This window comes from Pholcus phalangioides, unplaced genomic scaffold (genome assembly GCF_987345545.1).
Source record: "Pholcus phalangioides strain wild (caught in Gottingen) unplaced genomic scaffold, Ppha-v1.0 ptg000027l_1, whole genome shotgun sequence".
NCBI lineage: Eukaryota > Metazoa > Arthropoda > Arachnida > Araneae > Pholcidae > Pholcus > Pholcus phalangioides.
In genome coordinates this window covers 516,141-569,285 of record NW_028301617.1, presented here as the reverse complement: position 1 = coordinate 569,285, position 53,145 = coordinate 516,141, and the positions used below count along the sequence as shown (strand labels likewise).

General features: G+C 37.0%; 1 protein-coding gene across 1 annotated transcript; it reads left to right on the top strand.

Moving 5' to 3' along the window:
* The first annotated feature begins 27,064 nt into the window (after window positions 1-27,064).
* Window positions 27,065-46,841, top strand: LOC149068003 (UNC93-like protein MFSD11). Its single transcript, XM_089251442.1, has 13 exons — window positions 27,065-27,353; window positions 30,122-30,183; window positions 31,100-31,207; window positions 32,068-32,147; window positions 33,043-33,139; window positions 34,967-35,134; window positions 35,619-35,656; window positions 37,102-37,167; window positions 39,348-39,473; window positions 41,685-41,853; window positions 43,868-43,931; window positions 44,024-44,095; window positions 45,117-46,841. The coding sequence occupies exons 1-13, from the start codon at window positions 27,255-27,257 to the stop codon at window positions 45,303-45,305; spliced, it is 1,338 nt and encodes a 445-aa protein (XP_089107568.1). The 5' UTR covers window positions 27,065-27,254; the 3' UTR covers window positions 45,306-46,841.
* The last annotated feature ends 6,304 nt before the right edge of the window (window positions 46,842-53,145 follow it).

The following is a 53,145-nucleotide window of genomic DNA, read 5'->3' as shown; positions in this document are numbered from 1 at the left end:
TTCTGTTCAATTTTACAAAACGCAAAAAAGTAAAAAAAAAAAAAAAAAAATTTGCGGAGTTTGTCAAATTATGCCAAAACAAAAACCCAGAATTTCAAGCGGACATATATAAAAAATATATATATATATATATATGTAAGGCAGCAATATTTTGCACAAGACTCAAAATGCAGGAAACAATCAGAATGTTTATAGTCATCAATGCAAAAACGATATGGCACGGATTATGCGACGAGTATTTACAACCAATTAAGCCAATAATTTCCGAACTGTTCGGAATTAAGACATGAAACAACTTTTAAGCGTTGGCAATTTGATTATAGAATCATATTTTCAAAAGAATGCACAAAATATTTAAGTGGCAAAATGATTTTGAGATTGTTTTTTATTCTATGCCTTTGGCAATACTAGTGGGGCCCAGAGGGTCACTGTTGACAAAATCGGCAGTATCAAAAAAAGTTATCGGCCGATATTCATAGACTGAATTTCAATTAAGAGATACAAAGATCGCCGACAAAACCGAATTCAAAAAAGTATATGTCGTCACAGAAAAATTTGTTTTATTTCAAAAGTACTCACGATACCCAGCTCCCGTAGGCTTCCATGTTAAACATCCAAGTTTCGCTCTTGCGGTCAAGTCTGTATAAGTCTATTGGATGCGCTTGCAAGTGATAACGCTGTGCTGCTACCGTACTTTCCTTCTGCGTCGTCATCAGACTCTCCTCAGGACTCTTGTTCGATTGGATGTCCATTGAAATCTCCACACAGTTCGCATACCTTACAACATGCCCGTTTATGGTTGGGAATGCTTGGGGGTTGTAGAGTTGGGTTGACCACGAGATCGCCATTACGAAGAAAAACTGTTTATTTCTTCATCGTAACTTTAAAAGACTCGTAACTCATCAACCGATGGACCGAATCACAAAAATAATACACTGAAATAATCATTATGCATTCGCCTCACTTTTAGTAAGATTATTTGAGTTGACAGATCTCGAAAACTTTAAAATTCCAGTGAAACGGCGGAGCGCGCTTACAAACACCCCATCAGCGTCCACTCCCACTTTGCGATACAGACTTTTCACCGGCCCTTCTGTAATGAATTTATTAAAAAAATGATGGTTATTGTCCCGCATCCCAGGACCCACCCGTCCGCATGGACCCACCCGGGCACTGCCCGTGGGGCCTCACGAAAATGAGATATAGTTGAAATTTTCGAGGAGCATACATGTAAATTTGCGTGGTAGGGCCTCAGAAAAATCACTTGGCCCGGAGGCCCATTGTGCTCTTAAGACGGCCCTGGTACCAGAACAAACTGATATATCTAAGTCCCCCCCCCCCTCCCTTCTGGCTGGAAATGCTCACCTAATAATTTGTATAAGAAATGATCCGAATAAAAGTTCACCTAATCCGGTCTTATTCTGAGCCCCCCCCCCCCCCGGGTGAACCCTGTCCTGTAAAAGGGCTGGGGCAACCCGAGTCCTTCCTCGAACAAATAGGAGGGGGGCTTACAAAAAATATACACTTATTTTGCATGATAATAAATCTTTTCAAGAGGCCCCAAGAAAGTCCTCCCCGGGTGAACCCTGGCCTGTAAAAGGGCTGGGGCAACCAGAGTCCTTCCTCGAGCAAATAGGTTTGCATAATAATAAATCTTTTCAAGAGGCCCCAAGAAAGTCCTCCCCGGGGCCCCGAGAACGCACGCTAGGTCCCTGGGTGGACCCCCCCCCCCCCATACGCTCCTTCCCACAAGCAGGGTCGCAACAGGGTCGATGCTTGGTTAGCTGGGCAAGATCACATTTTGGCGCCCTTTGTAATGTTTGGTACCCTGCTTGTCCACCCCCACTTGCCCTTCCCACAAGAATAGGCAGGACTGCAACTTAGTCAGCCGGGGCAAGGACGAATTTTGATGCCCACCCCCTCTGCCCTTGTCACAAGACACGCTGCTTCCGAGGGCCGCAACTAGAGGGGAGCAGACACGGGACGATAATTATAATTTTTTGTGTATTTTCCCACATTATAAACTTATTAAGGGGGGGGAATGAAAAGTTTGGCCTGGAGGCGTACCGGAGATCCCCAGCCTAGGAGCCATGTTGTAGGATATGGGATCCATGGTTTTTATAAATTCATTACAGAGTAATGAATATCCGGTAAAAAAATCTGACACAGCGGCCTTGTTTCTGAAGGGTGGGGGGGGGCCTGATGCACCAATATGCGTTAAGAACAGGGGTTACTCAAGAAGATATCTGTACTTGTGCGGAACCTATATTTCTGCCTCTGCTCCAATCGCAGCTGAAGATATTCACCTCTGCTCCATTCGCAGCAGCTGAAGATGTCTGCCTTTGCTCAGGAACTTATCCAGGGGTGGGGGCGATAGGTAATAACCGAATAATATTGGAAAATTTTACTGTCCTGTAAAATACGGGACGATCCAACGAACTTACACAATTCGATTCTCCCGACACACCGACCTGGATCAGCACCTGGCGGTGCCCCATACAGCAGCACCGGTTGCACGGCCAAAGAACTGTTCTTAGTTAACCGATTATGGTTTCTTTTCTGAATTGTTTCCAACTCTGCTTCAACATTCTGCTTCAAAACAAGAGGGTGCCAAAATGCTCTCTTGACACGGCTGACCAAACCTCTAAATGTGGCCCCGGGTTTACGATGGTCTTAAGGTGGCCTTTATGTACAAATGGGTTGGGGCAGAAAAGAGAAAGGAATCTCTGTCCATGTGGGATCTATATTTGGTGTCCCCAATGGCGTTTCTCAGCGCATCAATTTTTTTTTTACCTTCCAACTCGGATTTGGCACCCTTTCCTAGAGAATTGCCCATGTGGCTGCACAGGTCGCACGGCCTCTGTAGGGGCTGAAAGGCTTTAGCCTAGTTTCTTATATAATTTTTGTTTTTTTTCATACTTTAAATTCTTTATCGGGGGACCAGTGAAAAATCTGTCCTCTAAGGCCCCCAACAAAGATCCCAGCCTAGCGACCCCTGGTGCAGGATGTGGGTGCGGTAAATGCATCCAGTCCTCCCGCTAGGCCAGTACGTCCTGTAGATATTGTATGTAGGAAGTAATGAGTCCCGTATATACCGGTTGACTCGAAACGTTACGACGTCCGCCAATAGCAGTTTTTTTGCTTTGTAGCATTTGCAGCGAATTCACAATGGCACTAACAATTTTAAGGGAATGAAAATTTATTTAATACTCTAAAATACTTCAAGACATTCATTTTTAAAATATTGTTGGTGCTGCTGTCTATTTTCAAAATCAGAAATGCCTTATGTGGTGATGACAAAGCTCAAGAATAAAAAACTAAATTCTTCATTCAGCTTTGCTCCTTATAAACAAAAGCCGGGTTTTCCTAGGAGCAGGTTTCCTGTGCCACGCGCAACGTCAATCGCCCAGGGCAACACGCCGTCCACTCACGAATAAGAAAAGCAGAATGACTGTTTTCCTACAGAGCGCAATACGCCTCACGACAGCGCTTTACGTCGGGCGTAATTGGCCGACTGCGTCAAATGCGTCGTGACAAGACGTTAGGGATCAAGAAACGGAATGGAATATTACTCAAAGCGCATGCGCAGAACTTGAATCTCCTCTGTGACGTCCCTTATGACGTTGCGGTGTCAGTCCCAGAATCCTTTGCGTTATATCTAGTCAAGGTTACCATAATAAATAGCTTATCGCAGGAACTGTCGTCGCCAAGGGAGAAAGAGATGATCTTTTGTTGCCATTTCTCAAAACAAAAACTTGATTAGCAAAACTAAATGACCATATATATATATATATACACACACACACACATATATATTTTCTGTATATATTTTACGGTATAAAATAATCTATCTCCTCATTCCAATCAAAATACGCATTTGGTGGAATTTACATGAGAGAAATGATAAAAAATATTTTTTTGAATTGTGAATTTCTCATCTCAACGAAAATTATTCACTGATGTTGTTTGGAAAACAAAACAAACTGCCTTGTTTTGGAAAACATGGTTGCATTACATTAATGCCGAACTTACAAAAGTGTGAAGTTAGCGGCAGGGCCGTCTTAAGAGCATAATCATGGGCCACCGGGCCAAGCGGTTTTTTGAGATAAATTCTAGAAAATTTCAACCAAATATCATTTTTGTGAGGCTCTCTTCTCTTGAGGCCCCCGGGCCATGCCCGGGTGGGCCCATGCTTTAAGACGCACTGGTTAGCGTCCGCACCAGGCCGCTAAATATTAAGGGTCGTAAAACGGGATTAAAATAAGGGCCGTAAGTAGGCTGGGGCAACCGGGATACTCCCCCTTGGCTCCGAGTTGAATGGGGCCCCGCAAAAGTTTATATTTGTTCCACATTTATCCTTTCAAGAGGTGCCCAAGGAACATCTGCCCCGAGAAGGCACACTACAGCCCTGATTAAAATGTATAGGCTAATGATATCAAGCAATCTGATAAATGGAAAAAAAAAAAGTTCCGTTTTGACTTTAAATATTCTTGTAAAGAGATTTATAGACCATAATTTTTTATTGATTTATAGATATGCAATGGAAAACTGTCACACGCATTATAACATACTCAAATATGATGTACATACACAGCCTACACATGGAACCCTAGGCCCGTCGTAAGTTCATCATGGGCCCTTGGGCAAATTGATTTTTTTTTAGGTCCCCCCCACCCAAACGATTGCTTACCGATTAGCATGCTTAATTTCGAAATCATTACGAGATCTGATTACCATGTGGCACTCTCTACACTTGAGGCTCCCGGGTCATGCTCGGGTGGGGCCCGTGTTAAGGCGGCACTGTTTAGGCCAGGAGTTTGAAGGAATCTCCAATCGTAGTCTTTTCACGAAGCCTACTTTGATTTTCCTGTGAATTTATATGAAACAAAAATATTAAACCTCCCGTCCAGGGTTCTAGGATAGCGTTACGTAAACACATAACCCCGCGCCGGAGCTGATAACGGTAAATCTGCTGAAGTAGGGAGTTCTTGTACCCTGGGGACCCTACTTCAGCAGGTCCTACTTCTGACCGTACATGGTGCCCCACATCCTGCAGCAAGGTCCTCAGGCTGAGATCTTTGATGGCCCTTCCATAGTGAATTTATAGTGTTAAAAAACAAAAATTGATAAGAATCATCCCGGGCTTTAGCCCTGTCCTTGTGGGAGCCATGGGACAGTGAACTTGGAAGTGAAAACAATTACGTGTCATTCTTCTTATCTCCCCCTTCCCCCCACTTATATATATTTAGGGCTTTAACTGATTTTCACAAATTACTTTTTCAAAAAAATTCAGGGTTTTCATAACCGTAAAAAATTCAATTCTAAATATATTTCTCATTCAGTGTCGTCTGAAGGCATAGGCCCACCCAGGTACGGCCCAGGGGCCTCAAAAGACGAGGGGACCCCACAAAAATGAGATATGGGTGAAATTTTCTAGAATTTGCCAAGTAGGGCCTCAGAAAAATGACTTGGCACATTATCATTAGCTTTCAATTATTTTCTTCATTTATTCGAAATGTTCAACATTGTTGGAATCAAAATTTTCATATTAATTTTTGATTAAATGTTTCTTTCATAAAATATTCTGAACTTTTAATAATTCTCACGACACACACACACACATCTGAATTTTCATCATTACATTTTTTTGTTTAGTGTTCATAATTTTCTTAGATATCTTCATCATTCTCGTATAACTGAATCTATTATCTGCACTTCTACATTTGCAAAAAATTTTGGAAAAAAAGTAAAGTATCGCAGAAAGTAATGCTTTTATATGCTGTCTTAAATCAGTTTCTATTGATTGGAATGCTTTTAAGAGATGGTAACCATAAGTTTATATGTGTGAGAGAGATTCCTTACACTCCCTCCTCCCAAACCTTTTCCGTCCTACCCCAAAAATCATTCCTGACTACGCCCCTGACAGAGAGTGCACACACAATAAATATCATTATATTCATTTGAATTTTTCTAGAGTATAATAGCTTCTTTCACGCAGGCTATTCTCAAAAAAATTCTTTGAGGATATTAAAATCTCACATACAGAAATGGGATTAATTTGATGCTTGCGACGTGACTGTCTATTCCACATAGTTTACTGAATTTTTGGAATTATTTCAGGATTAATTATTTTGCTTTCAAACTTGGACAATTGTTCTTAAAGTTTTTGAAATACTTTTGAATAGCATCAAAATTCATAAGCCAACGTAATGCATGTTATTGTAATGTGACAAAGGCCTGAAATTACTCAACTAAAAGAAATACAGATAGGCATACTCGTAATTGCTTATCTTCAGTAGAATAGTACCGAAGGATATATATATATAGCTCTCTAATTCTAGATAAGTTTACGTATAGAAATGAATTTAAGAAAAATGTGAAAATCAAAACGCATATGAATTCATACTAAATATTTGCAATGCAATACAACAGAGCACTCGCTTCCACTAATTTCTTTGTAACATAAAATTGACTATCACTTTATTGCACAAATTCATTAAACTTCAAAAGAAAGTTGTACTTCAAAACTAAAAGTACAGTAAAACCTCGATAAGTTGTCACCTCAAGTTATCAAAAAATTATGACTGCTTAAACGGAGTGACAACTTAATCGGAGTGCCATCAGTTCTAACATGCAATGTTGTGAAAATCGTATAAAAATATTTAATATGACATTTATTAAAGTGTGAATCAAAATAATATTAATAAAATTTACATTGCAAAAGAATAAATAATATCATTTTTTACCCTTTTTTGTCTTGAGAGCTGGAAGAGCCTGAAAAAAAATGACGACTTATTAGAGTGATGACTTAACGAGGTTTTACTATTTTTAATAAAATAACCATAAGACTTATAGCCAGGGTTGGTAAAAAACCGGGTTTTTTTGAAAAAAACCAAAAAACCGGTTTTTTTTTAAATAGTATTAACATTAAAAACAATAAAATTTCTGAAAAATCATTCAAACTTCCAATAATTAACTAAAATAAAATGTTTATTAATGTAATTAACACTATTCCCATGCTAATTAATCAATAAATATTCATTACATTTTAACAAAAACCAACTTTTGCAATTTAATTATTTTTTGCTTAACTCAATGGATTACTGTGTGTTTGAAAATTCTTTTAATGTTATTATTAATCATATAATATATATAAAGGTTTTTCTCCAGTTACTTTCAGTATACTTAATTAGGAAGCTATTTCGCAAAAAAGTAATAAAAATTAGGTGAATATAATGTATTTAATGAAGCATAAATAATGCAGATTAATTAGCAATGGTTTACAATATACGGGGTGATTATAACTAAGGTTCTGATTTCAAAACACTGTAAAAAAAGAACGATTGTCAGAATGACTTGAAAATTGACATGAACATTCCTGAAAAAATTCAATTTTATTTGATAAATGGGAAAAAATACTTAAAAATGTAAAATTAATGACATCATCCAACATGCGGGAAATTTGCCCGCAGAATGGAAACGATAGACAGTCATGGCAGAATAAAAACTATAATATAAATTAGGTGAATATAATGTATTTAATGAAGCATAAATAATGCAGATTAATTAGCGATGATTTACTATATACAGGGTGATTATAACTAAGGTTTGGATTTCAAAACACCGTAAAAACAGAATGACTTGAAAATTAACATGAATGTTCTTGAAAAAATAGAATATTATTTGGTAAAGGGGAAAAAGATAATTAAAAATGTAAAATTAATGACATCATCAAACATGGGGGAAATTTGCTTGCAGAATGGAAACGATAGCCAGTCATGGCAAAATGATAACTTAATTAAAGCATTTCACGATTTCATAATTCATGGAAACATCACAAATAGCGAAGTAATTGAACAAATAACTACAACTTACTTAAGAAATGTTAAATATGTTGTCCACTGCGTGTTCTGGCTATGAGGTTGAAAGCACAAAAATTCTTGTTCAACAACGAAATCGGAGTATGCCATGGTCATAATGAGAGATGTTCTTGCAATTCAGCTTTATCAAACCACTTAATCTGACCACTGTTTATAACATTTTGAGGTACCCCCACAGCCAGAAGTTGCAAGGGTTAAGGTGCATCCTGTCAAAATGGGTCTTCAGCAGCTGTTTTGCTGGTATTGCAATGTGCATCTTGATAGAAGTTCTACCCACACACTGATGCTGTGGAAGTGCTGAAATGATGTGGCTGCACACAATAGATTAGACTGCTGGCCAAGTACAGCATCATCTACTTTCACTTTTTTCTTTTGCGAAAGAAACTTCCATTGCTTCAGGAGTATCCATGCAAATTTTCAAGTCATTCTGATCAGTACTTATTGTATAGTTTTGGAATCAAAACTTAAATTATAATCACCCTGTATATAGCTGATTATTTTTCAAAAATCTGTTACTACTATACAGTAGAATCTTCATTAACTGGGCTTAACAGTGTGTGTGTAAAAGTATAAAAAAAACAACTATTGAATATTAAGACGGAGATATACAGTAAGAGATGTGCTACTTCTTATGGGAAAGAAAATGAAAATGTATGTGAGGTAATGTAACAACTAGTACACTAGTCTTTGTCCTTTAAGGACAGCCGGTGTCTTTATTGGATTATAGGACCACCTGCCCCTAGCATGATGGTGTCACTACTGTAGCTGCTTCTTTGTGAAGGGGAAAAAAAAAAAACCCTGTGAGATAGATATAATACACCATTACATTTAGATGTGTGATGCAATCCTTATTCATGAATTTGCTAAAGATAGAGCATCAGAACGTAGCCAAAGGTTAGAAAATGTTGTAAGAATGAGAAATTATGTCTTTTATATATAACTTTAAATGACTAAGACACTTCATATGAAAAAAACATATATATTCTGGCCACTTTTATGAGACTTTTTGAAAAAAACTGCTTATAAAATCTTATGTCATTTAAAGATATACCATCAGAATGTACCCCAAGGATATAAAATGTGGTAAAAATGAAACATTTTGGCTAATAATGAACCAATATCATATTTTTCAAGGAAAAAAAAATTATATTTAGGTAACTTTTATTTGATTTTTTGAAAAAAACCGAAGTGGTTTTTTTAAAAAAACCACTTGGTTTAAACCAACGTGGTTTAAACCAAACAACCCTGCTTATAGCAAATGCAAATCAATTTTATAATTTTATCTTTAAGAGAACATAGTTCCCAAATGTGCCCTTTGGATTAATGGACGATATATATAATCATTTGAGTGTTAGTGAAACAACTGTTCACGTTTCACGTTTTCGAGACAAAGTCTTGAGACCCACTTGGATCGGGGTCCTGGGCAGTGCCCCAGACTAGTTAAGGGCGTGTAGCAAAGTCATCAAACTTAATTTGACCCTAGTCATTCCCCATAAAATTATACCTCAATTATGTTTCTGCCAATTGATTTTTTCATCTAAATTAAAGAATTGTATTCAATTTGAATCGAAGGGAAGTGTGTGAAAGAATTATAATTATTAACTTAATTGTTTTAACTATTGTAAATAAACCATTAAAATAACGTTGAAAATCAATATTTCTGCTTGTTACAAGATACATAAAATAGTATATTTGCCCTTTTCTAAAAACATTTAAATACTATTTTGTGTTATAAAATTAATGAAATTAAGTAATGTTATCACATAGAGAAAGCAGTATGCAAATCAGAAGATAATTATAATGGAAAATAATGCCCATTTTTTTCAATTAATAAATAAAAATCTTAAAAAATTCACATGGCGAGAATATTCTCCTGGATGTAAAAATTGGAGAATAATCGAGAATATGCATTTTTCTTTTAAATAACAAAATGTTTTTACTAGTTTTGTTTATATTATAAAATATATATCAGTTTTTATTGCCTGAGACAAAAAACAATTTTTGGCATAATCACCCCACAATGACAACATTCAGTTTGAGAATATTCTCTATATATAAAAATTTGGTTATAAAGATTTTAGAAATCTTAAGATTAAAACCCTAAAACATTATTTTAAAATTAGATAAATTTTCAGAAATAAGTTGAAAACAAAAAATTAAACCAAAAGGTGATTGATGAAGAAAGCTATTCTTCAATAGTCACCTTTATTCTAAGATACAGAACTGTTGTTTTCTTCAATGTACATACACTTAAATTCTTTATCGCTCATATTTCTTTGCACGTTGTGCAATTCAGCAATAGTGGTTTCATTTTCCTGCTTTCAAACTTTAACATTACGGGTTACAAACTTTAATATTCCCAGTCTTCTTGACGGGAAGAGAAATGGTTTCAAGGATATTATATATAACTACATTATAAATAAACAGGAGAATATTCTCAAGTTATTTATGATAGTAGTCCTTCCAGAAAATATCCTCCTAAAAGATTATTCTCGAGAATTTTACATCTCTATACATGACAGATATAAATAAGCAAGTAGTACAGAAATTGCATGAAATTAGTGTCAAATGCCAGTTAAGAATAAAATTAAAAGAATAGAATTAATGAAACAGATTTAGGAAATATAGGTCAATAGTTTTGAATACTAAAATAGTAATAAGAGGAAAAAAGAAACATTGATTTATTCCACTAAAATAAATAAGTTGGTTTAGCTCATTCACAGTCAAAGGCATCATTTCCTGTTACGTACATCTTTAGTCTCATGTTGGAAGCTCCAGCAGTAGCCTGAAATCAGCCACTAACGTAGGGAAGAGGCTACACTTATTTTAATGTTAGGATGTATGTTCCAAGAAAATGGCTGCTGGATGACAGACAGTGATGCAAGTAAAAAAAATGTCTTGACATCAAAGTCCATGATCAAGCGGCCTCTCCACCCAGACCCATGTCCTGAGAGAGAATTGCTGGAGCTAGTAATCCTGCAGGCTAGAGCTAATGTTTCCCTTCAACGTTTCGTCAAAGGATCAATATAAAAACACCTGTCCACAGATCTGATAGAAATGTTTTAAATTATAAAAATGTCTTGGTAAAAACTGCTATACAAGGTGCTGAAAAAAAAAATATCAATGATATGGTTCATAAATACTATAATATTCAGATCATTTTTGTCGCACCACTGTCATTTTCTGCACAGGAGGGCTAAATAGACCAGGACCAGATTCTGAACGGCAGCATTAGATATTTTTTAGTCTTTTTTTCATACTCACAGAGAGGTTGGTGCGCTAACCCCTTGGTGTGGGGCTCCCTGCGGTAAGCAATCTTTTTTCTGTGGTCATGTTGCCATTTCTGCTGCACCCCATGTCAGAAAAGTTTCTGACAAGAACGAACCAGGTATCGAACTCGCAACACCTCTACACATCCTTTGGTACTTTGAGTATAGTATCGACCTAGGCTACAGCACCCTACAAATATTCAGCAACAAATAAAATCAATAACACGATTCAGCAACACTAAATAAAATCAATAACACGATTCAGCAACACTAAATAAAATCAATACACATGAAAACTAAAAACTAATCAATGTATATATTATATAACATGCATATATATAACAATAGAAAATGGTCATTAATTAGCAGACACTATGCACGATTCCACTGTTCATTGGAATACATCAATTCCCATGAGCATTCTCTGGAAATGTCGATTACCCTACAAACAAAGCATAATGAAGCAATTTTTATAAACTTATTTCGAAGGTGTTTCTGGTACTCCAGAGTGGGGCACCTAAATGCATACTTGCCCTCCCTTTTGCGACAGGAAATTGTTTCTGGTACAGCGGTCCCCTTTTTTCTCATAAATAAGTCTAAGCTGCCACCCCTGCCATAAGAAAATATGATTGTCTTCATGCATGGACATAGCCTCTCGATTTGAAAATCTTTAAATTTTGATCATCTTGAGAAAGAAGCCAGGTGATTTTTCTGAGGCCCTACCAGGCAAATTTTCGAAAATTTCAACCGGTTCTTATTTTTGTGAGCCACTGCCCCCCACATCCTACAGAAGTTCCCCTAGGCTTTGACCTTTGATGGTCCCCCTGTCAGATGTTTCACGGGCCCCTATGTGTGAATTTACTGCATGAAAAAAACAAAAGATAATTGTTCCGGACTGGAGCCCCTTCAAAAACATTATCTAATTCTTGATCGTCTTGGGGGGAGGGGAATGAGCTTCCCTTGCTCTCCCTTCATGCGTGCGTTAGAATGCACGCTCATCAAATTTATTCATTTGCGACTTAATCAATGAATAAACTCACCCTTTGGATCGATGGAAATGCACGCTCTTCATATTCTTCATTTTGTCCATGATTTTTAATAATATAATAAGAAAAAACGTGAAAAACACGAGCATAACGAGACGAAAAAATGGCGAACAAGCTGCAATAGAAGCAGAATGCAATTTCTAAGCCACTTTGCCAATTTTAAAGCAACCTCCTACCTTTGCTTACGTTTAAGTGCTCCTACGTCACGCGAGAAATCACGCCCATTCGCTCTTGCGCTTTAAACATTCCTTCGTGGTCCCTACCGGCTGCGATCACGACCACCTATAGTCCGTTTCAGGCAGAGTTGCCAGGTCCTTAAAAAATTTCCAGCCAAAATCCTCTTCAAAAGTAGCCAAAAAGTAGCCCAAAATATTTGAACTTGTGCTGCCATCTATGAAGTAACAAGCGAGCTACAGTTTGACGATATTCTATCCTGCAAAAGTGGCTTATAACTCTTTTCCTGTCACTAACTCCCCCCACTTTTCACTTTTTCGTGAAAAAATATGTTTTTTTAGAATTTTGCGAAAGTCAGGGCTATACATTCTCTCTCCTGGAAAAACGGCCCAGATGTGGCCTCAAGTGTAGGCCGTCTTAAAAGCATCATGGGCCCCCGGACAAATTGATTCTGCTCAGCCCTCTATTCAGACTGCAAATTCCAACTTACCAATTCACATGCTTAATCTCGCAAATCTTAACCATATATCATTTTTTATCCCCCCCCCCCCCCCGCTCTTCATTCAAGGCCTCCGTGACGTGCCCGGGTTGGCCCATGCGTCAAGACGACACTGCCTCAAATTGTGCATAGGTGCCTACGAAATTTGGTACAATGATTTTAAAAATTAGGTATGGGTCCCAGACCAGATTTTTCACGGTCTAGTAAACAAAAAATTTAAGAACTCTTCTGGGTTCCTGGCAGGGCCGTTTTAAGAGCATCATGGGCCCGAGAGGCAAGTGATTTTTCTTATTCCCTACATGGAAAATCCCCGAAAAATACAACTACCTCTCGTTTTTCTGAGGCCCCCCCCCCTCTTCTCTTGAGGCCCCGGGCCATGCTCGGGTGGGCCTATGCGTTAAGACAGAACTGGTTCCCGGGCTTGAGCCCTGCCAGCTCCACGCTTGTGGAGGCTACGGTTTCTTTCACAGGCTTCTGTGGTCTAGATACTGTTTCCCATCCGTCAGGCCAGAGCAACACCTTCTATAGCTGAAGGCCTCCGCGCGAAGCTCGTGACGTCACTGAAGTCTCCCTTATAGTGTTGGATATATTATAACCGATTGGCCGCGGTATCATGAAGGTTGGTTTTCAAACTTTGATCTAGAGCCTAGGACAGTTCCAAAGTTTTTGTTTTACGGTACCTTCAATCATTGGGTGGCAAAGGCATTATGGTTGAAAGTTCTGGCTTTCCATAGTTGGGTGAGATGTTCCCACCCCTTCTGCCTTGTCAGGAAGAAAACACAACATGAGGTGGGGACTAAAGTGAAAAAAAGAAAAACTTCTTTGCTCGCAAGCAAAGAAAAATAGGGAGAAATTCGCCATGAACACAATTTTGGAAAAATCGCCCAAAAAACCGCCACCCGCCAAAGCCAAAAATTTCCCGCCGAACCGTTTTCAAACCAGCCCAATTTGGCGGGAAAACCGCCAATCTGGCAACTCTAGTTTCAGGTTAACTTTGCAGTGAAGAGGAAGCTACGAGGGAACCGCATCACTCGTTGTTATGGCAACGAAAGCCTCTTAACCTATGTATCGATGCGCGGCCTTGGTAAGGTACGGCTGATTCTCGCCAATCTCGCAGAAAAAAATATTTTTTACGTGTAACGTAATGCTTGTAGAAAAAATTGCAGTCAGTTAGTAACAAAAAATTAGCTAATGAAAAAAAAAAATCATTGTCGATACTTTCAGAAATCAAAGTTGCGGTTTTTGAAATCATTTTTTTTTATTGAAAAGTATCTTAGTAACTCTTATTAACCGGTTTTGACGTTTGAATTTGGGAATAGCCCCAAATAATAATAATAAAAATGATAAGGCAAAATTTAGAATTCTTTTACTCACTTTTCTTGCCGAAATTTCCGTCGCTCATCCACCCGAACGCATATACGTCGATGCCACTTATTATCACTACAGTTTTAGTCATTTTTCACGGATTCCCATTCTATGGAATCCTCACTTGACGTTGTAGAACTATCTTATTAATTGTTGTTGCTCCAACATGTGTTCCATCAGGCCACCTGCAATCCGAAATTCCTATTCTTTTTCAATAACGTGCTTTATGCATTATTGCCAAAAAGAACGGAGAACGTTTTAGCGTGTCTATCTCTGGTGAAAAGCAAGATACAACCGTCACAGAAGAAAAAAATACACTGCAAGCCTAAACCATTGTGGGTCTCTCTCTCTCTCTTGCTTATTTATATTTATCTGGAGAGACACTGAAGGGTCATCTGGAGGAGCAGCCTCTGCTGTGGGGGAGGAAGTTGGTGTGGTGAAAAGAGACATTACTTATGTCAACACCCTCCGCTATCGGCTATTGGAATTCAGAAACCACCCCTATCCTACGAACACGGCAAGAAATAGATATTAAAAAAAGAGAGGGGGGGGGTCTGGAACCGTAACCTACCCCCATAAAGAGAGCCTCACAACGGTATCGGCGCTGTCGTGAAAGAGGGACACTTCCTGTAATTTGTGAGTGAATATCTGAATTCGTTGGAGGTTATTTTCGCGAGAAAAAAAAACCTGATTGAATATTCGTCTGGGTGTGTAGGCCTATAACTACATGCAAAACTGAATGAAAAATTGTATCGGAAAAAATTCAACAAAATGACGATATAATATATATATATAACTGAGCAATCAAAAAAAAAAAAGCACGACAGTGATATTGGCGGGGAAAATTTCTTGGAAATCGCGCCAAAATGTTCTTGAGCTCGCCATGGATTTTTGATAATGGTAACCAATATTTTTCTAATTTAAAAATTTTAAACGAATATACATTGGTTCAAAACGGTATTTTTTCAGTATCTTTTTCAAAATCATAAAAAAATTTGAAATATTCTATATAAATGATCATCATAAACCTCCGATGTATGGAACTATATTTTGCGGCGAAGGAATACACTCTCTACCTTTCTCTCCACTGCAAAGTTAACCTGAAACAAACTATAGATAACCTTATATATGAGGTCGTGCTACGATGCGTCGTACGCCGCGGTTTTGCCGATATTCTCTTCACTCTTGTGTGTCTTCTTTCCCCTCCCTTCAAACCGGAGCATGCAGACGACAGAGTAGCTGATGCCAACGCCATATACTTTATATAGCCGCCTTGATCTGATGCGCCTCGCTAGGAAAACATAAACGCGTAGCGTGATTATGCAACACGTTTCTGCCGACGTGAAATTATACATTTCGGTTCACGCGGCACAAAACACCTATTCTTATAAACTGACCTGAAAGATCCAATTTCCAGTTCAGTAATTTTTTCAAGACCCAAGGAGACATCCAAACGACCTCCACACAAGCAAACGACAGGTAAGATCGTAAAAAATGAATTTTTCCCCTCTCCACTTTATAGTAATGTGCTGCCATCTAATCTCAAATTTAAAAGTGGCTCACCTGGTGATGATGAAGTTTAACGTAAAAAAACTATATTCTTTATTCCGCTGAGTTCCTTATAAACAAAGCTCATAACCTGAACTGGAAATTTAAACTAAAAGTTCGGTTATTTTACTTGAGCATAAGGAGACGTCCAAAACAAAGAACCTGTTAATGAGCAGACGACAGACAAGAAGTCGGTTCCCTACAAGCTAAGCTCACAAACAGAACTGGAAGTTCGAACTGCCAGTTCAGTTATTTTTTCAGGACACGAGGAGACGTCCAAAACAAGTAACCTGGCGAGAAGCAGACGACAGAGATTCTGAAGCTTACATCGAGCGTATATTACACTACCTCTGTATATAGGAGGTAGTGATATTACTGGAGGGAGCAACCAGCCGCCGCGACGGCAGCGACATCAAATAAAAGGAAATCACGTGACTCGGTGAAAACAAAGTTCCCGCCTGTCAATTTGCCCAAATGTATAGTTCGGTCTCTAAATATTGGGTTTTAAAGATTAAAAAAGGATAGAGAACTCATCTAAAGGTGAAAAAAAAGATTGAATTATTTATTTCATTAATACTGGAATTTCTTTCATTAATGCTGAAATTATTTCTCTCATTAATGCTGAAATTATTTCTTTCATTGATTCTGTAATTGTCTCTTTCATTAATTTTGGAATTATCTCTTTCCGTCATTCTGGAATTATCTTTCATTAATTTTATTATTATCTCTTTCATTAATGCTGAAATTATCTTTCATTAATGCTGAAATTATCTTTCATTAATGCTGAAATTATCTTTCATTAATGCTGAAATTATCTTTCATTAATGCTGAAATTATCTTTCATTAATGCTGAAATTATCTTTCATTAATGCTGAAATTATCTTTCATTAATGCTGAAATTATCTTTCATTAATGCTGAAATTATCTCTTACATTAATTCTAGAATATTTTCTTTCATTAATGCTGAAATTACCTCTTTCATTAATTTCGGAATTATCTCATCGATGCTGAAATTATTTTTTCATTTATTGTTTTAAACTCCTATTTATGCCATAAGAAAATAACGGGGGATCGTGTTTGTTTTAACCGAGTCACTTGATGTTCCGACCAAAGATGTTGGGGGACACCGTTCTCAGCACTGCCAAGGCGGAGACCACTGACGTCATACTCTCTACAGTAATATGAACGATTATGAAGGATATCGAGGAAGCTCGATAGAGGCTTGATTTATACACTGAGCTCACTGAGCTATAAGTAAAGTTTACTTAAGCTCAGTGGATTTATATACTGTTGGTGCTGCCATCTAATCTCAAAATTTCAGTCAACTCATGCGATGATGAAAAAAGAGAGAGAGGTTATTTTTTATTAAGAAGACATCAACGAATAAGGCAAATACACGAAAATAAAAAGTCCTAATGCATTTCAACACGAATGGGTGCCGTCTTCAGAGGAAAATTTAACCACTAGTCACACGCTGACCGAGTTTCCCACTTGGGTTGAATGCCAAATCTTAATCTTGAATTGGTATCCTATCCGGAAATCTTCATTTGTTATTCAACCCAAGTGGGAAACTCGGTTAGCGTGTGACTAGTGGTTAAATTTTCCTCTGAAGACGGCACCCATTCGTGTTGAAATGCATTAGGACTTTTTATTTTCGTGTATTTGCCTTATTCGTTGGTGTCTTCTTGATATTCTTGGGCAAAGTTTTCTTGGGTACATTTTTTAGCATAAATTTTTTTATGAGACGAAAATTTTGGTAACAAAATTCGTACATTTGCAACAATCATGTCAATTTTGCGTAGAAAAAAAAAATTGTTTCTTTCCACAAAAAAATTCGGGCAATATGGATGATCGAACAAATAAGTGAAAATACGGATTATGTGGTCCTCAGATAGGGTTACCAGATTCAAAACAGAAAAAGGAGGATGCCTGGTGCGAACCTTATAAGCAGTGCCGTCTTAACGCATGCCTCTTCTCCCCCCCCCCCCCGGGTCGTGCCCGAAGGTCCTCAAGAGAAGAGGTGCCTCAGAAAAACGAGACGTAGTTGAATTTTCCGAAAATTTTTCAGGTAGGGCGACGATCCTGCTTGTGAGTCCCACCCTTGTGGGGGCCATGGAATTCCAGTGCTTGATTCCTATTAATTTACATTAATTAAACAAAAAACAGCAATAAAAAATTCGAAAAATTATCAAAGTCATCGAATTGCAACGTATATTTGATAAAGAGATGATGACGCGCTTTAAAAGTATGACAAAATTTATGTCTGTTCAATATAGTTTGAGCCCCGATGAAGTGTCAGCAGGTGGACCACGCTAATTATTATTAATGATTAATTAATTAATCATTTAATTAATTTAATTAATTTTTGTAAAACTAATTTAAATGCCATTCCCTCCGGCCCTCTCAATGGATCGTGTTTGATTACGATCCCGACTATCAACACGTTCCTGAAACAATGAAAAAATGAGTAATAAAAAAATGCTTTCTTTCTGAAAAAAATTGCCCTTCAAGATTTATGTTCGTAACTCGAAAAGTTTGTAAGTCGGGGTCAACTACATAAAAAATTTTTTAGAGGGACAGCAAAATTTTTTTTTTTGATTGGTGATCGATGTTGAGAAAAAAATTGTACATTAAAAAAAAATACCATTTGATATCTTTTTGTGGTGCCCCTTTAGTACTGATGCCCTAAGCACGTGCTTATTTTGCTTAATGGTTAATCCGGTCCTGCGACCCGGAAACAAAAAGGCCGAGTTCAGAGTGGCACACTTCCATCGTCTCCCCGGCCCAAGAAGGCACGCATGAGCAAGTCCAGGATCAAAACCATGCTCATTGTCTTCTTTGATGTCAGAGGCATTGTCCACCACGAATTCTTACCTACCGGGACCACTGTGAACGCAGCTTTTTACTTGGAAGTGCTCAAAAGGCTGAAAAGGAGGGTCGCGCGCTGCCGAAGTGACATCAAGGACGCGTGGAAACTTCATCACGATAACGCGCCAAGCCACAGCGCTTTCGTTGTCTACGATTTCCTGTCCAAGACCCACAACCCACTGGTTTCCCAGCCTCCCTACAGTCCTGACCTGGCTCCCCCAGACTTTTTTCTTTGTTTCCTCGCTTAAAAGGAGCCCTGAGAGGGGAAATATTGGAACGCGATTGAAAACATCCCAGGCTCATGTTACATTGACTCTAAAGGACCTCCAGGAGAAGGCCTTCCAGGCCTGGGAACACCGCCTCCATAAATGTATCGACGCAGGGGGGTGCTATGTTGAAGATTTTTAACTTATTGTACGAATATGTCCAATAAATGATTTTTTTATGAATTTGGTCTCTTTACTTATGGAACGTACATCTACATAGGAGGGTAAAGAAACAGGTAGGTGAGGATGAAAAGAGAAGTATGCTTCATGCCTACTATCTCTTACATAAGGGAGAGTATATAGTAATATATACTGTTTTCTCCTTTCATCGGTTTTTTTACTTACTTATCAACCTTTTCCTCACATACCATTACGTTAGAGCAAGGTTATCAAAATTTGTATCGTATTTATCGCCCATTCGTCAAACAGAGATCATTCGAATTTCTTGTTAATCGCTTGTGAGCGAAGCGGTTAATGATAACGCTTCTACAGCCTGCTAGGCCTTTGCTGAGTATAGATCTCGGCGTAGTATCCTTCTCTTCTGCATAACAAAGCTGAGATCATTCGTAATAATTTCGAACCAGAATATATAGTTTGTCAGAATGAAAGAAAAAGATTATACCATGATAATCATTCTTATTCTCTCTACAGCATTGATTCTCAACCAGGGGTGCAAGAGAGCATTTTTGGGGTGCGAGATGAAGAAAAAAAAAGTACAACATGTTCACTGATTATTTTCAGAAAAATGATGATTAAAACTGAATTTTTCAATTCCTAAAAAAAATGAATCATACCATATATTTTAACGCCTCATCTTCCGATTTCTGCTCGCAGAAATGTGTCATGCGAGTTTTGCATGACACATTTAACTTTTTCCACCCGCGGTGCTCCTTACCCCCAATCAATGTTTAGGGGTCATTCAAGTATTACGTCAGCATTGAGGGGGGAGGGGTTTCGGATTTGCTGACTTTTGATGACAAGGGGGGAAGGGGGGGTTTGAAGGTTGCTTACGTCATTAACCACCCCTTTTTGAAGATATGAAATATCCTAAGCTGCTGACGAGGAGGGGGGGGGGAACGGTCAGTGTTTTGCTGACTTTTGCAGACAAAGGGGAAAGGGAGGGTGTCGAAAATATCTGAAAATCTGCTTACGTAATACTTGAATGCCCCATTATTCCGCGGCTCTCCAAATCAGTTTAACAGAGAATCTCTTCTGAAAATCTCCATCATGCAACCACTCCGTGGCTCCCCTGACAAAGATTGACGGCGCACAGTTTGAGAATCCCTGACGTAAACTATTTCGTGGTTTGTTTATATTGGTACCTCGTATTACTAGCATGTTGTGCATGGATTTGATACTGTCTGAACACCCATGACTCAGAAAAAACGTAAGAAAAATTCAATCAAGTGTCAAAGAAATATTTATTTGTAGTTGTTGCGGCTGGAATCGATAAGTTAAAAACTATGAATCGGTTTTTTTTCCAAATCTCAAATGCTAAAAAATGCTTAAAAAAATAGTTCTTTTAGTTCCGTTTTTGAATTGATTAAAAAAAAAATGAAACCAAAATTAAATATTAACCATAACCGAAAAGACATTCAACAATAGGTAAAAGAATGCATAGAAATTAATTATTGAATAATTAGTGTAATCAATTACAGAAAAAAAAAACCCCTGAATTTTCTAACATATAAGAAACGTATTATCCAAGGGGGGTGCGGGAAGAAAAAAGAAAAAAAGGTTGATAACCACTGCTCTCTATAGGGTTCGAACAAATTGACATTAGACACATACTTTCAATTGCAAAAAAGTTTTCAACTGAAGTGCAGTTACTTAAATTTTTAAAATTTGTTTCAGGGGTGATGTACCTAAAAAGTAAGAAATAAACTTTTTATACAGGCCCCGTGTATTCAAAAACCCAATTAGAATTGTTTTCCTGTTTCTTCTGAAGATAACAAATTCCACATTTCTAACATTCGCTGAGATATTTGAATGCAAAAATGAGGGAAAGTTAGGAAAGAATAGCTTAAAAACTAACGAAAAATGCTTCTTTTCCCCCCATATGCTGTTCTTTCCTGACTTTTCTCCTACTTTTGAATTCAAGTATTTCAGCGAATACTGTACTTAGAAACGATCAATTTCTTCTTTGTTGGCCTCAGAAAAGGGGAAATAACCTTCTAATTGTGTTTTTGCGCACACGGGACATGGGCGGAGATAGACTTGAAAGTCTGGGGGGGGGGGGGCACGATGAAGATGATGTTAATTTATATATACACATATACATAGGCGTACGCAGAATTTTCCCGAGATGGGGATGGGGGGTTACGTTTTTCCTGAAAATAACACTACAATCTTGGTTCAAGACGCCAATGCAATCACATATTCATCAGATCAACCACCGCACATTACTCTACCTTTGACGCTGGTGGGGGGGCAGCAATGTAATTTTGTACATCAGCGTTTCTCAATCTTTCAGTATTTGCGACCCAATTTTCAATCATAATTTTCGTCGCGCCCCCCCCCCACAAGTGCAGTACAGAGGGGCACCCCCCCCCCCATGAAATTTTTGGAACTTTCATATGGAATATTACTTCAAATAATTTGCTGAAAATTAGTTTTATCAACTTATTTTAAACGAAAATAAAACAATCTTTCCTCTGAGAAAGTCACGAAAATACCGAACAATATGGGATGTATTCTAATTATTAAATACATTGTGCAGTACTGATAAAGTGCTATTTGAAGTGTATTATATCAGTGTAAATGCGAATTTTATTTTCTATTATCTTATAATGTATTTTGTTTTGCTTTCCTTTCAGAGTAAAATAATCATTTTTTTAAATAATACATATTTCTTTCGATATGCTAGCGCCCCCCCTTCAGTACTATCGCACACCCCCCCCCCCCCAGGGGGACACGCCCCACAGGTTGAGAATCGCTGCTGTACATTTTTTACAGAACCCCCCCCCCCTCCCCCATAAGAATTCTTAGCACGAATTCACACTAGTGGAAAATTATTCTCCGAAGCTCACAGTCATCTAACGCTGAAGATTAGTTTTTATCTTCAACGCGATAACAATCCGAAGGAAATACGCGCGGACGTATATTTACTCTTTTCGTAACTTTCTTTTATCTTTTCAAACATGCAGTGGGCTATCAGTGCAGCGACGGGAGATTCCTGCTGCCGTTTCGATAAGTTATGATAAATGATTAGCATTCAGAAATGTTTTTGTTGGATACGGCTATGATGGATAATTCATATTCCTTCAAAAATTCCGTTTAAACTAACGAAATTTCAACTGGATTTTCAAACAGCCATTTCTCGACTCTCGAACACGAATTTTTCCTGGACATAATAAGTCCAACTGTTGGTAAAAGCTGATGGTGCTGTGATACGAAAATCAGCATAACTCATCCTCAGGTCTATGAATCGATCTCGAATGTTGCTCGGGGAAGGAGGTGGGGAGACAAACAGGGTAAACCGAACTCTGTCTCATACCCATAGGCGGTGATGATAGACTTGGAAGTCTGGGGGTGGGGGGGGGGAGAGGCACGATGATGATGATGTCGATTGATATATGCATATATACATTAGATTAGTCGTCTTCACCTTTGACGCTCTAAACGCCCCCCCCCCCCCGTATCTCCGCCCATGCTCATACCATGTTGAACGCGTGCTTGACTGGAAGAAGGAATTCGTCCGGCCGGATTATTGGCTTGGCACAACTATGTCCCTAGGGACACTAAGCTAAAATCCTATCGGTGATGGAGTCGTGCTGGTGGTGTTCAGTTCACCCTGTTTACCATTATGCCCCGCCCCCGCCCCCAAAAAAAATACTATCATATTTTCCTGCGTATTATCGGAGAACGTTAAAAAAACAAATGAGTTTCTTGATGTGGATAACGTTGCGTATTATCTTGAACAGGGTCGTAACTAGAGGGTGGAAACTGCTCCAGGCGGAAAAATTTAGGGGGCGGCAGTTTTAAGTGAAAACAAAGAACACCGTTATAAAATTATCGGCTTTTAAAGTTCTTTGTTCTCACCTAAAATTGTCCCCAATATTTCCACCCGGGGCAGTTGACCCCCCCCCCCGCTCCCCCACACCACACCACCCCCCAGTTACGGCCCTGACAGGGCGTATGGCATTTTACTGGCGAACCGTTGATCGTAGAGGCACACCTACAGTTAGGAAAAAGTATCAAAATAACATGTAGTACTCAGATGTGTCATTTATGTTGCAAGGGATTGTATATTTATTAAAATAAAAAACTAACTTTTTCTATAGTCCTCGTGTGCCCCCAAAACCCAGTTAGAAAGTTGTTGCTCTGTCTCTCCTGATGCCTACAAAAAAGTATTCCACGTTCTTAAATGCAATACACACTGTTCAAATTCGAAAAACGTAGGAAAGTTAGGAGTACACCGTTTTACCAGCATTTAATGCTGCTTTTCCCCCCAACTTTCCTCCGTTTTTCGAATTCGAATATCTCAGTGAATATTGCGCTTAGAAACCTTGAAAAAAAATTTTTAGCATCAGGAGAGACAGGGCAACAACTTTATAATCAAATTCTTTAGCACAGGTCAGTATAAAATATTAACACTTTTAACTTAATAACTATACAAAAACCCCTTGAAACATGAATAAAATATCTGAGTACACACATTATTTGGATAATTCTTCTAATTTTAAGTATGCCTCTAGGAACAGGATCAACGGTTTCACCAGTAAAATACCATACACCCTGTACAGATAATAATTATTTAACAATTAGTCTACATAAGATGCTAATTTTGTTCTTGTCCAACATAATTTGAATAATATCGAATCAAATAAATAGTTTCTTAATAATACGCATTTTAAAAAAACTGTATGAGGTACAGTGGGTTTATCCCGTTAAATGAAGAATCACGAAGTAGAAAGGATAAAATTAAATAAATTTTAATAAAATTCTGGCAAACAAAAAGGGTGTATTTGTATTTGTATTTGTATTTGTGATGCTAGCAGTAAGGATGTGAATGATAAGATAAAATATAAATCTCGATCAGTCAAAAATGTCTCAGTTCGTCAGGTGATTAGATAAACGGTCTGGGAGATCAAATCATGGTATCCGCGTTAAGACAAGCGAATAATTAACATGATGATCCGTGAAAACTATTTCATAGAAAAATTCGGAGATAAAGCAATTAAAAGTGATAGACGCTACACGCAATTCGATGTATAAATGTGCGGTGGAGGGGGGGGGGGAATAAACAGTAGCGTCGGAGCCTGGGGTGCTGTGGGTGCTCAAATACCCACGGTAATTTGTGGCATGGATCCGAGCACCCCCAGAATTGATTCAGAAATTAAGATTTTCCGATATAGAACTAAAGATGAGCACCCACAGTTTCGAAACACTTCCGACGCCCCTGGGAATAAATGAAGAAAATGTATTTATCTTTTAAAGGTGCAATACGCAATCGAAGACTAATACGAAAAGCGGGACTTATTTTTAAGATTAACGTCGAGGAAATGACTTACCTTCAAAATGACTTTCTTTAAGGTGATTAAAATTCTTACAAATCTTATAGAAAAATCATATACAACAAAAATTAAAATCGAAAATTTCACTAGGACCACCAGATTTTCATTTCGATCGAATTTATATTGAGGTTTTCGGCCCTTGTTGAAAGCCGGTTGAAGAAAAAAAAAATCAAATTGAATTTCTAACATACACGTTCCTCATTAGTTTTTTGAAAGGAAATTATGTCTTTTTAGAGTCCCGTTGTGGCTACACCTTACCAAGGCCTCCTAGACAGAGATACTGTCTAGGAGGCTTTACCGTTACTCACCGGGTATCTGGAACAAGATCCATGAAACTCCGAAAAGATGTTCAGTTGTGTATATGTACACTTTGTTAAAATTTTCCATACACACATACGTTGCACTCAGGGGCGGCTCGAGACAAAATCTCTACCCCGAGTGGGACCTATTTTCGCGCCCCCTGACCTCCCCTATTAAAAAAAAAATATCATCGCTTCGTTTCAATCGCTTCGTTTTGATGCTTTCAAAGGAACAGCTATATTTTATGTCATAATATATCATGTCGAATTTCTTTTTGTCTTTTACCTTGGATTTGGCGCTCCTCCTAGAGAGAGGGCGCAAATAAGTTTTCCTAATTTTTTTTTTTTTTTTTTTTTTGCGTTTCCACTTCGGATATAACGACCCTCCTAAAGCGAGCAGAAATAATTTTCTGTAATTTCTTTCACCCTTTTACGCCGGATTTGGCGCTCCTACTAGAGGGGGCAGAAATCATTTCCCCTAACTTTTTTTCGCCCTCTCTACCTCAGACTTGGCGCCCCTCCTACAGCGGGCACAAATAACCAGCCAGACCAGACCAGAATTAAACTTTACCTCCCGGGCCTGGTTCATAGGAACCATCTGCGGGCTTACAAATTGCAGCCACGGAGACTACGTATGAAGAGAAAGACAAGAGAGTACGTGTATAAAAGTGCATGTGTAATGAGAAAGTTTGTCAAAATTGAGTTTGGTCATTAAATTAGCGACTGGTCTGGTCTGGCACAAATAATTTTACTAAATTTTCCTTTGCCCTTTCACTCGGATTTGACGCCCTTCTAGAACGCACACCCAGTGCACACCGAGCTGCCCCTGGTTGAACTAATAGGAAAGTCTGGCGAGTCGGGAGACTGGCCAGTGATTGGAGGCGCTAAAGTGCGTGAGTTTTCTCGTGTGAGAACATTTTTGTTTCTCCTCGTGTGACAGGTAGGAAACGAGGCCCAAGTGCAGGATCCCTATTTAAAATGGTCAACTAATTATAGGTTTTATAATTCATTCATTTTTTTTCTTAAATTTTTTTTTTCTCGAAATACTGCACTGTATTGGCGATTCAATTCTGTGTTTTTAATAAAAGTAATACAAGTCGGGGAAAAAGAGGCATGAAAGGCCTCTGGCTCAAAATCTTTCCCACATCAGAAGACATCTTCAATTCTTGTAATATTCCCCACGACACAGGAAAACAGTTTTGCTCTTATTAGTAGAAAAATTGGGTGACCGAGGGCGATTCCTCCATTATTTTCATTTTTAACTGCACACAACAACAGAGAAAGAATGCTTCTCCACCCCCCCACCACCCCCAAAAAAAAAAATCTCCTGCAGGGGTAAACGAAAAGAGCTCAAGAGAGAGAGAAAGAGTGTGTATGACTCACTGAGCTATAAGTAAACTTTACTTATAGCTCAGTGATATGACTGTAAGTATACAGTCAAACCTCATTAGTGCGTCACCCGGTTAACACGTCACTTCACTTACCGGGTCACTTTTTGGAAGTCCCAATTGTCCTCAGGTAGGAATTGGCACAGCTATGGCTTACTCCGTTTAACGAGTCACTCCGCTTACTAAGTCATATTTTTGCTCTCCCAAGAGTGACTCATTAACGAGGTTTGACTGTATATAGGTGCTGCCATCGATCGTGCTGCCCATCGATTATTTTCTTTTCGAAAAATAACCGTAATATTATATACACTCATACCTTTTAATTTTTTCGAAAAAAAAAATTCTCATCTCGGTCATTTTCCATGTATATTTTAAAGTTATTTTTTTATAAATATGGTATCTTAAAGATATTTTTCTAGTAATGTATATTTAACGCGTTTCGGCGCCCCTTATTGCACCGGGTCGCACCGCCCTAAGACCGCCCCTGCCCACAAACCACAGTTCAGGATGGTTTTAAGAATATTTCATATTTTTATAAATGGTGGTTGATATCGTAAGCATCATCTTAACCCCCCCCCCCCCTTGTCATCAAAAGTCAACAAATCGGAAAACCCCATCGATGTTGACGTAATACTTGAATGACCCCCTCAGCCGTCGTCTTAAAGCCGGGTTTTCCTAGAATTTCTGCGTCGCGTGCAGCGTGAAAACGCTGATTGGTTAAATACCTGAAATTCAGGTTTTTTTTTTTTTTTTGACCAATCACAGTTCTCACGCTGGACGCGCAGCAGAAAGCCTGCTCCTAGGAAAACCCGGCCTAACTCAACGAATGAAAAGAGATTACGCAAGCAAACGAAAATGAAAGAACTCGTGTGATTCGCCAGAAAGTAACCATCGACGTGGATTTGCGAGGCGTGACGTGACGTCACAGCTGACAAAAAAAAAAAAATTTTTAGTAAATAAACATGTGATTAATCTGAACGTGGCGCGGATCTTTCGCTTGGTGCAGGTGACCCACTTGACAAGTTGACATTAAAAAGAATAAACCAGTATTACAGTCACTTCCTTGGCTCTTGGCCTGCACTTCAAAAATACATTTTTCCTCGCTCACGAAAGTAGTTTCACTTTGAGAAGCAACCATGGCCAAGTTGTTCGATAAGTCGTTTGTTAATGTTATCCTCTTGGGATTCGCTTTCATGTTGATTTTCACAGCTTTTCAAACATGTGGCATGATACAGGTAAAGGAATTTCATAACATATACTATCTAAGTTTTCAAAGTCAATTTCTATTTGTCTCAGTGACGTATTTAAAGGGGGCCAAGGTGGCAAATTTGAGGAATTAGTGGTCAAAGGAAAAATAGTGGAATAAGAGAAGGGGCAGCACAAATCAGCCTCTGCGTTGAGAGCGATGGACTGGGCCGGTGAGTGACCAAACAAGCAAGAGTTTTCAAGCTCGTGAGGAACCCTGATCCCGTGCAAGCATGTGAATTACCCAAGGAGTGACCTATAGAGCAAGGGACCAGGTCAGCTAGAGCTTGTGCGAGCGTATGAATGGCCAAAAGAGTAACCAGGTCAGTGAGCAGACAAAAGAGTGATCTAGAGCATTTGGGTGACCAAAAGAGTGACCTACATAGTGTGTGTGTATAGGAGTGACCAAAGAGCGTGTGCAAGCATGTGAGATTTACCAAAATAATGTCCAAGCATGTGAATAACCAAAAGAGTCATCTAAAAAGCGAGGGAGTCAGGTCGAGGAGTGGCGTAGAGAGTGTGTGAGCAAATGAGTCCAAAAGAGTGACTTGAAGACGTGCAAGGGCGTAGCGAGGGGGGGGGGGGGAACTTGGGAGTCTGGTCCGCCCTCCCCCAGAAATGTGATAAAATGACAGAAAAAGGGGGAAAAGGTGGCCAAATCTATTGTTCTATCACTTTGGTTTCCCCCCCCCCCCCCGCCGCCGAATGACATTTCTGGCTACGCCCCTGGAGACGTAAGTGTATTTAAAGGGGTGGGGGAGGGGTTAACCAGGTTATTGAACAGGAAGGAGAAATATAAGAATGAGTGCTCAAGTAAATTAGACTAGAATTGGAGAAGGGGGGCGGCAAAATTGTATAGCCCCATAGGCCACAAAACCATACATTCACCTCAGATTTGTCTTGGATATTACAGACAATGTTCTGGCAGTAAATCGTGTAAATGTTGAATATATGGACCAACTTTCATACATGAATGTATGGGAGATCAATCAGGTTGCGACTAGTGGTGTATTTACAGGGAAGGTAAGCGGGATATAGCCCAAAGTGACAATTTCGGAGGTGACAAATTTAAGAAATGAATAGTTAAGAAAATTAGTGTAGAATGGGGGGGGGGGGGAAGGAAGATTGGCAAAATCATAAATTCGCTTTTACCAAGAGATCAAGGGACTAGGTCAGTGAGCGACTAAGGGGAATATAGAGGGATCAGGTCAGTGAGCAACTGAAACATTGCGCAAGCATATGACTGACCAATATATTGTACGAGCATGGGAGTGATCAAAACATTGTACAAGCATGTGAGAGTATTGCCGTACGCAGGAACACCCCCCCCCCCCCCGAGCCAAGATTATAATGTCATTTATTTCAGGAAAAAACGTACCCCGCTCGAGAAAATTCTGTGTACGCCTATGTATGAGAGTGACCAAGAGCAATCTAAAGAGAGTGTGTGTGTGACCATGGGAATGACCAAAAGAGTGATCTAGGGTGTATGTGTGTGTGAGCATTGGAGTAACCTAAAGAGTGTGAAACCAAGAGAATGACTGAAAGAGTGACAAATGGAGAGAAATTAGGTCAGTGAGCAACCAAAAGAATGTATGAGCAAATGAGTGACCAAAACACTGTTCAAGCAATAGTCTAGAAAATTGGTGTACAATGGAAGAACAGTGGCAGAACCATAACTTAAGTTTGCTTCTGCCAAGAGATCAAGGTACTAGGCCAGTAAGTGGCTTAAAGAGTGGGCAAGCATGTGAACGATTAGTAGAGTGGCATATAGAGGGAGACCAGGTCATTGAGCAACCAAAACATTGTGCAAGCATGGAAGTGACCAAAAGAATGATCTAAAGAGTGTGCATGACTAGGGAGTAGGGAATCAGGTCAGTGCAGTTTCGTAGCCAGAAATTTCATTCTTGTGGGGAATCACTGGTATTTCGGGCGGGGAAGCCAAAGTCATAGAATAACAGATTTGGCCATCTTTTACCCTTTTTTCAGTCATTTTTCTCACATTTCAAAGTGGGGGGGGGGAATGACAACCCCCAAGTCCCCCCCCCCTTTTGCTACGGCCTTGGGTCAGTGTTCAATAAAATAAGTTACCTTGAGAGTGTACATGCATGGGAGTGACCCGTAAAACGAAGAAATATGTCAGTGAGCAATTAAAATAGTGATGTAAACAGGAGGGGGGCGGGAGAGTGATGAGATATCACTTTGCCCTCCTGCCTATATAAATTTTTCACTGAACAGGAGACGATTTCTCCCCTTTGTACTCACCTATGCTCTAGATTTAATATTAAAAATATGTGAATAGTAACTTAAAACCGAAAAAGTTATATGAACATTTAATTCATATCACTGAATCAGCTTGTCAGTCATCTGTCTCATCAGTTTGCTTAATAGAGTCAATTCAAGCAAAAAAAACTCAACATTTCCTATCTCTAGCACTTCAAATGATGTATACTATGATTCTTACACAAGTTTCCGAGAAGTGTGCGTGGAGGCAAGATGATCACAATGATTGGACATGTTCAAATAATTGAGGCGAAAGGGGAAAATTTGTTCACAAAAAAGTAATTACTTTAAGAAAACAGTGGTACTAAAAGATATACTGAATTGAAAATGATATTTTTGAGTTTTCCATAAGTCATAAAATAAAGGTCGTGAAACTGATTTGCAAAAGAGTAATGTTTGAAATAGTATTTACAACTGTATCGATCAACAAAGTAATGTTCAATATTGAGTTGATTTTTTTTTATCTCATTTCGTACAGAAAATTGTCATTGACAGTATTAAGGACGATTACAAAGATTATCATGCAGATGGATTTACCAGGTAAGAAATACTTTTGAAACATGTTTTTAGTTTTTAGACAAAGAGAAAACATGTGAATTTCCAACATGTAAGAGTTACCATGAAAAATATTCATAATATCTGAAGTCTTTTTCTTCTTCAATTTTTTTTTTTCGATCGACACTTTACAAGACATAGAACAGGTTTTTGTGGTGAATCATTGGCTGCTGCGTTAGTCAATAATGATGGGGCATAAAACCTTTTTTAGTCTGCTGGCCAGATATGCAAAATGACTACTGTTTGTGGGTCATACAAACTGGTGTGCTTGATTGACATCTTTTTTCAAGAACACCTTTCACGTAGGGTCATCTTAAAGCATCTTAATGTCTCAAATTGACAGAAATTACTGTCAATTATCAGTTGCTTCTAACTCATGAGATACATTGCTTGCTAGTTGGGGATGTTCTGTTTTCACGGGTCAGATGGGAACTCCCCTTCCTGTAATGTATGTTGTATTGCTGCATTGCCATCTCAATTTCGAAAAACTTTTATTTATTACAATACAGTGAAACCTCACTACAATGATAAATACCTCTACAACTGTATTTTTTCGTCTTGTTTGGAAAATTTTATTCTTTAATGTTAAACTGCTGCCTGTTGATATAGCAATAACCCCTCTTTAACAATATTTTTCCCTTGCTCTGCAAAGTATCGTTATATTAAAGTTTCACTGAATTAGTAAACTATTAAACATCCTTTAACTCAAGTGTCGTGTATTAAGAAAGATTATATAAGTGAACATTCGTCAAGTAGGGCATAAGCTAAAACAACCCTTAATTAACAGGCCAATAAATCATTCAACTCAATAAATCATTTAATTTTCAGCCATCACTGTAATTTCATATTGTTAATACATTATTTTAAGTCTTTTAATTTTTTTTCTCTCTCTCTCTTACAGTTTAGCTGTGATATATGCAGTTTTCTCTATATCAAACTGGTTCGCACCATCTGTTATCAACTTTGTTGGAGCAAAATGGGCAATGTTTATTGGTGGTATAACATATGGGTTCGTATATTCACATACACACACATATGTATATTAAATGTGATAAATGAAATAGTATTTCATAGCTGTGAAAAAATATTGATTATGATCACTGATCCATAGCAACTACATCCACATTTGGCGCATATCCTTGGAAGTTACATTCCTGAAATCACTGTTACATTTTGTTGATCTGTTTTTTTGTCATTATTATTTTTCAATTTTGTTTATTTGTTGAATCGAAAAAAATGACCTACGATGTAATTTTTTACTCATTTTTACATGATTCCTTTCTCCATCATAGTTCTTTTAACTATGATTGTATATAATGATTGAATATTTACATCATACTTTTCTGATTTTCTATCTTAAAAGTATAATTTAAAAACAGCAACATCAATTATTCTTGTGTGCGTTCTTAGAAAGTGATCTATGACGATTTTTCCAGAAAAGAGAAGGTGGCTCTAAAATTCATTCTGCAGCCCACTGAAGATATTTTTTCATGCCAATAGAGCCAAATCATGAGAGAGAAAAAGATGAATAGATAGAAAAAAAAATTGTTTTCCTGAACATTGAAATCGAAGAAAAATGTTTTTGGTTTATAGAAGAAATTGATACACAATAGGAGCTACCCCCTTTTTGCATTTAATTAATGAGAAGCAACAAAATCCATATGAAAATGGATAATCTCTTCCCCTTTCCTTCACATGCAGAAATATTCAACCTGCAACTCTATGATATAATGAAATTGAGTCTGTTCTCAGTTTATCTCATGTTTTATGTAAATAACATCAAGTATGAATTATAATAGAGAGTTGGATTTTGCTACATTTAAAGCAGGACGTTTGTTACTTGAAACTAATTTTAATTTTTGTATGTAGGCTATTTATTCTGAATTTCCTCTTCCACGAATCCTGGGCCTTGTACCTTGCTTCCGTTGTCATTGGATTGGGAGCATCGAGTGAGTATACAAATGCTGTATATCAGTGCTATTTGTTGTACAGTGGAAGTTCTGTTTATGAGTAACTCAGTGTTGAGTAACTTGCGTGACAAGCAAAAATTTGAATTTGACTAGAACCTGAACTTTGTCAGACTTGATTAATGAATGATGATTTACAGTACGAGCAAAAATTTTGTGCCTTGTTTACCAAGTTTCACGTGATCGCATCTGAACCGATGGTTCATTTTTGCCATCACACATACTGTGGGATTGTGGATAATCATCTCCCATGCAATCTCCAGTCAACATGTAAAATGGAAAAAACCCTCTTAGAATTTGGAAAAAAACATTTCCACATCGTGCATTGTCTCACACCCCAAATTGCAGTGAGGCCCCCTCTCCCTCAGCACATAACAGTGAAAAATTATTAATGCCATATTTACCACTTATTTTTATGGGTATGAATAATTGTCATCCAAATTTTCATTATTTCCTGTGATGGAGTTTTATTCAATATAGGAGCGATTCAGATAATGAATACGTTCATGGAACGGATTACGCTGGTTAACCGAAAGTTCCACTTTTTATATGTACATTAAAGTTTTGCATTTCCAAAGATACTATTTTAAAATTAATTATTCACTGTTTCTTTAAGTTTTAATTCTGGTCTCACTTATTCAATTATTAGTTTTCCCCCTTTGAATTTGAAATAATGTGTATTAAAGTAATATCTACATTTTATTGAGTTGTGTAAGCACCCCCTCCCGCAGCAGATAACAGTTCATACAAATAACTTCAATAGCAGATAATTGGAAGAAGATAACTTATTTACAATTTGTGAAAAAGGAATGCGATTTTGTTGCTCAAATTTTATAAGTAATAGTAACAAATGGTTTTTTAATTTTATGAATTTCAGTTATATGGACCGGTCAAGGGAACTACCTCACATCGAATTCCACTTCAGAGGTAATGTCAAGGAATAGTGGTGTGTTTTGGGCTCTTATGCAGTGCAGGTGAGTTCAACGTGATAGGTGGCTGAGTCTTATTTTCATTGCTTATGATTAAAAAAAAATTATTTTATTTATGTACACAAAGTTTTATAATGTTTTTAACCGAAGGGACATAATTTTTGTCGAGTCTTTTCTAAACTATATTAATTTTTATAAGCTGGTATTAAATTTGTTTCCCATCCCAGTTTCGACTGTTAAATTTAGAGAAAAACTGATTATTGCACACAATCCACACATATATATCATAATCTGCAAATTTTGCTACTTCTAGAAAAAACGTCATCCTATAAGCCTCAGTGATGTATCCGAATATGTAAACCCACAGTTGTTACCTTCATCACCAATGAGGAAATGTTAAGGAATAGAGGTGGTTAATTAGGTTTTTTTTAGGAAAAAATGTTGATTCCCCCACTCGCATCTGTAGACCATCTATTATATATAAGAAAATTATTTTTGCCAATTATTCTTCAAAATTATTCGTCAAACCTTGGTTAATAATTAATTTGGTTAGTTCGAGCCTCAAACAAAAAAGTTCAAATAATCAAAATTTGAATTATCCAATTCACCAATTGACTATATTTTCACAAAAAAAATCTAAAAGATCAAAAATACTTGATAATTATGATAAATGTAGTGAACACAAATTATTACTATGCTAATTTTCTCTTTGTTGCAACTAGTGTTCGTATGAAACAGGAACGATAACAGAAATTATTTCAGTCATAATTTTGTAATTTTTTTCTGAATCCTCTTGAGCATTGCACAAACTCTTCAAGTTGATTCAGAGAATTGAAGATGCGATCTTCAAGCTTCAACAGCCTTATTTTTTCTAACAAGTGTGTAGTTTTTTGTAAGTGCTGGAATAGGGAACTCTGTTGCTTTCTTAGATAAGCTTTCAATCTCTTTGTTAGAAAATTAAATATGACTTTATTCTCTATTTTTTCACCAATGTCCACATCCATAAGGCAGCCAGTTTTTTTAGAGTTGAATAAGCATACGAATCTCATTTGGACATGGTGAAAAATGTTACATTGATATTACAAAATAAACAAACAATACTGCTAGAGAGGCATGAATCTTCAACACATTTTGCCAGAAAAGTCACTGGGACTTCAGCAGTCCAGCATTAGAAAATTCTGTCTGAGGAGAAAATTACTGCAGACCCACTTACACAAATGTACTTCCCGTGTTGTATCATTGGCACCTGTAATTGGCAGGTACTAATGAAGTCATTCAAGATTCAGTAAAATCCCAGCTGCAGTGCAAAGACAAAAGCCAGTGTGTGAAACTGGTAAACAAATCATTGCTTTTTAGAACCAAAATAGTTCGGATTTTTTTGTATTGCAATTTTTTTAATGTTCAAATACAGGCTATATTTTATATTCTGTAAAGGATCAGTAAACCAGGGAATGAAAGAAATAATGACTAGTTAAAATTCTGAGAAAAGAGACATGACATTGCACATGACATATCAGAATCAAACTTCAAATTATCCAATCAGTAGGGGAAAAAATTGAATTAAACATGCGATTTCAACACTATATATAATAGATAGGAAACTCGAGGGGAATTCCTAATATTTGAATTGTCCAAAAATTTGAATTAACCAAGTTCAAATGAGCCAAGCTCGCCTTTATTTTTATTTCATACTCTCAGAAAAAAAAGCTGCAAGATAATACGCGGCAGTACATTTAACATATAATTCATGGAAATTACCCGGTATATTAGAATTATATATTACTATTTCTTAGTGGATTTATTACTTCAATGAGTTTTTTTGTGTTTTTTTTCCCCCCTTTCATATATTAAAGACTTATTTATTCATTTCAGCTTATTATTCGGAAACTTATACGTATTCTTTGCATTCCAAAAACAAGATAGAATACATGAATCAACCCGTACAAGTGTCTTTGGTGTACTTCTCGGTGTATGCTGTGCGGGTTTAGTTTTACTATTATTTCTCAGGACAGAAAAAACAGATACTCTCAAAGTGTCAGAGTGAGTTTTGATTCTAATTCTCGTAACTTACATTACATGCATTGTATAGTGATTTTAGTTGTGATGAATTGTATGGGCTAATCAGTTCGTGAGAGTAAAATAGCAAAGTTTATGAGCTTCTTTATTGTGTTATGAAGATTTGAAGTCTAAAGGGCATTCGAGTGTACGTGAAAGAGGGGGATTAGATTTTTTTTAAGTATAATATTCTATACGTATATTCTTTACACCTGGTTGAGCAAAAATCAAAAGAAAATTTTGTTATTTTGTAGTGACAATTGGAAAATGAAGAAATATAATTCAGAAATAACATCTCTCAATACAAACCTTATGTTTCTTATTCATCCATAATAACATATTATAGGTGCGTAAGCTGATATTTTTAATTGGAACTAGCTTTTTCTTCATAAATATTAATTATGCAATAAATAATAAAATCACATGATTCAGATTAACTAATAATGTCATATAATACTTTTTTTTTCAGCTCACTGGAAGAAAGTCCAGGACCGATGAAAGTATTTGGTGAGTAATCTTCTAACTCTAATATAACCATACCATTTAAATTTGTTGTGTATGTACATTGCACTCTATAAGAGGGATGCTGACAGGTGTATCAGCCTGAGGATCTGCAGATTGACCTTATTTGAAGAAAAATTTTATGCTATAAAATTTACTGGAAAAATTAATTCATTAAGCTAAAACAGGACTACAAAAAATCATGTCCTATAAGTTCCACTCCAGAATGTGGGGCCTGAAAAAAATGTGAGCATGTTTTACATGCAAATAAGATGCTCAAAATTATGAGAAAAAAAATTGTATATATCAGGAAACCTTCAGAGTAAAATAAGGATTTGGAAAACAAAATGTATGGAATAGTTAGGGGGTGGGCAACAGCTGAGCCACATCTGGCCCCAAGTGATTTTGTGCGGCCTGCGACAAAATGAAAAATATATTTTTGATATTGCAGTAGTTTTGGTTTCCGAAATTGTGGTTAGTGTAGAGAAAAATATTATTTCTCATTTGACAAAAACAATTTGTATTTTCAACACACAAAGAAAAAACCTCTTTAAACACATAGGCCATAGGGAGTTCTGGAAGTAGCAGTGGCAGATTTTCTTGCTCAATCATCGGAAGTCAGTGATGGTGATCTTGATAAGAAAAATTTCCCTCAGTTCTCCCCGTTAAAAAAGTCATTACACTTCACTTCTGAGATATAGATGGCAGCACTAAAAAATCATACACAACACTAGATCCGCACTCAGACTGTTAGGTATACATAATTACACTTCCGGCACAACTCACTAGGTAGTAAATTGCCTATGGTGATAGACCTGAGTTGTGCTCGGCTTGAAATGTGCTGCAGTCTTTTGGTGAAAATATTCAGCCAAGTATTTATTTAGCAGGAAAAAAAAGCAAACTATAGAAGAGCATTTTTCACAAAATTCAGCATAACAAATTCCAAAATATCAAATTATTTTTTTTGTTTGATAAACTTTAAATGCATTATAAAGTAACATCCTCCACTCTGGTGAGAGCATTGATATACATTTAATTAAATGGAAAGTTCAGTTAATTAGTTAAATCCCATCAAAATGTTTGAGGCCTGTGATGCCACACCAACCAATCATACTGGGTGCGGCTTATTTGCCAGAGTTTTCTCCCCTTTTCTGTGCGTGTGGCTTATATACTGCTGTTCTCTCTGCATATGTAGATCATATACTGGAGTTTTGTTCCTGGTGCGGCCCGCGACACTGCGACTGACCATTATGTTGGTCCTCGAACAGAGAGAAATTAGCCACCCCTCTGTAATAGTTTAATATTCCTTATAATGGCATTTGAAAGAATGCATGCATGGCTTAAAAATTATCCATCGTTCTTAAAAATTGTAATATAGTGAAGAGTTTTAATAATCAAATATGGGTGATAAAATATTTTTTTGCCTAATTCTTGTTTATTTCTTCTTTCAGTTAAAGCTTTCCAAATGGCAGCAACAAAACAAATGTTACTTTTGAGTGTGACATTTTTTTATTCAGGTGACTTACCTTTCTCATTTGATTTCTTTATTGTATAAGAAGATGGAAAAAGTGCATGCATATATACTATTTTTATGTATTACATGCATTACAACCTTTATTAGTGTGTTATTTATAAATGAAATTTATATGCATAAACATTCTGGAATGTTCCATATTAAATATGACTTTCTATGGCTTTAATATTTTTGTGCCTAGAAATACCTCTCTTTGATATGTGGCCTCTATTTAAATTATGACTTGCATTTCTCATGATACTGTATATATTTTTTTTCTTAAGCAAATTTCTATGGATAGGAGCTAATTCATGCAGATAGGTTATGCATAAAATCAGTCATATCTGATGGAAAATTATTTAATAAATGCTGTGCTTGCAAATGCAGTGGTAATTTTCAGTCAAGACTAAAGGTTGTGTGGATTAGGCACCTTTTGTACCTGTTGCTGTTGGTTAATCCATGGATTTTGCCCCAAACAAGTGAATTAGAAACCGAAATGTAGTTCCTTACTGTAATGTGACCTCTTCAGATGTCTAACAACAGAAATAAAGCTTATAATTCAGATTACTTGCATGTACAGTGAAACCTTGTTACTATGATATTCGATTTTACGATAAATCTCCTATCTACGATGATAGTTTTTCAAATCTTGTTTGGAATTGCCTATAATGTATGATACACTCCTCTCAATACAACGATATCCTTTACTATGATAAGGATGTAATAATTGCACAGGACGCCCTGTGTCCTGTAAGTCCTAATGTAGCCTTCATCTCATATTAATCGTTTGTCATAGGGGTATGGCTCTAATTTTTAAAAATCACTCTGTACTAGTTTTGAGAGTGAAAATATAGTGAATCAAACACAAAAGCAAAAATCTAAATTTTTACATGTCCCCTTTCTGTTTATTTTGAGCCAAAAAAATCCTGGGTTTCTAAGTGCTATATTTTCTAAGTTATTTGCATTTAAAAATCAGAGAAATTTGGGAAGGAACAGCATAAACCAGAGGTTCTCAAACTTTTTCTACCTGTTGGGCCCCTTACCCTAACCAATGCTTATCCATGGCTCCCCAGAGCAGTTTAACAATGAATCTCTTCGGAAAACCTATATGGGGCCACCTCTCCACGGTGCGCTGGGAGCATGGTCTGAGTACCCCTGCCATAAAAAAAAATGCTCTAAGTGTGATCAGAAATAACACTGTAACAGTTTTGAGAGTGAAAATACAGTGTGCCACAAAAAAAATCTAAATTATTATACATCCCCTGTCCTCCAATTAGAAAATTGTTGCCCGGTCTATTCTGAGCCCCCCCCAGAAAAAAATCCCACTTTTTTTAAGTGCTGTATTTGCTAAGATATTTGAATTTATAAATTGGAGGAAAAGACCCGTGGCTAAACTAATGGATGACACTTCTTTCCCTCATTTATGTCATTCTTTCCTCTTTTTCTGTCATTTTTGAATTCAAATATCTCACCTAGTATTGTAGTTAAACACATGGGAATTTTTTTTGTTTGGCTCAAAAGAGACAGGGCAACAACTGTCTAATTGGAGGACAGGGGGCATATAAAAATTTACATCTTTTTGTTTTGTGATACACTATATTTTCACTCTCAAAACTAGTACAGACTTATTTCCTACAACTTTGGAGCATTTTTTAAAATTGGAACCGTAGGTCTATGATGAACATTCAATGCATTAGGGCTGCATTAGGACTTAAGGGACACTCGTATAGTGCTAATTCCTCTACAATTATATTTTTTTCTGGGTCCACAGAGTGTTATTATATCAAGATTTCACCGTAATTATGAATTAGTAGTATTTCACTATTTAAAATTTTTCACTCTCTTGTATAAACAATTTTTTAAAATCCAAACCATCAATCCCGCTAATGCAGTAAAGGCAAACACATAAACCTCACAATGACAGAGTCAGTGGTTTTAAACCAAATATTAGATGCAGTTTGCTTTGCAGAAATTCATTTGGAATTTTGAAGTAATTGTTAATTAAATTTGCAGATTGCAAAATAAAGTAACACACAGGAGCAGAATGAACTTTGCGTAGCTATTATTATTTTGAAGAGGAAAAACATATTGAAGAAATATTGTAACCTACAGCTTTTCTCTTTTTCTCTAATTATTGTCAACTTTCATGCAATTCATTAAAATGTGAAATGTGTTTTGCTGCAGGACTGGAGCTATGTTTCTTCAGTGGTGTGTACACCGCATGCGTAGGATCCACCATAAGACTTGGTGCTGATGCTCCTAAATATGTAGGATTAGCTGGAATAGCAACTGGTGTGGGAGAAATTTTGGGTAAGTATTGTAATGACTAGCATGCTAATGCACATTTAGCCAACATCATCTATAGCAGAACTACTCTATGTGAAGCTTGTGACGTCACTGAAGAAGTTATTTCACCTATAGTCATTGGATGTACTGCAAAAAAAGGGTAAACAGATCGCATGGGTCGGCCTGCTATATCCAATGGCTACAGGTGAAATAACTTCTTCAGTGATGTCACAAGCTTCGCGCGGAGGCCTTTTGCTATAGATGGTGGTGATTTAGCATTGCTATGGGACAAATTAGAAAGCATGAAATGACAGTGGTATGACAAAACAAAAATGCTAATGAAAAGCAAGGGAGTTTTTAGGATTGACCTTTGGAAGGGGGGCACACCAGGTTTTAGGGGGGGGGGGGGGGGCAAGGTACAAAAATTCTCTTCTAGAGAAATTTGGAGTTACAAACCTTCACAAAAGTATTTTAAATTAACAGAAGCTGATTAATATGGTTGATCCGGATGCTTGTAGTGACAAGATAAAATGTAATGAAAACTTAGCGATTTAATATACGAAAGAAACATAACAAGAAAGAAGAGACATGTATGGGAATCGGTGGTACAATTCCAACTGATATTTTTTCTTTTTTTTACAATCACCAGGAGCGTGAGGAGGGTGCGTCATCTATACAGATAAGAACGCACTACATCGTATATTAAAGTATTTTCTTTTAGTATATTTTAATTTTTTTACAAAAATATTTTTAATTTTTCATCACCTTGGGGGGGGGGGGTGGCGACACAGGCCCCCATGGCCTTTCCTGCATATGCCTCTGACAGAGAACAGTTGCATTATAAAGGTACAGAAGTAGGTGTAATACAGTGATCTCTCACTTATACACTCTCTTACTTTGTCAGAAGTCTTTGTCACCTTTTTACTTGACCTTATGCATATTTTTCTTTGTTCCCTTGCACCAAGGCAAGTGAGAGCTCTCTGTATTAGTATTTTTTGCTCTTCAGCCCAAACCAAGATTTTATAGTCTTATTGTATGAGTTCTGTATCATAAGTTTTTGTGATTAAGGTTGGGATTACACTACAAAAGTTTTACAAAATTTTTTTATAAAACTTTACAAATGTAACCAATAAGCTATAGGCTGCATTTTATAAAACTTTGAATGGAGGAAACTGGGCCTGCCTCATAAAAAAGAGGACAGTTTTGAGCATTAATACATAATAAATCTCCCTCACCCAGGGCCGTCTTAAGAGCATCATAAGCCCTTGGACCAAATGATTTTTCTTAGGCCCTACCAGGCGAATTTTTAAAAATCTCAAGCAGATTCCATTTTTGTGAGGCCCCCTTTTTCTCTTGATGCCCCCGGGCCGTGCCGTGATTCATAAGCAGCCGCTGTGGTGGTCGAGTGGTCATAGTGACGGACTCGCATCGCTGGGACCCAGGTTCCAGCCCCACCGTCACCACAGTGGTAGTCGGCTGAAGTTGGTTTTCTGTGGTTCCCAACTTCAAGGCGCAAATGCAAGCCAATCTCCCCGTTAAAAAAGTCATTACACTTCACTTCTGAGATATAGATGGCAGCACTAAAAAATCATACACAACACTAGATCCGCACTCAGACTGTTAGGTATACATAATTACACTTCTGGCACAACTCACTAGGTAGTAAATTGCCTATGGTGATAGACCTGAGTTGTGCTCGGCTTGAAAAAAAAAAAAAAAGATTCATAAGCAGCGTGGTATAACACTCAAGGTGCCTGGAAATTGGTCTGTAGATACAGCAGGACAATTTAAGAGTATAAAGTTATATTGGAAATATAGTAACAGAGGGGGGGGGGGCTGTGATTCCCAATTATTGTTTCGCAGCAGTCATTGTATTTTGGGCGTCAAGGAATTGCTTGAAGGTTCAACATAGGGCTGCTGCAAATGTAAGAAGTTTGTAAATCCCTACTGTATTTTTTTATCTTCTCTTTTCATTTATTTGTTTTTAGTCACCTGTTGACAATTTTTCTTGTTGTGACTTTAAAATGTGTAGCTTTATCTAGATAAACTTCTTCATATGTTGTCTAATCTTGAGGTAATCGTAGGACTCCCCTTCAACATTTAAAAATAATTTATCCAAGTTTAATTTTTGTAGAAAGTAACCATCAGGGCATTCATTATTCATAATAAAATCATATTTTGCTCTGTTTAAAGAATTGTTCCGATTCTTCAAATTTGATTAAAAATTTTTCATAGGTGGCTCAGTGTTTGGACTTCTTGGTAAGAAAACAAACAAATATGGCAGAGATCCCATAGTTCTCTTGGGGTATCTGATACACATCTTGTGTTTTTACTTGATATTCATCAACCTGCCAGCTTCGTCACCTTTTGGTGCAACCCCTGACCCTGCCTATATGAGAAGCAGGTAATTTTATTCATTTGTATTTATTACATCAACTATGTATCATGAGAAAAAACATTCATTACAGTGGAACCTCTGTTTTTTTTTGTTTTTTTTTTGTCTGTTATACAACTTTCACAGTTATGCGACGTTTGGCTTTAATCGCAATTGGTTCCTATATATTTTAATGTTAAAATATTATAGATTTCTTTGATGAAAAATTTTAATTATATGTTTCCACTTTGACTCAAACTCCAGATCTTTTTTTTTAACAGCATTTATATCCATCAAATGTACATAATTTTTGTAGACAGTGAAAACGCATTGCTGAAACAGTTCTTCATGCTTCACCGCAAAAACCATAAATTTTATGGTGGTTGTTGACATGTATGAAAATAGCCATTGAGCTGGCTCATGACCATTTAGAGTGGACATTTATTTGTTTCTTGCTTGTTTCTGAGAATACGCAGACAGCTTCAAAGAAACAGACTTCAATTGTCCTTTCAGAATTTCTTCTCCTAATGTTTTTAGCAATTTCCCTCGAAGGGTGGCAAAGTTCATCCAACATTCGCATAGTACAGGACTGCCGAAAAGAGACATATACACTGCACCAGTTCTATCAGTTCCAGTGTAATTTTCCTTTGTTATGGTGCTTCGCTTGCTGGCTGTGTCAAAAAAGTTTAAATTAGTGTCTTTTTTTCTTTTATCTTACAATCTTGAAAAGGAATAAATACTGTATGATAATCGAGATATAAGCAAAATGGTATTGTTCTGCTAATTTTATTTCTCTAAGCAATTTGAAATGTGATTTTAAAATTCATTATTATTTTTTCCCCTTAAGTATGATTGAATGGATTTTTTATAACAGAATTGGAGATGTAATTATGTCTGTTGGTAGGGGTATTTTTTAAAGATGTTTCAGTTGCATGACTTTCACATTAATACATACTTGCCATCTACTACAGAATCCCTACAGTTTCTATGGATTTCTACCCATACAATATGAAACTAAGGCAAATCGTGAAAAACTATGGAAGTCTAGTTTTTTAGAAGCTGCTTTTGTTCAAAAGGATTTCTTTGAAATCCATTATCCTATCGACTACAAAATGATGTCATGCAAAGACCGCATCTCCAAAGAGTAAATATCAAATTAAAAACAGATCAACGATTGACATAAAAAGGTGCAAGGTTTGCACTAAAAGAACTTATCGTGCCCTAGCCTTCTTTTTGATAAATAAAAGAAAGTTCAAATTTCACTCATAGATGTCGTTTTTTGCTTTACAGTGCCATCTATACATATAAAATTGATTTTCTGTGTGTGTCTGTCTTCTCTGTACAAATCTACAATTTCATACCTAATCTTTCATACGAATCTTCGCCAAATTTTGTATGCGTACCAAACAAACCCCCAACTTAAATGATAAGACACTTTAAAAGTTCATCAGAGTTGGGAAAATGCCCAATAGGGTCGAAAAACTGTCCAGCAACAATCACTTTGGGAATGTCTACTTTGGGTACCTTCATGGCTCCCCACAAGGGTGGGGCTGCAGGACCCATGACAATTGTCATTCTTTTGTTTTCCACAAGAAAAATTAACAGCATAGGGGCCTGCCAAAGATCCCAGCCTAGGGCCCTGCTCCAGGGTGTGAGGGCCATGGATACCTTACCATTGACAAACAATGGTTTGTCACTTTTTCAATGCTCCCAGTATATGAATGAAAACCTGGGCAGTGCCAGGTATGCTGCTAGTTCGATGCAGAATGTCAGATTCACAATTTTTTTCTAAAGTTGAAAAATATTGGTTTGAATTTAAAAAACAGGTTATGAGAAGAAAAATTTGGGGGAGAGACACTGCCCCCAAATGTTTTTTGGAAGAAAAGGAGGGTCCCGAGTGATGAGCATTGCCACTAATACATAGTTGTATCATAAACAGGTCAATGATATATAAACAGAGTTCCACTGCACAAGTTTATTTTAGAATGGTATGTGAAATGACTACTTGCAGATAAACTAAAACATTTTTCTTTCATTTTTATAGCGCATACTTAGTTGTGTTTTGTGCCTTTGGGTTGGGTTTTGGAGATGCTTGTTACAATACTCAGGTACATAACATTCCTATCTTAAAATTGTTGCGTACACATTATCGAAGCCATTTGAAGCCACTCATGTTTTTTTCCCCTTTTCTTTTCTTCAGCTGTATTCTATTTTAGGATCTTTATATCCAGACGACAGTGCTCCTGCATTTGCAATATTCAAATTTTACCAGGTATAATTGGTTTATTCATTCTTTAATATTTAGCTCATTCTTTAGCTGAACTGAAGTCAAGTTCTTTAATACATTGTACAATTTTTACTCCAAAAGTTTTATTGCTAACTGAGAGCATAGTGGTTAGCACCAATCAATGATGGTCAGACTTTTTTTAGGAGCAGGCCAAAAAAAAGAGAAATTTTGATTCAGGTTTAGTTTTTATTATAAAACTCCATTTATTATAAAACATTTCTACACTATTATTTTAAATCTGACAGCAATATAGAATTTCTATGTGGGCAGCAGTTTGCCCATCACTGCTCTAGTGTATCAGGTTTGGGTTCAAAAATTAGTGACCTATAGTAACCACAGCTATTCAAAATTTTATGCAGCCATAACAAGCGTGAGGGCCTTAACTTATGTACGATGCCAGAGTTGCCGTGTTTCAAGTTCTAGTGGTGCTGTTATTTGTCTTCCATATTTTTAAATCAAATGGCAGATGCCCAAGTTTTTTTGTGCTATTTAAGTATTGTAAGTATTGTGCACATCCATCTGCAACTGCAGGATAGGAGCACTAATGATGGCCATCCATATGATCGGCATTATACAAGGTACATTGGTTTTTAGTTATTGCTAGGCCTATGTAATGCAGGTGTCCTTGTAAATATCTATGGTCTAACAGCATCTTGAAAACAGTAATGGCCTCAGCTTACTGGAAGGTAAGTGGCAAATGAGCATGAATCAGACTCTTCCAGCCTTTTCCTTCTACCAGAGACCATGTCTGCAGAGAGCAAAGTTTGTTATCTGATACAACAAAGTTACAATAGCCTCTCTGATATAATCATGAATGTCGGAAGACCTCAAAATTATATGATAGGAGGAACCACAATAACTGGCAAGTCAAATTCGCATAAGTCGGGATAGAATTTTCAATTTCTTGAACATAATTTTGCCATTACCGTATTTCAAAATTTAAATGCCATGTATTCTTTCTTTTTCTTGGTGAAAGCTAAAAAAAAAAATCCTCTCTTGTATATAGTCTGTTGCAGCTGCTGCAGCTTTTTTCTACTCGTCTCATGTTAGTCTCGAATACCAATTGTTGATACTGGTCATCAGTGCCACCATAGGAACCGCATCATTCTGGAAAGTAGAATTTGCAGCTTTCGAGGAGAAGGCCTTGAAAAAATTGAGATCAAAAGAATCCTCTACGGAATCATCAGCAGCATGATAACGATTAATCAGAGTTTGAAGGAGTATTCTGTGAAAGTGAATTAAATCAGATCAAATTTTTTTAAGGTTTTTTTTTTTTTCTTTATATACAACATATATTAGTGTTTTTGTTATTTTTGTCAAATGAAATGACCCTATAGTATTTTATAGAAAATCTCGTATAAATTATCTTTTAAATGCAATTTTTTTTGTGATAAATTTATATGAAATATGTTGATACTTTGACTGAAAGATTTTATGTTTTTAGTATAAAAAATTGTTTTATACTTATTGTTACAATCACTAGTACACTGGCTTCCAACAAGTAAGCACTTGACAACATCTAACATAACAATACCACTTTAATCTTGCCCCTCTGGATTGGATGGCTAGTGGAACACAAACACATGGTACTCAAGCATGCAGTCTCTTCATGTGGAGTTTTTGGCACATAGTACATAGTACTGGCAGATGATATTGCCTTACCAAGTAATTCTACAACTGTAGATGTAACAGTAGTGGAGGTCGCTCGTTGATTCCGCTTGGCTACTATTTCAATATACCGATTAGGGAAAGGAAACAATTCAAAACAAGTCAAACAGATGACTGAAGACCTGGGCCCCTTGGGGGGGAGGAGCTGAAGTGCTTATGTTGCTTTTTGTGATAGTGCCTGGGTGTCTTGCAGTTTCTCCGGTCGACCAAGGGTTTCCACCCTCTCTGATGATCAGTATATTGCTATAGGAGCTGAGCAGAATCTACGAGTGACCTCTATAACTGTTTTATATATGGTTGTAGTAGTCACTTGGTAAGACAATATCTACCAGAACTGTGTGCAGAAAGCTCTACATGAAAGGACTGTATGCCTGAGTAGCACGTATTTGGGTTCCACCAGCAGTTTAGAGGGGGTAAGATTAAAGTTTTGTCTTTATGTTATATAAGAGCTGCCATGTGCTTTTTTTTAACTTTTGGAAGCCAGTGTACGTAAGTATGGTAATCTGAGTTTTAAATATAACATTACCAGCTCAATCCGCAATTATTTAAAGGTTTTGTATAGGTTTTCCATTTTTAAATGAAAAATACATAATAAACCAGGCTTATACTCCATCACATTTCATGGTACTAATATTTAAAACATGACCCAAACAGAGCCATTCAAATAAGCCCCATTTTGAATCAGTGAAGATTATAATGATGAAAAAGCTAATTAATCAAGTTTTTATGCATGTAAATATAGTTTTCTACCCCCACCGAATTTAAAAGAAAAAGTATTCAATTTTTTTTTTATTGCATTCTTGGTCCTCTCCCCAAATTAATCAGCAATTTCGAAACCTTCCAAAACTTCTGTGCTAACACTAGTCAGCTCATTTTATATCTTCTCGCCATTTGATCTGATTTATCAATTTGTTAGATTTATATAATTTCTATGGGTTTTTCAACACAGAATTTACCATTTTTTTTTTATTTTTGGAAGACAAGTTTTCTGTTAAATTTCAAAAAATTCTGATGTTTCGTTCATTTATTTTTCTTTCCATGTGACAGTGTTGGTTCTCACATGAAGACCAACCATGGGTGTTATAATAATAAATTTATTTTTGTGTAAAGTTATTATTCAAACTGAAAAAACAAAAATGCCATATAATGAAACAAACCTCTTACTTATTTATATATTTTTTATTTTCACTTGTGAAAGATATCAGCTTGATCTGTCTGAAACATAGTAGAAATACGTAGAATAAATCAAAGAAAAAAACATAGATATATACCCAAAATATGGTGAAAACAACAGTTAATATATGTGAAAATGCCGAAAACAATGAAACTGTTTGTAAATATTGAATATACATTTAGAAAGTGTAAAAATGCAACCCCAAAAGAAAAAAATAGCAAAATAAGACCCTGTTGGCATCTAAAATAGAAAGGGATTCGAGTTTTTGGTGAATGAATGAATTGAAGGAAAACAGTATAGATACATAGATACAGTTACGTCCTAACACGTGGACCTACCCGTGCACAATATGGCACAGAGGCCTCAAGTACAGAAGGGGCCTCGTGATAATGAGATCTGACTATGCTTTTCAAGAGTAAGTATGTAAATTGGGAGGTGGGTATTTATATATAGCCTCATAGGGGGGGCCTCAGAAAAATCATGTTCCCCTGAGACATATGATGTTCTTAAGATGGTGCTGCATAGAGAACCCAAAATACGGTTAGAATGGCAGCTTATAAGTCACAAATGCTCTTAAAGCTACATGTTCCTGCCTTGCAGTGAAGACCTTTGCCTTCAGATTCTTTTTAAAGACGAGCTTTGCCTATTGGCCAAAGGGGGATCCTATGATTATGTAGGAATTCTGATTATATGTATGAGAATGATTAATTTAGGCAACAGGGACAAAACCACTCCTAAAGAAGTAGGGTTTGAACGTTATGGAATGTTTGCCAAAACCAGAAAAAAACGGTATAGGGTCAAGCACAAAAAAGGAGGGAAAGCTATATCATATTGTCATACCTGTAAACGTTACGTATGATTCAGTGGTGGCAAATAGTTTTTTTTCCTGTAAATCAGTTTGATTTGCTCTATTGTAAAATTTTAAAGTGTGTGCAATTTTATGACATACACACATACATGAACATTCACTGTTTTTTTCAACGATTTACCACATTAGTTTGTGTTTTGTGCTTTCAAAGCTATACGGGAACTACCAAACGCTATTTTAAGCAAAAATGAAAACCGCTTTGACAATTTGTATTTGTACCCTTAGGACCAAACACAGTACTGTTTGAAACTTTCAACTCCTCCTAACCAGAACATGGCCTGCCGTTTTGTATCAGTGAAGAGATATAAGCAGGTGATCAGCATTTCAACTCCTGGTCTTTTCCCTCAGACATGAACATTAGATCATGCTTATAAAGTTTTTCAAAAAACCATAATGAAAAACATTGTGGGCAGGAAAATGTTTTACAAAAAGAACGACTTGTTTTCTGAATGAGAACGTTATAAGCGGGATCCACAGCACTCAGAGCATCACGCTGATATAAACCTGTGGAAAAAAAGCAACCTCGTTTGATTACTAAAGGCATCCTGTTCCTCTAGGATAAGCATTTTATATGTATATTTCAGTAACTTGGCTTGAACATATCATCCTTTCCATCCCAGACCTAATCTTTTTTGAAATCTGCATATGTGTTGAAAACGGGACTTGAGAATGATTAAAACCTTTCTCCCATACTTTAGTGGAAGAAAAATAATTGAAACTCCCTATTTATCTCAGAGTAAAAGAAATATTCTCATTCCTCTATCGAGCTATTTGAATCTTTTGAATAGTTTGATTTCATTTTCATTGTGTTTACTGCAAATACAAATGAAACCTCAAGAGGAGTTTCCATCCCAAAACAATATTAGAAAAATTGAGCTGTAAATGTCTAAAAAAGCTACAGCTGTTGACTAATAACATTCATCTGTCTTTGTTAGTGGTAGGCAAAAAATGGGCATGTTTTCTTGTCATTGATAAGTAAAAGTTCATCACTTGGCAAGAATGAAATATTTTTGGAAAAGCAATGAAAAAGGAGAAGGTTATTGAGTATCATTCCGCAAGAGCCCAAAATTAATAAAAATAACCAAACTGCATAAGCCTTTCTTTATGGTAGGAAATTATATTAATTTGTGATCAAATTTGAAATAAATGCTCTTAGTCGTGAAATGTAAAAAAAATGTTTCATTCCTATAACTTTGGTTCACTATCTGGTTTCTCACAAGAATGTACTTGCGTATTTGCCAAATTAGGGTTTGTGTTGTGTTTAAAAGTCAATCACAAGTTCTTTGATGTGTCATATTGGCTTAAGTTGCCATTTCGTTCCAAAAAAAAAGTTGAAATTGTATTTTAACTTCCCATTGTTTTGCTCAAAGTGATGTTTTGTAAATTTTATGAGTGCTAATCTAACTAACATTGATTTGTATGAGTGATAACCTAACACTGTGATGAGGAATTTGCTATCCTGTATATTTTATCGTGTATTCGTTGATTTGTTTTTTACTTGTTTTTTTGTATGCAGATTACATTATATGAATAGTACAGGGTGTACTAGAAGTTTTTATTTGAAAAGCTCCCACAACCCCCATTCAAGGCCATAACTAGTGGGGGGGGGGGGCGGCAACTTTAGGTGAGAACAAAGAACACCATTATAAAATCATCGGATTTTAAAGTTGTGGGAGTGGTAAAATAATGTTTTTGCCCTGGGTGGCTGAATCTCATATTTGCCCCCAGATTGCAAAAATCTTAGTTATGGCTGGCCCTGCCCCCCACCAACCAACCAAACAAATTTTGATGCTTTTGAGGAATATTTGTCTCTGCAAGGGAAAAAAATAAATCGTTGGATTGACACTTTTAATCGATAGTAAGATAGATAGGAACTTGTTAGGTGTCATTCATATTTTATCGCTTCAAGAAAAGTATTTTATCGCTGAGACGAAAGTTCATAACATGTCTATGCATTTCCATAGGTGTTAACAGGGTCTCACCTGGAAACAAAAATAGAAACCCTGTTGCCCAGGACCAATGTCTATTTTGGCATGCCCCTCCCTGTAATTCTGTAATTTTTTACTGAAAAACAGTGAACTTGTCACCCTTCCTTATTCAGTGGCAGAGGGGGTGCCAGATTTTTTAGCCTTATCAAAATCTCCCAGTTGGAAGCCACATTCTTCTAATTTTTTGGACCTTTGTAGAAAAATCCATCAGTCTTCGCAATCCCAAGGTGTCCATGTTTTCTCTGGGTAAAATAAAAAAAAAACTCTGTGTCAGCTGTTGCAAAATATGATACCAAAAGTGAAAAGTTTCCAATCCAATTGTTGCTAAAATCTCCAAAAAAAAACAAAAAAAAATCACCAGTGCCAAGAAATTAAACTACTGCAAATCACAGTGGATTAAAATGATTTTGATATAACAAACTATGTGAAATGAATATTCATAGTCATAATTATATCATAATTTCACTAAATAATAAAAATTCTAAGTTTCATTGAAAATATGGGAATGTCCCAGGAGAATGGGTCGAAGCAATTCCCCAAAAAATCCCCATTTTTTTTCTTTCTATTTGTAGGGTATTTTTTCTTTTGACAGCGAAATGTTTCCTTACACGTCAAACTACAGATTTTTCAAGTCTGAGAATTGGTACCTATGAATCTTACTTGGTCACAAGCTGTCATAGGCTTTTCAAATGGCACGAGGTTAATATCTTTCTTTAAAACCATGTTTTGCCCTGATCACATATAGCCACAGAGGCAATTTACTAGTGTTTTATCTTTAAAAATGTGACTGTGTCCAGTGGCGGATTAGAGTCGGTCAAGACCCTGGGCGCAAAATAAAATATATATTGGGCCTCTCAAACTAGAAAATAATATGAAGTTTAGGTTTTCTGGGCCCTTTAGAAGTTGGGGCCCTGTGCACCCGCCGTTAAATCCGCCTCGTGCTGTCTCTCAGAATTAAGTGTTATGGATCTTAGCCGTAAATTTCTTATTCAAGTTTCATGTGTGGATGTATGTGTTCTTGCGCTGCCATCTCTATCTTTTGAAGATGAAATTGCCAATGAATAAATATTTATTCTAATGTGTGCAATTAAATGTTGTGAACTCTGTTACTTTGGGGGGGGGGGGGAAATTGCAGAGGGTGTGTATCGTGATGGAGATGATTGCTCGATGCTCAGTGGCGTCTTAATGAATTGACCAATGGTGCCCCTCAGAGTTACAGGGACCTCCAAATTATTGAAGTCTTTCATTAATTCTTAATTATCATCTACATATTTTTAAATTACCTATTACATTATAATACTTGATTTTTAAAAATACTAAAATTATTTCTTTCACTAATTCTGAATTTTCATTATTTTAAAAGTGTTTCGTCCATTAATTCTTAATTTTCCTGGAGTGTCCCTGAGAGGATGGAATTCGAGATTAAAAAATCTGAAACTCGCTCTCTCCATATATCATTGACCTTCTATCCAATTTTCAGATATTCGAACTTTTATTATATGTACATCTTGTTTTATGTTTGCCTTTTAGTGAACACTGTATTACTGTGATGTTTGTTAGTCACAAAACTCATGCCAACATGCTGTCATTTTCAGCGTAATTGATTGAATAATACTCGTACCATGTCCGTATGTTGGTGGTGTCACTTCGTTGTCATAATTGTGCAAGTGGATGTATTATTTCTTTTTTTAACTTGTGTCAATATATATATATATATTAATATACAAATACATGCGTGTGTATGCTCACTTGTGAACATATATTTATGACACTCAAAATGTTTTTATAATCTACATGGTTTTAATGGAGTTTGTATAATTAATCATAAGGTGTGGTGTCTGTGTGACAAATAATTTGAATTTTATTAAAGGAAATATTTTGTTGTTGATCTATACATGATAATATTTGGTCAGATTCCTCTTTTTTTCTGCACAGCCGATGCTGATTTCCTTATAATTATTGTTCCAGTTAATCCTATTACTAATCAAAGAAAGGTACAAGATTCATTGAAAGACTAGTTATTTGTGGAAATGAAGATTACAAGGAAGAAAATTCATCACTGCCCCACGGGGACTGACTCGAACCCCGGACGAGTGCTCTACCATCTAAGCTATGGAAGCAGGTAGAATATTTCAACCATCGAGCGTATATGTTGAAAGGCTCCGTACATGGACGGCGGCAGCAATCAACTAATAGCTCGTGAATGACACCACCAGATGGCCACATGCATATAGAAATGTCCTCTCCACTTGTCAATACAAGATTCATTGAAAGACTGGTTATATATATACGCTCGATGGTTGAAATATTCTATCTGCTTCCATAGCTTAGATGGTAGAGCACTCGTCCGGGGTTCGAGTCAGTCCCCGTGGGGCAGTGATGAATTTTCTTCCTTGTAATCTTCATCTCCACAAACAACCAGTCTTTCAATGAATCTTGTGGAACAAGTGGAGAGAACATTTCTATATTCAAAGAAAATTTCATGGTAATCACGGATGGAATTGGTTGGCTAAATTCATGCTGTGTCAAAAAATTAACATACAAAAACAATTAGGTTATACAAAAGAAATTTAATTCTGCAGCTGGGCCGTATGCAAAACATGCGCTGCAGTGGACAATCGTTCCAGAATCAACGAAAATTCGGAATCGGAGAAGAAATCGTTCCTGCATAAATTTCTGAAAATTTCTAATTGGTGGAAGAAAGCGTTCCAGAGAGAATCTAAAAATTCGGAATCAATGAAAATTCGGAATCCGGTAAGAAGCCTGTGCTCACGGAGGAGCACCGCATCTTATAGGAGCGGTTAAAGGGGGAAGAGACCGCCCACTTTACCCCAAAAATTTGTATTGTTAGCAAAGACGGGAGAGGTGGGAAAATCCATTCCCTTTTCGTTCGAAGAGCCAGTATCCGCTTATGGGGGGGGGGTGGCCAGTTGTATGGGTCACTCCATCTCGGGAACGTGCGGGCCACGGTGCCCAGGGTCTATCGTGAGTACATCGATTCCGGTAAAAGAACCTGGCCAACTGCCGGGTGGACAACAGCGTGTAGATGAACGGAATCGACGTTGGCTGTCTCGCATAGTACCAGCGGATAGACAGGCTACAGAGCAGCAACAAAACACCTGGGTCGGAGCACTTGAAGATAGTGCTTTCACTTGACGATTTAACGCTGGTTCACTGACGTGTGAGCAGCCACACGAACCCGGAACGTTTGTCCCACGGTTTTCCCAACCTTTATAATCCACCCTGCTGCCCGCACATCACAAAACGCAACGGTTAGCCTTGGCACAGGAACATGGCCACTCTGGGCTCAAGAAAGTTTTGGGAAAAGTTGTCCGAA

Bases quoted from the DNA above. Each gene is read 5' to 3' on its own strand.
- LOC149068003 (XM_089251442.1), top strand. From the start codon at position 27,255: ATGGCCAAGTTGTTCGATAAGTCGTTTGTTAATGTTATCCTCTTGGGA. The intron at 30,184-31,099 runs GTAAGAAATACT...TCTCTCTTACAG, and splicing joins CATGCAGATGGATTTACCAG to TTTAGCTGTGATATATGCAG. The intron at 35,135-35,618 runs GTGAGTTTTGAT...TTTTTTTTTCAG, and splicing joins GATACTCTCAAAGTGTCAGA to CTCACTGGAAGAAAGTCCAG.